Source organism: Apodemus sylvaticus, chromosome 15, assembly GCF_947179515.1.
Source record: "Apodemus sylvaticus chromosome 15, mApoSyl1.1, whole genome shotgun sequence".
Lineage (NCBI taxonomy): Eukaryota > Metazoa > Chordata > Mammalia > Rodentia > Muridae > Apodemus > Apodemus sylvaticus.
This window is the reverse complement of record NC_067486.1, coordinates 9,319,205-9,391,293: the sequence shown is the minus strand read 5'-3', so window position 1 is coordinate 9,391,293 and position 72,089 is coordinate 9,319,205. Positions and strand designations below refer to the sequence as shown.

At 38.9% G+C, this 72,089-nt stretch overlaps 3 protein-coding genes and 1 pseudogene across 3 annotated transcripts; all 4 read right to left on the bottom strand.

Annotated features, from left to right (window-relative positions):
- Positions 1-35,891: 35,891 nt before the first annotated feature.
- LOC127666137 (keratin-associated protein 16-3-like) lies at positions 35,892-36,179 on the bottom strand. Its single transcript, XM_052158884.1, has 2 exons — positions 36,107-36,179; positions 35,892-36,010 (listed from the first exon to the last, which is right to left on the bottom strand). Exons 1-2 carry the CDS (start codon positions 36,177-36,179, stop codon positions 35,892-35,894), a joined length of 192 nt encoding a protein of 63 aa, XP_052014844.1.
- An 8,521-nt stretch (positions 36,180-44,700) lies between these two features.
- On the bottom strand, positions 44,701-45,078 carry LOC127665556 (keratin-associated protein 19-3-like). Its single transcript, XM_052157986.1, has 2 exons — positions 44,964-45,078; positions 44,701-44,873 (listed from the first exon to the last, which is right to left on the bottom strand). Exons 1-2 carry the CDS (start codon positions 45,076-45,078, stop codon positions 44,701-44,703), a joined length of 288 nt encoding a protein of 95 aa, XP_052013946.1.
- Positions 45,079-52,069: 6,991 nt separating this feature from the next.
- Positions 52,070-52,528, bottom strand: LOC127666327 (keratin-associated protein 16-3-like). The gene is made up of 2 exons (XM_052159131.1): positions 52,429-52,528; positions 52,070-52,257 (listed from the first exon to the last, which is right to left on the bottom strand). Exons 1-2 carry the CDS (start codon positions 52,526-52,528, stop codon positions 52,070-52,072), a joined length of 288 nt encoding a protein of 95 aa, XP_052015091.1.
- Positions 52,529-56,980: 4,452 nt separating this feature from the next.
- LOC127666328 (keratin-associated protein 19-4-like) lies at positions 56,981-57,208 on the bottom strand (annotated as a pseudogene).
- Between the last annotated feature and the right edge of the window lie 14,881 nt (positions 57,209-72,089).

Here is a 72,089-nt window from a genome sequence, read left to right as displayed (position 1 = left end):
AAAACAGAATTCTGAAGCCTTCCACTCTGTCTTCTTGCACACCCTCTTGTCTTGCCCTCTCTTCCACAGTGTTCCTGGAGACTTAGAGGAAACAGTACTGACATTTTACAAACGGTTCCATTGATCCTGGGCCACTTCCTTCTGGTTGTTACAGTCTACCACTATTGTCCAAACTGCAGAGTGATGCTTTGAGAATTCATCTATGAACTCAGACTGTTTTCTAACTTAAGATGTAAATGACATCTATATATTTAAGTCCTATTCTTTACGGAAGGTGAAAATAATTCCTGAGTGAGCTACATATGAACAAAAATTCCTATACCCTACTTTAAACAATTTGCAAAGGCTGACTGATTAAAATTTCAATAATTTATTTACATTCCAGTCATGTCTCGGCCCACCCCTCCCCCATCCCCATACATCCCTACTTCCACAGTTCCTCATTCCATTCCTCTTCCCCTGGCCTCCAAGAGGGTGCTCCCACACACCAAGCCTCGCCCTTCCCTGGGAACTCAAGTCTCTCAAGGGTTAACCACATCTCCCACTGAGGCCAGACCACACACTCTGCTATATTTGTGCCAAGAACCTCAGACAGGTCCGTGTGTGGCTCAGTTTCTTGGAGCTTCCTGGAATCTGGGTGAGTTGAGACAGCTGGTCTTCCTATGGGGCCAGTCTTCCTATGGGGCCAGTCTCCCCTTCAGCTTCTTCAATCCGTCCCCTAATTAAAGCACAGGGGTCCCTGACTTCAGTTCAATGGTTGGGTGTAAGTATCTGCTTCTGTCTCAATCAGTGACTGGTAGGAATAGGTTGCACATCTCAGGTTCAGAGCCTAGTAATACATTATCTATGGCTATTTTTAGCTCTTTTGATTTATGCTCCATTTATATGCATGGGCTTAAATCCTTATGACTATTAGGTAAGTTCTCTTGCAATATATTAATAGATCTACTTTTCACCATCTGTGAAGCTAAGGATGCCCTCTAATAGAATCTGAGGCCTTTAGTAGAGCTTTGTAACAGAGATTGTGGATGAACTTATCTGATTTTTTGAAAAATGACTTGATGTATAACTGTCTTTGTTCTGTTGCTTATAAAGTTTATTTAACTGATGTCAGTCTGGAATATGATACTTGGGACAAAAAGAATCCATTTTTCTTCTTCATGGCCATATATAGTTGGTTCTAGAATACACTATTTCATACTCACTAGGGCGAAAGCTGTGTCTTACATCAATATATGCTCTTAATAATATAGATAGTCCTGCCTTGCTGTGCAATGGAAGCCAGCCAGGCTGCCTCTCCTTGGGGTGAGAGCAGCTGGCACCACTACAATGAATATATGGGAAACACAGTGTGGTACATGAGCTGAGGAGAGAAACAGAACTGGAGACACCACGGTGGTCAGACCAGGCTGATGTGGGTAGCCTGCTCTGCTACCCGAAGCCATGGTGAGGTGCAGATCTTGTGCTGCCACTGAGGGAAATGGGCAGTGTCCCGTCTGAAGTCCTAAGGTGGCCAGGATCTGTGTTGATGCCCGTGGCTCATATTAGTCAGGGTTTCTATTCCTGCACAAATATCATGACCAAGAAGCAAGTTGGGGAGGAAGGGTTTATTCAGCTTACACTTCCATATTGCTGTTCATCACCAAAGGAAGTCAAGACTGGAACTCAAGCAGGTCAGGAAGCAGGAGCTGATGCAGAGGCCATGGAGGGATATTCCTTACTGTTCTGCTTCCTTATAGAACCCAGGACTACCAGCCCAGGGATGGCACCATTTACAAGTGGCCCTCCCCTCTTGATCACCAATTGAGAAAATGCCTTACAGTTGGATCTCACGGAGGTACCGCCTCAACCGAAGCTCCTTTCTCTGGGATGACTCCAGCCTGTGTCAAGTTGACACAAAACCAGCCAGCACATGGCCTGTGTTGCCACCGAAGTCCAGGATAATGTCCGTGGTGTTGGCTGTTGCTTGAAGCCATGTTGATATTGATGTTTGTGGGTTGTGCTGTCGCCAGAGGCCATACTGATCTGGGTGTCCTGTTCTACCACCTGTGTCCATGGTGATACCCGCAGTCCAGGTCTCCTCTGAGTGCCACGTCTTTTTTTGTGCTCCTACTACAGTTGGAGGGCAGGTTTGTGCTCTTTCCTGTCACTGGAAACCATGTGGAAGCCCTTGATTGTGTTTCCACTTCCTGTAAAGAGCAAGAAAGCCACTTCTGTAGCGCTGTCAATGATGACAGACCCATGGTTGAGAGGGAGGGACAGGGAAGGCTTCTGTGACAACTGCTACCCCACCCCAAGCCCCACTCTTCCAAAAACATAGCAGCCTAAATGGGAAGCCATCAGAGAGAGCTCTTAAAAACTCTGATAGAGATGCTGAAGCTAGTGCTTCACAATTAATGGCTTCTTGCTGCAGGGGTGGGGGTTTGTGATAAAGAATAACTAAGTTCTGTTTCAGGGGTGGGCCACTGAGATCTTGACCATGCTGCAATGAGTATATAAGTAACACAGATTTGTTATGAACTTATTGTTATTATTATTATTATTATTATTATTATTATTATTATCATCATCATTATCATTATTATTCTTGCTGGGGAAAGTCACAAGGATGGGACATGAAAGGACTGGCAGCTAAGTGCATGACAGGGTGGATGATGAAAGATAAACAAAACAACAATAGAAATACTATGCATTATTTTTTATTTATTCTTTAATATATTTTTACAGTCCAGACTTCATCCCCCTCCTGGTCTACCCTCTGACTGTTCCATCCCATACCTCTTCCCCCTGTCTCCAAGAAGATGTCCCCTCAGCCCCAACCCCACTTCACCAGATCGCCTCACTCCCTGGAACCTCAAGTCTCTTGAGGGCCAGGGGCATCTTCTTTGACTGAGTCCAGACCCAGCCGTCCACTGCTCTATAAGTGTTGAGGGCCTCATATCGGCTGGTGTATCCTGCCTTGTTGGTGGTTCAGTGTCTGAGAGATCATGGGGGTCTAAGTTAGTTGAAACTGCTGGTCTTCCTATAGGGTCACCCCCTCCTCAGCTGAGGAAAACTATGACAGGGAGAGTAAATGTGAAAGAAAAAAGTTTATACAGAATGGATGCACAGTTCTTAGCATCTCTCTGTGGGGAAGAGTAGAACTTAGAGCCACTGGGAAACACTGTTTCCAGCCTGAGTCTGGGCACTGTTTACTCCCTAGCTCTTGTTACTGATTTCCTATGTGACCTAGGTCAGAACACTCTGCGTAGCTACATAAAAATGGAATAAAAGACAAATGACACCTTCAAGTCATATAAAGCTGATGGAGTTATTAGTGAAATTGGTTTGGGTTTATGGTACACTGAAAATTCCTTCCTGAGTTGAAATCACCAATTTTGTACATACATTTATATACCTTAGCTTTTCTTTCTGCCAAGGGGTCCCTTTTTTTTGTCATAAATTGATTCGTTGACAGTTTCAGATGTGCAGTCATACCTTCTCATCTTTCTTTCCAACCCCTCTCAGCTGCCCCAACCCTCTTCCACACAGATCTCTTCCCCGTCTTTGTGGCTTTTTTTTTTGTCTTGAGTCCCACAGAGGTTACCCAGGGCCACCTTGGGCACCATGGGGAGAAAGTTATTGTTGCTTAGCAAAATTGGCACCACATCAAACCACCCTCAAAATATCTGTTTATCCACACAGAAAAGGAGTATTCAATGTGTAAATCAGAGAAGTCTCTGTATTGAATGAGGCAAGTTCAGACGCCCATAGCTACACAGATACAAGTTAAAGAAGATACTTATACTAACTACTCTGAGGACATTGTAGAAGAGAAGGAAGAAAGGCTGAAGGAATCATAAAGGCAGAAGAGCTGCAAAATACTTTCTAATAATGATATGACCATGACAGGTACAAACAATTACATCTACTGTAACTGAGCCTGACCATCGGTCTCCTGTGGGTGGTGAGGGGTCTTGGAACCTGACCACTTACCACTGAACTGCATAGTGGATGCAGAGACAGTATCCAACTGGGTATCCACTGGTGAGCCCTCTTTAAGTACACATATATTACCAGTTTGTAGCCAGCCTATGGGAGGCTTGAAACATAACAAAATCCAAAACAAAACAGAAAGCACACGTTCCAGCAGTGGCAAAATTCATTTCATAACATCCGTGACAGCAATCTGTGAGTGGGATCTGGTAGAGAGAAACAGAGGATGGGTACTAGAATATTCTAGAACCAAATCCAGTCAAGCCTCACTGACCCTCCACTTTACTGGTGGGTGTCACCTATGAGAAAAATTTGGAAAGGAGCCAGATAAGTGTTGTGTTCCATAGAGGAGAGGGGACCTGAAAGGCAGTTAGACAGAGAAAACCACCGAAGTTTGTTTAATAGGCATTGATCCATTTTGTCAATATGTTGAAATGTGGTCTGGAATTGCTCTTACTGAATGACACAGAAGTAGTACTATGTTTCAGCAGAGTGTCATTTAGATAAAAAATATTCAAGACAGTCAGTTTCCTCTAGGAATCATGGGCTCTTATGCATGTCTGTTTACTAAAATTAGAGAATAAAATTCAACAAATCTGAACCTCTGCTTCTGACAGATTACATTTAGAAAAATTTGTTGTTACTGAGTAGTTGATTAAACAATTACAAAACTTTTTCTAGAAATCTTTTTCTAACTTTGTGGACATTAGCAGATATAAAAATACTAGAACAAGGTAAATATTTCACTAGCTGGACTTGGTGAATGTATGGATATATATATATATATATATATATATATATATATATATATATATATGTGTGTGTGTGTGTGTGTGTGTGTGTGTGTGTGTGTGTGTTGTGTATGTATATATAGATATAGATATATACACACACAAATATATATGTGTAAATATATATATAGAGAGAGATGGGAATAGGATATCTTGAGCGAGATATATGGGAGTTAGAGGGAGACACTGAAGATATAATTATATTTCATTGTATATATGAATGAAATTCTCAACAAAGAAAAAATTTAAGATTGAAAGAAAAACCAAGAAAATAGACACTATAGAAAAATATAGAGAAGGCATGATATTCCATTAGCTGTACATGCTTATTGTGTAACAGACATTCAACAAAGTATGATTTATTGTTAAAAATCAGAATTGTGTGGAGATACATTTTTCTGAAAATGTCTTTTGACTTCAAAGAGAATGAACTTTCATTGAACCTTGAAGACATTCTCTCATAACATTTAAAACTATGTAATTAGCCTGCTGTCCTACTGTGTGCGTGGTCTGTTCAAGTTTAACTTGCCTTTAAGAGACTAATATAACCAACATTTCTACAACTAGGATTTTTCCATGTAATTAACTTTATATCCCAAGCTAAGCTTAATCTCATGTTAAGTACCCTTTTTTGGCCCTGACTCGGGTCCAGAATGGAGGCCCCCACTCCCCCTTCTTCTCTTCCCTCCTTCAACCTCTCCTTCCCATCTTCTTTCTCTCCCTTTCCCTCTCTCCCCCTCCACCATGTGTGTTGTATTTGTGTTTGTGTGTGTTTGTGTGTGTGTGTGTGTGTGTGTGTGCGCGCGCATGTTTGGTAACTATTAAAACACACTCAATAATTTGAAAGCAATCTTAAATAAAATGAATATCCCATAAATGTTAAAAGTAACTTGTAGGTGTAGGTTTATAACTTATATTTGAGATTTTGAGTGCTTTTTTGGGTCAGTTGGGGTCAACAAAAATAAATCCTTTCCCTTTAGAACTCTGTTAAAGATATCTGTGGAAAATCCATTATGCTTTCTCATAGCATGTTTTCTCTGCTGTTCAATAAATGCAGAGCAAAGTCCTTTGCTAGGGAGAGACACAGACACAGGCACAAAAGAGACTCAGCACAACACACAGAGAGGTCAGATAGTTACAGGAATCATAGACAGACAAACTACAGACAGGCAGTTATCACAGACTACAGACAGGTGGAAGACACAGAAATACAAGCTGGGAACTCACACTTGGGTTTACTCTGTGTCAAACCATTCCAAGAGGAAGTGTCTGTCTTCATTCCGTAATGTAAGGTTGTCACGATATTGGGCTTTAAATGTTGATATGGATTAGTTTAGCATTTCAGGTGGGAGCTAAAGCATCAATACCCTTCTGTCAGTTCCTTTATCCCCAGAGGAGAGGAAGGCAGATTCTGCAATCTTTCTTCCATGATCTCACATTGCTAAGCAACTCTGAATTGATTCTTCTTTCAAAAAGCTTCTAACATGAGAACAGTGCTGGATATTATTATTTTTTGTACTTGTAATTGACTGGAGTCTCTTGAGAAATAAACCACAACAGAGACACTAAGCATCACTTTGTAGTTGAGTTGGACTTAATAGGAGATGAGTACTCGGCCTGACCCCATATACATAGGCGATTGCCATCAATGACGGTTCCAGGGTATAAACAGGGGATAATTTATGACACGCCCGAGAGGCTCCATCAGCTGCTCTTCTTTATGTTGTTGGACCCGTGAGAACTATGTGTCTTGCAGTGCCTGGGCTCTGTAAGGCACATCACAGAATGTATTGTTTATTATTGAGAACATAACCTGTTTCCTTCAAGTTCAAGTGTCAAAAAACAACTTTTTAACAATTTCCTTTCTCTAATATCCCTGCCACACACTGAAACTGACAAACTTTTTCACCTTACACCAGTATTACACTGAGATTTCACCTTACACCAGTCAGAATGGCTAAGATTAAAAATTCAGGAGACAGCAGGTGTTGGCGAGGATGTGGAGAAAGAGGAACACTCCTCCACTGCTGGTGGGGTTGCAAATTGGTACAACCACTCTGGAAATCAGTCTGGCGGTTCCTCCGAAAACTGGGCACTTCACTTCCAGAAGATCCTGCTATACCACTCCTGGACATATACCCAGAGGATTCCCCACCATGTAATAAGGACACATGCTCTACTATGTTCATAGCAGCCCTATTTATAATTGCCAGATGCTGGAAAGAACCCAGGTATCCCTCAACAGAAGAGTGGATGCAAAAAATGTGGTATATATACAAAACTTTTCAAGAATGAATAAGAATAGGTTTCCTTGAATTCAGTCTATGTGTGTCATATTGCCTAAAATTGCTAGAAGTTCATTTCTTTCTCTGCTTTTTGGTTAATGCAGAAATGCTACAATATGCTGTCTTGACATTCAAGTGTATGTTATAGTAGTTTCAAAATTGTTACAGGATTTAGCAACTGAAAGAAAATATTGTTACTATTTGAATGATTTTGCTAGAGCAGATGAACAATATTCTAGGATTCTTTTCCCGTGGTCCTTTAGTTGTTTCTGATTTTAATGGTAGTTGTTCCTAGAGATAAAACTTGAGTACGCTTGCAGGAAGATGTTAACCCCAGATACTAGGTTCTTCTCAGCCTAATTTGTAGCAGAATTATCAAGCTTCTTAGGCACAGAGTTTATGCTTAGAGGTGATGAATATGGAACTGGGAGAATTTTCAGTCTTAAAATATCTCTCAGTAGCCCTATAAATTACACTTGAAGTGTGGATTCTCAAACAATTTTATGTTTTGAGCTCCAGAATAATATGAAGGGAGACCAGAGCAGTCTAAACAGACCTTAAAGAGCAGTCTAACTGACCTTAGCATGTGGGAACCAATTGTAATCTGCCCCCTCGTGTTCAGAATTTGTAACTGCAACTCATGGCCGGGCAACAACAACTGTTTATCAAACTTATGTGTACCTAGAATTTATACTGACCCCGGAATTAAATAGAAACAATCCATCTTTTAACACAGCAATGACGGTTTGTAAATTCAAGTATTTCTTTGTTTAGCATTTGGTAAGCTTCCTTTACATTCTACCTTCACCTGATGCCCAAATACTTTTAGCAACAGGAAGATGACCAGGATGTTATTGGTAATACTGGACATTAGTAGAGACATTCTGCCAAAGTAAGACTATTTCTTCCCTACTTCAGGAAATATTCAGGAATAACCTTTCTTTTGGAAAACTTTTAAAAAGTGTTCTCTTTCCTAACATACAATCTACCTTCAAAGAAATACTTTTTTTCTCTCTGAGACACCACTATAAAATTCACCATATTTAAAAGGTGTCAGATGGAATTTGGGGTATGAGAAAGAAGAGAACATAAAAGGATGCAGTAGGACCAGGATAATGGTTCAGCAGAGTGGACACTCGCTGCCCAGACTGATGGCTTGGTTTCAATCCTGGAGATCCATGTGGTAGAAAGAGGGAAATGGTACCAGAAGTCATCTCCACAAAAATAGACATGGTCCAGCACAATACCCGGCTCCCCCCACACACAAAAATACCAAACACATGTGAATGTAAATTAAAATATTTAAGGTGAATTCTAGAAAATGAGAGCTATTGCTTACCCAGTTGTTATTCTTTACCCAAATGTATTATTGCTTTTGTTCTCTGCTATAGTCATGAACACAAGAAATTTTCTTGTAATGAGTGATCTTTATGCTAGTTTTTTTTACCTAGAATTGTGAGTCTTGTTTAATAGCCACAATGCAAAACTTCTAATGCTAGGTATACAAAAAGAAATACTAAAAGGGATTTCTCACAGCTGGCTCATAGGAGAGCTACACTCTTCATGTATTGTGCTACCCACTTCCTGCAGTTATTCTGGTTTCTACAACTCTATAGAAGTTCATCCACTTACACTCAGTCTTCATAACTCCATTTTCTCCCCATCTCAGTACACCATGTAAACCCGGTTTCTCAGATAACAATTGCTCCCTTACTTCAATAGGAAGGAAACAGAGGGACTTGACATACACATTAAAAAAAAATCTCAGCTTTAGAACTAACTCACTTTGGGATCTCGTAGAAAATGTTTAAACTCCCTGATTCGATGTCATCATCCTTTCAGAGAAGATAATTCAGCATTGGAGACTTCTGTAAGGTTCTCAATGTAATTCCCTTTAACTAGGAATAGAAGAAGAGATGGCTGTAAACATTTGGGCATGTGCAGCAACCCTTGTTTCCTAAGAGTGCCACTTGTAGGGGACTTAATATCCTTGTTAATATTTAGCCATTTTATTATAGTCCATAAAATGGTGTCTTTCACATATTACTATTTTGTTGAAGGTTCATGCTTTTTAAAAGCCATTTTAGAAAATTTTGGTATCTTTCACTCAAAATAGAAGCAGAAAAGCAAATAAGTGCTTATGCCAAATAAGAGTTGACACAATTATACAGTATAACCATGTCTAGGAATGATTACAGATGTCCAAGCCCTGGCCTCAGTACCTTGAAGTTGGTAAGAGTTGCTATAATGAGCAGGGGTTGATTTGGTCTACCAGATGCTCAGTTCCTGGCTGTAGATGGAAGAGAAATGTGACAATTAACCCTCAGAGAACGATCAGATGTACATAGCAAACTATCAACCATCTTTACTGGGACACTGTGTCCCAAAAGAGAACGATCCAGCAAAATATTTCTTTTATTTTCTCTGCATTTTTTTAATTATGATTCAGTTGTCTTCCTTTGGAAACACAGTGACCCACAAAGGAGGGGCATGCTGTCTGAAAGTTTTTTTCACATTTTCTGTAGCAGAGGCCAGCGAAGACTTAAGCTGTAACACTTTTCTTTTAGGCTGGGTTCTCAAAGGTGTCTGACATCCACGACACTGTTTTCTAGTATGCAGCTTATTTCTTTCTGGATTAGTGCAGACGAAGACTACTGATACCTACTCGCTAAAGGCCATGCAAGGCAATTTCTTTAGGAAAATTTTAAATTCATGCAAAAGTGACCCAACTGTTTGCTCATACACAGACATCTGCCTGGCATTTACTGTGGAGTGTATTTGTAACACTCAAGAGTTTCTGTGCAATTTGCTGAAGGACACTTTGTAGACTAGGTATCTTCTTCTATCATCCTTTGGTAATTAGAAGCTACAACATAAGAAATGCTTACAGAGGGACACAAGCTAGAAAAAGTTTTTGTTTGAGTAGGAGCAGTGTTTAACAAAACATTTAGAAGTAATATAAATTTGAACAAAATCTAATGGTAGTGACTATATATATATATGACAAAATAATAACTCCCAAAATCTGTCAAAACACATATGTTCACTTGTTTTTATTTTTAGTAGTAAAGATGAGTTCACTAAAGAAAATAAGCCTTAAAGTGAAGTTCCAAGAGCTTTTCAATCCTCACATGTATGCACCTACTGATACTTTTTTTGACTTTTTTTTAATGTGATATATTTTTTATTTACATTTCAAATGATTTCCCCTTTTCTGGCCCCCGACTCCCCGAAAGTCACATAAGCCCCCTTCTATCCCCCTGTCCTCCCACCCACCCCTTCCCACTTCCCTGTTCTGGTTTTGTCCTATACTGCTACACTGAGTCTTTCCAGAACCAGGGGCCACTCCTCTGTTCTTCTTGTACCTCATTTGATGTGTGGATTAAGTTTTGGGTATTCCAATTTTCTAGGCTAATATCCACTTATTAGTGAGTGCATACCATGATTGATCTTTGGAGACTGGGTTACCTCATTTAGTATGATGTTCTCCAGCTCCATCCATTTGTCTAAGAATTTCATGAATTCATTGTTTCTAATGGCTGAATAGTACTCCATTGTGTAGATATACCACATTTTTTGCATCCATTCTTCCATTGAGGGATACCTGGGTTCTTTCCAGCTTCTGGCTATTATAAATAGGGCTACTATGAACATAGTGGAGCATGTATCCTTATTACATGCTGGGGAATCCTCTGGGTATATGCCCAGAAGTGGTATAGCAGGATCCTCCGGAAGTGACATGCCCAGTTTTCTGAGGAACTGCCAGACTGATTTCCAGAGTGGCTGTACCATCTTACAGCCCCACCAGCAGTGGAGGTGTGTTCCTATTTCTCCACATCCTTGCCAACACCTGCTGTCTCCTGAGTTTTTAACCTTAGCCATTCTGACTGGTCTAAGGTGAAATCTCAGGGTTGTTTTGATTTGCATTTCCCTAATGACTAATGAAGTCAAGCATTTTTTAAGATGCTTCTCAGCCATCCGAATTTCTTCAGGTGAAAATTCTTTGTTTAGCTCTGTACCCCATTTTTAATAGGGTTATTTGGTTTTCTGGGGTCTAACTTTTTTAGTTCTTTGTATATATTGGATATTAGCCCTCTATCTGATGTAGGGTTGGTGAAGATCTTTTCCCAATTTGTTGGTTGCTGATTACTTTACAAAATATTAAATAATGCTTATTTTTTAAAGGTTTCAGGTTTTAGCTAAGTCAAGATCACCATAAGTTTTCTAAAGTTGTAGCAGTTTTCTCTATTGATTTGTGATTCATTTATCAGATTGCTATATAAATATGACTGACAGGCAATTCACATCATATGCTAGTGATAGTCTATAAGACAGATTATAACCATCGACGGCAACAAAAGGTTAAGGCATAAAAGGTATAGAGAACCACTTGAGTGGCTCATAAGAGTTCTGAGCCACTTGTCTGATGTAATAGGAGTTATATTCTTTAAATATGAATGTACATATTTAGAGGGAATTCTCAATGGCGATGGTAAAAGTTGGGTCACTAGCTAAAAGGCATCTTGGACAGAGTTTGTTTAGGTTGCATATTTTTCAAAGGCAGGGAGTGAACATGATCTACCACAGAAACCTAGAGTGACACGCGGTGTATGAATGACCCATGTGGCTGCACTCTGTCGTTCTTTGGGGTACATGGTAGCAAAGGGAATGCCCACAGACACAGTTAACACTAATATGACATCTGAGTCTTCTTTGATGTTTCTAAGATCAAAGTTTCTATCAGGAGTTACAGGATTATTTAACAGTTCTTTGGAAGAAATAAATCTTCTCAGTCATTATTATCAGGAGTGTATGGAAACACCATATTTTACTAAATACAGTGCAAAAATGACTGTTGATTTAGAAGATGCAATCATTGTTTAAATAAATTGTTTATTAAAACTAAAATAACTAGAGTCAAAGCAAAAATAAACTGAAAAAATAGTGCTGTCATGAAAGTCAAAACCAAGTCAAGACCTAGCAACATTCAGGAAGTTATTTCAGGAGCAAGATCCAATGGTGGATGACAGATTCTTTAAGTCAGAAAAACTAGAACACAAAGGGCCCAAAAGGCTGAGAGGTAACACAAGGTCAACCATCACGCTGGGGCCTTTTACTGAGATTAAGGGATTTCTTCATCTGAGTCTTTTTGCCATAAAAGTAAGGCTGCTGTTGTTGTCTTGCTGCAGATCAAATCTTTCATATATCAAAATATAGGAGAAAAGTTAAATGTAAATAGCAATGTTGCTGTACATGGTACAATACCAACAATCATTTACTTGACTTGATTAATTGATTTCTTTCATAGGCACAAGATTAGTTCTAACACAGCTTCAAATGCTGTTGGTGGTTATTACTAATACCTTTGATTTACGGAAGTTAATATTATTATTATTGGTGTTTTATAGCTGTCGACACCTGGAACAACAAGAACAAGAAATGCAAAAGCAACCAGCAAGAGTGAGCAACTACTCTTACCAAAGAACAAAACCAACCACGATATCAAAAATCCCTGTAGGATGCAGGGTGGGAAAATGCTATCTCCTATACTCAATGCAACCATTTGCAATCATTAGGCACAACTGTGGCTGCCTATTCTGGGCCCAAACAACACTGCCACTGTCAACAATCACTAGTGGAAGGAAAGGGATATTTGCAAGACTCTATCCTTTGCCACTGAACTATTGGCCACTGATTGATTCTGGGTTGTGTACCCATCACTCACTGACCCACTGGGGGAGGCAACATAAAGGATCGCTCCAAGTCCTGGTCACACAGGCATCTCTGGTTAAATGCAGTGGATCATAAAACATAAACAATAGCCATGATTGTGTGAGAGAGATTTGGGGGATGAGGAGGTGTGGACTAGAGAGAGAGAGGGAGATAATACCAGATGGTAAAGAAGAATGGTCATATGTCTTCTGAACATGAATAAAAGTATCTAAGATGAATTCAAATTTCAAAACAACCAAGTGATGGCTGCCCTCCGAGAGATCCAACAAGCAGCTGAAAGAACCAGATGCAGATACCTAACACCCAACCAATGACAGAAGCTGGGGAACCTCCATGGTCCAATTAGGGAAAAGTTGGAAGAAGCTGAGGCGAGTACTCCCATAGGAAGACCAGCAACCTCAACTAACCTGGAATCCCGAGTTCTCTCAGACACTAAGCCACCATCTAGGCAGCATTCACAAGTTGATGTGAGGCCCCCAACACATACACAGCAGAGGACTGCTCCGTCTGGTCTCAGTGAGGGAAGATGCACCTAGCCCTGGACCGACTTGAGGTCCCAGAGAGTGAGGAGGTCTGGTGGGATGGAGACATCCTCTTGGAGATGGGGAAGGAGGGATGGGATGAGGAACTATCCATTGGAGGGCAGATCAGAAGAGGGATAATGACTGGACTGTAAAAAAAAAAAAAAGATTAAACAATAGCAATGATAATAATAATAGTCAAGAGAAAGAGTTTGAGAAAATAAATGTCATCCATTCAAAAATCAGACTGTCAGTGTTCTAAACAGTGACAGACAGACGGGGGAAAGTAATGAATACAGTCTAAAATACTTTGTTAGACTAAAATAACATCTTTTGTTAGACTAAAATTTAATGAGTACAGTCTAAAATATTTTGTTAGAGAAGATTCCTGAGGAAAAATTGAGAACAAACATGGTTTTTCTGGCTTTTCTAAGTACGTACTCATCCCAATAAGCAAAATGAGACTGTGACTTACCCTACTAAGGCCACAGGACTCTCTCAAAGCTTTGAAGGGAGCTGATTTTCTATAGAGGCATAAATTCTTCTGGGTTGTAAAAGCTGTGTTACCTGTTACCCTCTCTGCACAGTGAATTTACAAATCCTCAGAAGTGGGGCTGGTAAACCCCAGAGCCTTTACATCTCAAAGGCACTGGAGCCCACCAAACCCTTTAATATTCTCTGGTCCCGTGAGGGAAGCCTCTTGTATATTAACATGTTTGAGTTTAGTGCACCTTTAATCACCTTTGTGCCCATTAGAGGTAATTTTTCCATCCTCAAAGCCTTGGCTTTTATCTGATCCTGGTTGAAATTCTCATAAATATACTACAGGACATGAGGTAATACTCCAATTGCATTTCAAAAGATTGTTTTGGTTCACTAATTACACATGACACCTTCTGACATTCCCCACAAGAAGATACTTTATGTCAACACTGTGGTCTGTACACCATTATTCAAAACCAACATCCATTAAATGGTTAACCACTTGAACCGAGTGGCTGGGATGGGCATACTCCTCAACATGGCAAAAGTAATAGTAAGAATAGTCGGTGTTCATTAGAAATTATTACATACCAGGGCCTTTAGATGTAGTCATGTAATGAGAGCTACCACTCTGTAAGGGCGGGTCCAGTCTTAGATTCATTTTCTCAATGCTTCGGACTGCTTAAGCAAACAAGCTTCTTCAAGGTAATATGACTATTGTTTTTGTAGAAGTTTCACCTGAACCTAGGTTAGCTGATTCCAGATCCTGTGTTTTCTTCATGTGCTGCACTGTTGATTTTAAAAACTCCCTTAGAAGGAGAGGCAGGCCTATGCCCTGTGACTATCTTGCTTTCACACATTTAGATCACCTAAAAGCTGGAGCCACAAGCGTGCCTGTGGCTTATTGTTTTTAAACTTTCAATTCACACAGAACTTCCTGGTTCCTTTGGGTTTCCTTCTCACAGTACTGTCACATCTGTGCTTAAAGGTTCGTATGATGTGACATCTCCTGGGGGAGAATGTTCTTATTGTGTTGATGTGAGTGAGCTGGCTCCTTCAACACTAACTCTCTGGGTTCAAACATTCCCTTCACTGTCTTCTTCTCCTGCCTCATTTCCTTCCTACCCTTTTTATGTCTGATGGTTTATGGTATAATGTACTGATCAGTAACAAGCTATGGAAATCTAATCCTCATTCCTTGAGAGATGAATTCCTTTAGTTTCAAACCATAGACATAAGCATGGTAGAACAAATAACTCTCAATAGTTCATATATCACTTAGCGAATATGGCCACGTATATATTTATATTATTTGTATTCTGTACTGAATCTGGTAATACAAGAAAACGTGGGTTCAGTCTTACTTAGCTCTAAATAATTGATATAAAATTCCTGAATTTTTCAATACCTTTATACTTCTGTCTTGTTTGTATTTAGGAGGAAGAAATATCACACATTGCCACTGCATAACTCTAGGAGAACAAAAAGTTCTGTATCCTACTTTCAGTAGTAAAACCTTCAGCATGTGAATTAGACTGTGCTGATAAAAATATCTCACCTGATCATGAGTACTGGACAATGATCCACAGATGATAAGATGACTCAGTGGGAGGTCTCCAAAAGCAAAGGAGATGGGCCCAGGGTCTACTCACTAATCTGAACACAACTTATTCCATTGGCAGCTAGAAGCAGTAATGAAAGAAATGACTAAAATAATATTCTACTCATAGTCCGACTGTTCCATTGACTTGACATCACCACAGGTGTCTTGACAACTCTGTTTGCTACACAGTTTTCAACCTAAGTTCCTAGAGTGTCTTTATCCTCGGCGTGTTCCTTCTGTTTCCGTGATTCACACCTCTTAATCAGAAGCTATAGTTGATACATCTTATTTCTCCTTACATTCTTTGTTTCTAAATAAATGTAAACTAAGGAGGAAATCCAGTGGCTTGGCAATCATGCTATTAACCACTGTCTCAATTTTTGAATAGTTCTAACTTACGATCATGGAAGTGACTCACGGGGTAAAGAGAGTTGCTGCAAAAATCAATGCCATGCATCTGGTCCTGAACCCCACATGTTGGAAAGAGTGGTCGCAGTTGTCTCTGACTTCCAAGTGTACATTGCGAGAAAGAGGTGTGTACAAACACATACAATTGATTAATTCATTTACTGATTAATTAAGACATTTAAGAGATCAATAAATAAGTCTGTGAAGAAAAGAATGCAAAAAGCCGGTGTAGAGTATATGAGAGTAAATCACTTCATATGCTTTGAATGACTTTTGGAGTAAGGGTCTAATGCTTTATTATACTTGCATTACACTTTTACTATATCCCTACCAAGCAATTTTCTATTTAATATGACCTGTTTAAATCTTTTTCTCGGTAAAATATTTCAGTGAACAATTCAACATGAATATACAGCTTAAAGGAAATTCTTCCTAAGATGGGAACATCAAGTTTAACAGCCATCCTGGATCACAGCCATGAAGGAAGTAAGACAGTGGGACATTTAACTGTGCAGACCTGAAAGGAATTTCAATTTGAAATCATTAAAGCGGAGTAAATTTAGTCATCAGTGAAGGAGCTCATAATTGGATGGGAAAGAAAGATTCAAAAAATGAGAATGATTGCAGGAAAATAAAAAATGGGTATGAATACAGCAGAGGCTATACTGTGTGTTTGTGACCCACAGTGGAGGTTTTAGGTTCCTTTAATACTAGACATTTTATAATTATCCTATTTCAATGAGCAGAAAATAAACAAAAATAGAGTTGAAAATAAATTGCCTAGAGCATTAGGATACTAACCTTATGGAAGCAGTCAAGTTCATATTATAATCTAAATAGCTTACCTTAGACTCTGGACTCCTGGTCAATAGGAACAGCATTCCATAATGGGAGATGAAGGAAAGTTGAGTTAGTAAAACTCAGTTGAAAAAAACTGAAGTGATGAGAATCTGGAGCAGCAGCGAGCCTGGGTAATGATGGCAATAGTCTCTTTGAGAAACATTAAACACAAGATTAAAGATAATTTAGTAGCCAGTGAACGAGGCAAGGCAGATAAATGGCTTAATTATTTTTACGACTTGACTTTTCTGTTTGGGGGCACTGGGAGCATGGCCGTCTGGGAAGGTGGAGACCTGGAGAGGAAGAAAGGCTACTTGTGTAGAAAGAATTGTCTGCTGGTGAAAGCATGCAGAGGCTTGCCTGTCACACAGATCCACAGTCAGATTCAGTTCTCAGACATGAATGTAAGAAGACAAGTCAGACCGCGAGAACTCCACGGTCAGCATCAAGAACTACTGTATGCCTGGTTATATTTGAATCTAGCATAACTAACCATACTTTATATGCTGTTTTTGAACATTCTTCTATTACAGTGATTTGTATTTTTTATCTGAGGCCTAAAATCGACAGGTTACCTTTTATTGTTTTATGGAATTCCTACAGATTGAGAAACAGATTTGAGTTTCGCCAGCATGCAGAGGGAACACAATCAGTTGCTTTGTGTCAGGGAAATAAAAGAATTTTCAAGGAATAACACAGTGGGTAATGTGGCAGAATTTAAACTCTTACCCCTTTCGTGGATACTTTCTTTTGTCTTACAACTGTATTTTTCCCAAAATTGTCTCCACCCTCTAATACAGCATGGCATGCAGAGAGCATGAGATGATGGTGTGTGAGGTCTGAGATCAATGTTTCCATGTAATATTCATTCATACCCCTGCCATTCCATATGAACATTGCAGATCTAGTCTAATGGCGACAGACACAGAGCAGACCCAAACGCCCAATTCACCCATGCAGACGGTCAACAATCCTCGATGTGGCTAAACCCAGGGGGGTTGTCTTACTTTCCCAAGTGTTAGCATAAGCATGGACTTTACTATTGTACAGTCAATAGTCCTGAGGTTCACTGCGCTGTATGTCTTAGCAACACACAATTAATAGAAAATAGACGTGAAACCAAATGCAGAGTCATATAAATAGGAGAAATAGTGACATACACGTACTGATTGTATATGAGATGCAATGGAATGCTGTAAGGGATGTATTACTTTGTTAATAGCAAGGCCCCTGTGAAGTTGTTGCTATCATTACCCCAAATCTTATAAGAGAATGAAAGCACAATAAAGTTGAGGAACTTAAGTAGTGTCACTCTGGGAAGTGGCAGAGCTTGCAATCTAACTTAAGCAAATGTTCTGGCAGACAATGTCTGCTGACACTGTGTGTCAAAGCAAGAGCAAACACAACTCTGGACTGGACAGCTAAGAGGCTGTTAAAGCATTTATACTGTGCTCTACAACGGAGAGGCAGTGTAATAACAGAGAAAAGTGGAGGGAAGGAGGGAGGAAAGAGAAGGGAAGAGACAGACACAGAAGCAGAGACACAGAGAGTCAGAGATAAAGAGACAAGCAGGGAGGGAGGGAGAAGAAGGAAGAGGAGAAGGAGGAGGAGGAGGAGGAAAAAGAAGAGGAGGAAAAGGAAGAAAGAGGAGGAGGACATGGAGAAGGAGGAAGAGTAGGAAGAGGAAGAAGAGGAGGAGGAAGAAGAGGAGGAGGAGGAGGAGGAAGGAGACTCAGGAGGAAGAAGAGGAGGAGGAAGAGGAGGAAGAGGAAAAGGAGGAAGAGGAGGAAGGAGAGATTACGAAGGATAAGTTTGTATTTTATGGTATAAAATTAGAATAATCTTTTTTCTTGTTTAAGGACAGAGTATTATACATTCAAGGTCTAAACTTGTTTGCTCTGTGTTTGTTTCAGACAGGGATTCCTATGTCTAAAGACTGTGCCTTTTTCCTCAGGATTCCTGAGTTAAAGATACAGCTTTATTGTAAGATGATGTGACGTTGGTGATTTTTAAACTTTACCAGCTTTATTTTCATAGCATGAAAATAGTGCATAGGGTTTTAAAAGCTGAAGCATAGCAAGCTTCCTGGGAGGCAGACTGAGGTACAAGTCGCTCAGTTCCTGAATCCTCCCTAGAAGGGAGGATCTATGTGGTGAGAGAGAGTGATGAATGCAGAGTACCCAAGGGAGCAAAAGGAAGATCCTGAAGGGAAAATACTCCTTAAAATATTCTAAAAAAATGCACTCATTAGAGAAGGGTGCAGATGCAGAGACAGAGGTCACAGCTGCTGCTGATTTTTCTTTGAATGTAATATAAATGAACTCTGCGGTAATATACTATGGAACTTGATTTAAAGGTTCTCAGATTTCTTTCCATTCCAGCACATTTAAAGCAACATTACAACAGAAGGAACATTTGTCACAGCAGCAAGACAGAGCCATCTTAAAGAAAGGCCTTTCAACAGAGGTACTAACAAAAATGACAGATTTAGAGTTTACAGTGCCAAACAGCAGCAAATGAGAAGGCCCAGACAATCTGAGTGAAAACCAGTGCCTAAGATTTACTTCTGAAAACAACTTCAAATAAAAGTAAGAAGAAAATCACCTTTCACATGTTGATACTTCAAAAAATTACCCATGTTCCTGTTTCTTTCATTAACTTTAGTGTTTGGTCTTTTTTTTTCCACTTGTTTTTTTTATTCGATATATTTTTTATTTACATTTCAAATGATTTCCCCTTTTCTAGCCCCCCACTCCCTGAAAGTCCCATAAACCCCCTTCTCTCCCCCGTCCTCCCACCCACCCCTTCCCAATTCCCCGTTCTGGTTTTGCCAAATACTGCTTCACTGAGTTTTTCCAGAACAAGGGGCCATTCCTCCTTTCTTCTTGTACCTCATTTGATGTGTAGATTATGTTTTGGGTATTCCAATTTCCTAGGTTAATATCCACTTATTAGTGAGTGCATACCATGATTCACCTTTTGAGTCTGGGTTACCTCACTTAGTATGATGTTCTCCAGCTCCATCCATTTGCCTAAGAATTTCATGAATTCATTGTTTCTAATGGCTGAATAGTACTCCATTGTGTAGATATACCACATTTTTTGCATCCACTCTTCTGTTGAGGGATACCTGGGTTCCTTCCAGCATCTGGCAATTATTAATAGGGCTGCTATGAACATACTAGAGCATGTATCCTTATTACATGGTGGGGAAACCTCTGGGTATATGCCCAGGAGTGGTATAGCAGGATCTTCTGGAAGTGAGGTGCCCAGTTTTTGGAGGAACCGCCAGACATATTTCCAGAGTGGTTGTACCAATTTGCAACCCCACCAGCAGTGGAGGAGTGTTCCTCTTTCTCCACATGCTTGCCAACACCTGCTGTCTCCTGAATTTTTAATCTTAGCAATTCTGACTGGTGTAAGGTGAAATCTCAGGGTTGTTTTGATTTGCATTTCCCTAATGACTAATGAAGTTAAGCATTTTTTAAGGTGTTTCTCTGCCATCCGTAGTTCTTCAGGTGAGAATTCTTTGTTTAACTCTGTACCCCATTTTTTAATAGGGTTGTTTGGTTTTCTGGAGTCTAACTTCTTGAGTTCTTTATATATATTGGATATTAGCCCTCTATCTGATGTAGGATTGGTGAAGATTTTTTTCCCAATTTGTTGGTTGCCGATTTGTCCTTTTGATGGTGTCCTTTGCCGTACAGAAACTTTGTAATTTTATGAGGTCCCATTTGTCAATTCGTGATCTTAGAGCATATGCTATTGGTGTTCTGTTCAGAAACTTTCTCCCTGTACCGATGTCCTCAAGGGTCTTCCCCAGTTTCTTTTCTATTAGCTTCAGAGTGTCTGGCTTTATGTGAAGGTCCTTGATCCATTTAGATTTGAGCTTAGTACAAGGAGACAAGGATGGATCAATTTGCATTCTTCTGCATGCTGAACCCCAGTTGAACCAGCACCATTTGTTGAAAAGGCTATCTTTTTTCCATTGGATATTTTCAGGCCCTTTGTCGAGGATCAAGTGGCCATAGGTGTGTGGGTTCATTTCTGGATCTTCAATCCTGTTCCATTGATCTGCCTGCCTGTCTCTGTACCAATACCATGCAGTTTTTAACACTATTGCTCTGTAGTATTGCTTCTGGTCAGGGATACTGATTCCCCCAGAATTTCTTTTGTGGCTGAGAATAGTTTTAGCTATCCTGGGTTTTTTGTTATTCCAGATGAATTTGATAATTGCTCTTTCTAACTCTGTGAAGAAGTGAGTTGGGATTTTGATGGGTATTGCATTGAATATGTATATTGCTTTTGGCAAAATGGCCATTTTAACTATATTGATTCTACCGATCCATGAGCAAGGGAGGTTTTCCCATTTTTTGAGGTCTTCCTCCATTTCCTTCTTCAGAGTCTTGAAGTTCTTGTCAAAAGATCTTTCACATGTTTGGTAAGAGTCACCCCAAGATACTTTATACTATTTGTGGCTATTGTGAAGGGCGTCATTTCCCTAATTTCTTTCTCAGCCTGCTTATCCTTTGAGTATACGAAGGCCACTGATTTGCTTGAGTTGATTTTATAACCTGCCACTTTGCTGAAGTTGTTTATCAGCTGTAGGAGTTCTCTAGTGGAGTTTTTTGGGTCACTTAGGTAGACTATCATGTCATCTGCAAATAATGATAGTTTGACTTCTTCCTTTCCAATTTGTATCCCTTTGACCTCCTTATGTTGGCGAATTGCCCAAGCTAGTACCTCAAGTACAATATTGAAAAGATAAGGAGAAAGGGGGCAGCCCTGTCTAGTCCCTGATTTTAGTGGAATTGCTTCAAGTTTCTCTCCATTTAGTTTGATGCTGGCTACCGGTTTGCTGTATACTACTTTTACTATGTTTAGGTATGGGCCTTGAATTCCTTTTCTTTCCAAGACTTTAAGCATGAAAGGATGCTGAATTTTGTCAAATGCTTTTTCAGCATCCAATGAAATGACCATGTGGTTTTTTTCTTTGAGTTTGTTTATGTAGTGGATTGCATTGATGGATTTCCGTATATTGAACCAACCCTGCATTCCTGGGATAAAGCCTACTTGATCATGGTGGATGATCGTTTTGATATGTTCTTGGATTCGGTTGGCAAGAATTTTATTGAGTATTTTTGCATCGATATTCATAACGGAAATTGGCCTGAAGTTCTCTTTCTTTGTTGGATCTTTGTGTGGTTTTGGTATCAGCGTAATTGTGGCTTCGTAGAAGGAATTGGGTAGTGTTCCTTCTGTTTCTATTTTGTGGAATAATTTCAAGAGTATTGGTGTTAAATCTTCTTTGAAGGTCTGATAGAATTCTGCACTGAAACCATCTGGTCCTGTTTTTTTTTTTTTTTTTTTTTTTTTTTTTTTGTTGGAAGACTTTCTATGACTCCTTCTGTTTCATTAGGCATTATGGTTATGGGACTGTTTAGATGATCTATTTGGTCCTGATTTAATTTGATTTTTTGTATCTGTCAAGGAAATTGTCCATTTCCTCCAGATTCTCCAGTTGTGTTCAGTATAGGCTCTTGTAGTAGCATCTGATGATTTTTTGAATTTTCTCAGTTTCTGTTGTTATATCCCCCTTTTCATTTCTAAGTTTGTTAATTTGGATACTTTCTCTGTGCCCTTTGGTCAGTCTGGCTAAGGGTTTATCTATCTTTTTGATTTTCTCAAAGAACCAGCTCCTGGATTCGTTGATTCTTTGTACGGTTCTCTTTGTTTCCAATTGATTGATTTCAGTCCTGAGTTTGATGATTTCCTGTCTTCTACTCCTCCTGGGTCAATTGGCTTCTTTTTGTTCCAGGACTTTCAGGTGTGTCATTAAGCTGCTAGTGTATGCTCTCTCTCCATTTTCTTTTTGGTGGCACTCAGGACTATGAGTTTTCCTCTTAGCACTGCTTTCATTGTGTCCCAAAGATTTGGGTATGTTGTGCCTTCATTTTCATTAAATTCTAAAAAGTCTCTGATTTCTTTCCTTATTTCTTCTTTGGCTAAGGTGTCATTGAGTAGAGTATTGTTCAGCCTCCATGTGTATGTGGGCTTTCTGTTGTTTTTGTTGCTATTGAAAACCACTCTTACTCCATAGTGATCTGATAAGAGGCACAGGAATAGTTCGATCTTCTTATATTTGTTGAGGTCTGTCTTGTGACCAATTATATGGTCGATTTTGGAGAAGGTACCATGAGGTGCTGAGAAAAAGGTACATTCTTTTGCTTTAGGGTGAAATGTTCTATAAATATCAGTCAAATCCAATTGGTCCAAAGCTTCAATTAGTTTTACTGTGTCCCTGTTTAGTTTCTGTTTTCCCGATCGGTCCATTGAGGAGAGTGGAGTGTTGAAGTCCCCCACAATTATTGTGTTAGGTGCACTGTGTGCTTTGAGCTTTAGTAAAGTTTCTTTTAGGAATGAGGGTGCCCTTGCATTTGGAGAATAGATGTTCAGAATTGAAAGTTCTTCTTGGTGGATTTTTCCTTTGACCAGCAAGAAGTGTCGTTCTGTGTCTCTTTTGATGACCTTAGGTTGAAAGTCAATTTTATCTGATATTAGAATGGCTACTCCTGTCCGTTTCCTGTGACCATTGGCTTGTAAGATTGTCTTCCAGCCTTTTACTCTAAGGTATTTTTTATCTTTGACACTGAGGTGTGTCTCTTGTATGCAGCAAATTATAGGGTCCTGTTTCCTTATCCAGTCTGTTAGTCTATGCCTTTTTATTGGGGAATTGAGACCATTGATGTTAAGAGATATTAAGGAATAGTGATTAGTACTTCCTGTCATTTTTGATGTTCTTTTTATATTTGAGTGGTTATCTTCTTTTGGGTTTGATGAAGGAAGGTAACTATCTTGCTTTTTCCAGGGTGTAGTTTCCCTCCTTGTATTGGAGTTTTCCTCCTATTATTCTTTGCAGAGCTGGGTTTGTGGAAAGATATTGTGTAAATTTGGTTTTGTCATGGAATATCTTGGTTTCTCCATCTATGGTGAATGAGAGTTTTGCTGGGTATAGTAGTCTTGGCTGACATTTGTGTTCTCTTAGAGTCTGCATGAGATCTGCCCAGGATCTTCTAACTTTCATAGTCTCTGGTGAGAAGTCTGGTGTGATTCTGATAGCTCTTCCTTTATATGTTACTTGGCCTTTTCCTCTTACTGCCTTTAATATTCTTTCTTTATTTAGTGCATTTGGGGTTTTGATTATTATGTGACAGGAGGTATTTCTGCTCAGGTCCAGTCTGTTTGGAGTTCGGTAGGCTTCTTGTATATTCATAGGCATCTCTCTCTTTAAGTTAGGAAAGTTTTCTTCCATAATTTTGTTGAAGATATTTGCTGGCCCTTTCTGTTGTAAATCTTCACTCTCATCTATACCTATAATCCTTAGGTTTGGTCTTCTCATTGTATCCTGGATTTCCTGGATGTTCTGGGATACAAGCTTTTTGCATTTTGCATTTTCTTTGACAGTTAAGTCAATGGTTTCTATGGTATCTTCAGCATCTGAGATTCCTTCTTCCATCTCTTGTATTCTGTTGTTTATATTTGCATCTATTGCCCCTGATTTCTTCTCAAGGTTTTCTATCTCCAAAGTTTTCTCCCTTTGTGATTTCTTAGTTGCTTCTACTTCTGCTTTTAGATCCAGGATGGTTTTGCTCAGTTCCATCATTTGTTTGTTTGTGTTTTCCTGTAATTCTTTAAGAGATTTTTGTGTTTCCTCTTTCATGACTTCTGCCTGTTGACTCAAGTTCTCCTGCATTTCTTTAAGGTTTTTTTTTTTTTGTTTTTTTTGTTTTTTGTTTTTTGTTTTTTTTGCCTTTCTTCTTTATTGGCTTCTATCTCTTGGGCCTTATTCTCCTGCATTTCTTTAAGAGATTTTTGTGTTTCCATTATACGGGTTTCTAGCTTATTCATGTTCCCCTGTATTTCTTTAAGATTTTCATTCATGTCCTTTTTGTGATCTTCTACTGGCATCATGAACAGTGATTTTAAATCCAAATCTTGTTTCTCTGGTGTGTTGGCATAACCAGGATTTGCTGTTGTTGGAGAGTTTGATTCAGATGCTGCCATATTGCCTAGATTTCTGTTAGTAGTGTTCCTGCATTTGCCCTTTGCCATCTTGTTCTCTGGAGCTAGTTGGTCTTGTCTCTGGCTGGTGTTTCAGCCTCCTGAGCGGCTCTAGGGCTATTTCTGCAACACTGGATGGCAGGGTTTCCCCTGTTGCAGATTGCTGATGTGCTGTCCTCCTCTTGGGTGCTTTTGCAGCCCTAGTGTGTTTTGCCCCAGATTGTGACTGTGAACCATATGGTGCCTGTTTGCTCCTTCAGGGAGTGCTGAGGGGTATATGCTGCGGGGACCTTTTCTGCGTGCTGATCACTCTGCTTGCCAGTGGAACTCCCAACCAGGTTGGTGCACACAAGGCTAGCCTTGCTGCTCAGGCCCTGAGTCTAGGCAAAAGCCTGGCAGGCCAATGTCCGAGCAAAGTTCCCCTCAGCCGTGAGTGTTAATTGGGTCTGTCAGGTGGCCAGGATGGCAGCGTTTGCACGCTCCCTGCTGGGAGAGTCTGCTGGGCTAACAACCTCCTGGCTGGGTTGGCACACAGATGGCCCACCGAGCAGCCCAGGGCCTGGGGGCAGTCCAGGGCCTGACCGTCTGAGACCCCTGCTAAGTCCGCCTCGGGCTATGCCTGTTAGCTGGTTTGGTTTTGCCTGCTAGGACTCTCTGGCTTCCTGTAGGCAAAATGGCAGGGGTGCGCGCATGCGCAGGCCCGGTCAAACAACCTCTTGGCTGGGTTTGCACACTGGTGGCCCCCCGACCAGCTCAGTGTCTGGGTGCAGGCCAACGCCCACCGGGCTTAGACCCCCGCGATGTTGGTCTCGGGTTGTATTTGCGTACCTCAATCTGTCTGATTTCTCTGGCGTCCGAGAACCAATATGGAGGCCTTGTAACTGACTGGTGGGAGGCAGAGTTCTTATGTCTAGTGTTTGGTCTTAACTCATGCAATCACAGTTTCCTGGAAGGTTGGTTACAATTAGGACTATTAAACCCTGACCATTAAGAACCACTAGGGACTGTAAAATGGTTCAAGTGGCAAAGGTACTTGCTACCAAGCCTGATATCTGAGTTCAGGCCCGGACACGACATGGTAGAAGTGTAACAAGAGATTCAGACTGACACCTGTACCTTGTCCTCTGACCTTCACAAGCACACTATGATACTCCCCGGAGTCATCATAGCAAATGTGACTTGTAGGTTTTTCTTCTCCCCACCTTTTGGCAGAAAATTCAGATGTATTCAGTGCAGCTACATGACGGCTAATAAGATCGAGTGAGGGCGGCGGCGGCGGCGGCGGTGGTAGCAGTGGCTGCTCCAGCTGAAGGGCCATCAGCGGTGGAACCAAGGCGACACAGGGTCCAGTTAGGCCCTGTGCCCACGACCACTGACCTTCGCTGACCAGCCGGGCGGCAAGCAACTGCGGTTCTGCAGAGCCTTTCGCTGCACGGAAGCCACTTCAGAACTCGGCTTCCCGCCAGTCAGGAGAGACTCACCTCCATCTTGATCCCGGGCTCCAGAGATCGGTCAGACTGAGGTACACAAACATAATCCTAGGCCCAACACCGCAGGGGTCTGAGCCAGACGGGCGTTGGCCTGCACCCAGGCCCTGGGCTGTTCGAGTGGCCATCGGGGCGCCAACCCAGCCAGGAGTTTTTTTTGCCCCGTCCGGCGCACGCGCCGCCATTTTGCCTACAGGAGCCAGAGTGCTCGGGAGGGCAGAGACTGCTAACAAGCGTAGCCTGAGGCTAACAAAACGGGGGTCTAGGCCCCAAAAGGCACAGGACTGACCCCAAGAACTGGGCGGCTTGGTGGGCCATCTGTGTGTCAACCCGCCCAGGAGGTTATTAGCACAACAGACTCTCCCGGTGCTTTCGGGGAGCGCGGACGCGCACGCCCGCCATCCGGGTCACCTGGCGGACCCAAATAACAGTCATAGCCCTAGGGGAACTTTGCTCGGACCTTGGCCTCCCAGGCGTTTGCCTGGACTCAGGGCCCGGGCGACAAGGCTAACCTAGTGTGCGCCAGCCCGGTTGGGGAAATCGGCTGCCCAGCGGAGTGAGCAGAGCACAGGGGAGGTCACAGCAACATTCACCTTCGGAGCTCCCTGGGGGTGCACACGGGTTCCACCTGGTCCACAGACACAATCTGGGGCAAGGCCTCAGGCAGAAGCCCCCAGCTCAACTCTCTCCGCTTCAGATCAGCCTGGGTGGCCGCCACATCTCCAGGTCCCTCAAGAGGCTAGTGGGGGCTTCCGGGCGGCCAGCTGGGAGAAGTCAGTGTGCTCCAATAAATCCTGCGGGCCCCAGCGGGAGCCTTCAGGTGCCTGCTTCGGGATCTGAACAGCCTGGACAACAGCACCCTGTCTACAGGCAGTGCAGAGTGTAAGCTGTGCACCAGAGGCCAACGGGGAAGGGGCAGCTTGCACTGGTGAGTCCAGCACTGACAAGACCAAGTAACTCCAGTGAGAGCTAGATGGCAAAAGGCAAACGCAGGAACGTCACTAACAGAAATCAAGGCAATATGGCAACATCTGAACCAAATTCTCCTCTACCAGCAAGTCCTGGATACCCCATCACACCAGTAAAACAAGATTTGGATTTAAAATCACTGGTCATGATGCTGGTACAGGAACACATGAAGGACATTCAGGAGAAAATGGATCAAAAGTTAGAAGCCCTTGCAAGGGAAACACAAAAATCATTGAAAGAAATCCAGGAGAATACAAAAGCCAACAAGGAGGAAATGCAAAAAACACTTAACGAAATACAGGAGAACTTTGGTCAACAGGCTGAGGTCATGAAAGACAAAACACAAAAATCTCTTAAAGAAATACAGGAGAACTTTGGTCAACAGGCTGAGGTCATGAAAGAAAAAACACAAAAATCTCTTAAAGAATTACAGGAAAGCACAAACAAGCAAGTGAAGGAGCTAAGCAAAACCATCCAGGATCTAAAAACAGAAGTAGAAACAACTAAGAAAACTCAAAAGGAGACAACTTTGGAGATAGAAAGCCTTGGGAAGAAATCAGGGGACAGAGATGCAAATATCAACAACAGAATACAAGAAATAGAAGAAAGAATCTCAGATGCTGAAGATTCCATAGAAACCATGGACTCAACAGTTAAAGAAAATGCAAAATGCAAAAAGCTTGTAACCCAAAATATCCAGGAAATCCAGGACACAATGAGAAGACCAAACCTAAGGATTATAGGCATAGATGAGAGTGAAGATTTACAACTTAAAGGGCCAGCAAATATCTTCAATAAAATTATGGAAGAAAACTTCCCTAACCTAAAGAGAGAGATGCCCATGAATATACAAGAAGCCTACAGAACTCCAAACAGACTGGACCAGAACAGAAATACTTCCCGTCACATAATAATCAAAACACCAAATGTTCTAAACAAAGAAAGAATATTAAAGGCAGTAAGAGAAAAAGGCCAAGTAACATATAAAGGAAGACCTATCAGAATCACAGCAGACTTTTCACCTGAGACTATGAAGGCTAGAAGGTCCTGGGCAGATCTCATGCAGACTCTAAGAGAACACAAATGCCAACCAAAACTACTATATCCAGCAAAACTCTCAATCACCATAGATGGAGAAACTAAGATATTTCACGACAAAACCAAGTTCACCCAATATCTATCCACAAACCCAGCCCTAAAAAGGATAATAGGAGGACAACACCAATACAAGGAGGGAAACTTCACCCTGAAAAAAGCAAGATAGTAACCTTTCATCAAACCCAAAAGAAGTTAAGCAATCAAATTTAAAAAATAACGTCAAAAATGATAGGAAGTAACAATCACTATTCTTTAATATCTCTTAACATCAATGGACTCAATGCCCCAATAAAAAGACACAGACTAACTGACTGGATACGTAAACAGGATCCTACATTTTGCTGCTTACAGGAAACACACCTCAGGGTCAAAGACAAACACTACCTTAGAGTAAAAGGCTGGAAGACAATTTTACAATCAAATGGTCTCAGGAAACAAGCTGGAGTAGCCATTTTAATATCAGATAAAATTGACTTTCAACCCAAAGTCATCAAAAGAGACTCTGAGGGACACTTCTTGCTGGTCAAAGGAAAACTACAACAAGAAGAACTCTCAATCCTGAACATCTATGCTCCAAATGCAAGGGCACCCTCTTTCATAAAAGAAACTTTATTAAAACTCAAAGCACACATTGCACCTAACACAATAATTGTGGGTGACTTCAACACTGCACTTTCCTCAATGGACCGATCAGGAAAACAGAAACTAAACAGGGACACAATGAAACTAATTGAAGCTTTGGACCAATTAGATTTAACTGATATATATAGAACATTCTATCCTAAAACAAAAGAATATACCTTTTTTTCAGCACCTCATGGTACCTTCTCCAAAATCGACCATATAATTGGTCACAAGACAGACCTCAACAAATATAAGAAGATAGAACTAATCCCATGCCTCCTATCTGATCACTATGGAATAAAAGTGGTCTTCAATAGCAACAGAAACATCAGAAAACCCACATACACGTGGAAATTGAACAATACTCTACTCAATGACACCTTGGTCAAGGAAGAAATAAAGAAAGAAATTAAAGACTTTTTAGAACACAATGAAAATGAAAACACAACATACCCAAATCTATGGGACACAATGAAAGCAGTGCTAAGAGGAAAACTCATAGCCCTGAGTGCCTCCAAAAAGAAAATGGAGAGAGCATACACTACCAACTTAATGACACACCTGAAAGCCCTAGAACAAAAAGAAGCTATTTCACCCAGGAGGAGTAGAAGGCAGGAAATCATCAAACTCAGGGCCGAAATCAATCAAGTAGAAACAAAGAGAACCATACAAAAAATCAACAAAACCAGGAGCTGGTTCTTTGAGAAAATCAACAAGATAGATAAACCCTTAGCCAGACTGACCAAAGGGCACAGAGAAAGTATCCAAATTAACAAACTTAGAAATGAAAAGGGAGACATAACAACAGAAACTGAGGAAATCCAAAAAAATCATCAGATCCTACTACAAGAGCCTGTAATCAACACAACTGGAGAATCTGGAGGAAATGGACAATTTCCTTGACAGATACCAAATACCAAAATTAAATCAGGACCAACTAGACCATCTAAACAGTCCCATAAAGCCTAAAGAAATAGAAGGAGTCATAGAAAGTCTTCCAACCAAAAAAAGCACAGGACCAGATGGTTTCAGTGCAGAATTCTACCAGACCTTCAAAGAAGAGTTAACACCAATACTCTTCAAACTATTCCACAAAATAGAAACAGAAGGAACACTACCCAATTCCTTCTACGAAGCCACAATTACGCTGATACCAAAGCCACACAAAGATCCAACAAAGAAAGAGAACTTCAGACCAATTTCCCTTATGAACATCGATGCAAAAATACTCAATAAAATTCTTGCCAACCGAATCCAAGAACACATCAAAACGATCATCCACCATGATCAAGTAGGCTTTATCCCGGGAATGCAGGGTTGGTTCAATATACGGAAATCCATCAATACAATCCACTACATAAACAAACTCAAAGAACAAAACCACATGGTCATTTCATTGGATGCTGAAAAAGCATTTGACAAAATTCAGCATCCTTTCATGCTTAAAGTCTTGGAGAGAACAGGAATTCAAGGCCCATACCTAAACATAGTAAAAGCAATATACAGCAAACCGGTAGCCAGCATCAAACTAAACGGAGAGAAACTTGAAGCAATCCCACTGAAATCAGGGACCAGACAAGGCTGCCCCCTTTCTCCTTACCTTTTCAATATTGTACTTGAGGTACTAGCTCGGGCAATTCGACAACATAAGGAGGTCAAAGGGATACAAATTGGAAAGGAGGAAGTCAAACTATCATTATTTGCAGACGACACGATCGTCTACCTAAGTGACCCAAAGAACTCCACTAGAGAGCTCCTACAGCTGATAAACAACTTCAGCAAAGTGGCAGGTTACAAAATCAACTCAAGCAAATCAGTGGCCTTCCTATACTCAAAGGATAAGCAGGCTGAGAAAGAAATTAGGGAAATGACCCCCTTCACAATAGCCACAAACAGTATAAAGTATCTTGGGGTGACTCTTACCAAACATGTGAAAGATCTGTATGACAAGAACTTCAAGACTCTGAAGAAGGAAATGGAAGAAGACCTCAAAAAATGGGAAAACCTCCCATGCTCATGGATCGGTAGAATCAATATAGTTAAAATGGCCATCTTGCCTAAAGCACTATACAGATTCAATGCAATACCCATCAAAATCCCAACTCAATTCTTCACAGAGTTAGAAAGAGCAATTATCAAATTCATCTGGAAAAACAAAAAACCCAGGATAGCTAAAACTATTCTCAGCAACAAAAGAAAATCTGGGGGGAATCAGTATCCCTGACCTCAAGCAATACTACAGAGCAATAGTGTTAAAAACTGCATGGTATTGGTACAGTGACAGGCAGGAGGATCAATGGAACAGGATTGAAGATCCAGAAATGAACCCACACACCTATGGCCACTTGATCCTCGACAAAGAGGCTGAAAACATCCAATGGAAAAAAGATAGCCTTTTCAACAAATGGTGCTGGTTCAACTGGAGGTCAGCATGCAGAAGAATGCGAATTGATCCATCCTTGTCTCCTTGTACTAAGCTCAAATCCAAATGGATCAAGGACCTCCACATAAAGCCAGACACTCTGAAGCTAATAGAAAAGAAACTGGGGAAGACCCTTGAGGACATCGGTACAGGGAGAAAGTTTCTGAACAGAACACCAATAGCGTATGCTCTAAGAGCAAGAATTGACAAATGGGACCTCATAAGGTTACAGAGTTTCTGTAAGGCAAAGGACACCATCAAGAGGACAGATCGGCAACCAACAAATTGGGAAAAGATCTTCACCAATCCTACATCAGATAGAGGGCTAATATCCAATATATATAAAGAACTCAAGAAGTTAGACTCCAGAAAACCGAACAACCCTATTAAAAAATGGGGTACAGAGTTAAACAAAGAATTCTCACCTGAAGAACTTCGGATGGCGGAGAAGAAGCATCTTAAAAAATGCTCAACTTCATTAGTCATTAGGGAAATGCAAATCAAAACAACCCTAAGATTTCATCTTACACCAGTCAGAATGGCTAAGATTAAAAATTCAGGAGACAGCAGGTGTTGGAGAGGGTGCGGAGAAAGAGGAACACTCCTCCACTGCTGGTGGGGTTGCAAATTGGTACAACCACTCTGGAAAGCAGTCTGGCGGTTCCTTCGAAAACTGGGCACCTCACTTCCAGAAGATCCTGCTATACCACTCCTGGGCATATACCCAGAGGATTCCCCACCATGTAATAAGGATACATGCTCTACTATGTTCATAGCAGCCCTATTTATAATTGCCAGATGCTGGAAAGAACCCAGGTATCCCTCAACAGAAGAGTGGATACAAAAAATGTGGTATATCTACACAATGGAGTACTATTCAGCCATTAGAAACAATGAATTCATGAAATTCTTAGGCAAATGGATGGAGCTAGAGAACATCATACTAAGTGAGGTAACCCAGACTCAAAAGGTGAATCATGGTATGCACTCACTAATAAGTGGTTATTAACCTAGAAAACTGGAATACCCAAAACATAATCCACACATCAAATGAGATACAAGAAGAAAGCAGGAGTGGTCCCTGGTTCTGGAAAGACTCAGTGAAACAGTATTTGGCAAAACCAGAACGGGGAACTGGGAAGGGATGGGAGGGAGGACAGGGGAAGAGAAGGGGGCTTACGGGACTTTCGGGGAGTGGGGGGGGGCTAGGAAAGGGGAAATCATTTGAAATGTAAATAAATTATATCGAATAAAAAAAAAGATCGAGTGATACCCCAAATCCGATTTTGGGGTCCTAACAGAGAGGGAAGGTTAAGGTAGAAGGCAAGATCATAGCATCACTGAGTAGTAAGACCTTGTCCTGTCCAACACCCAACAGTACTATGTCAGCTCCAGCCTCTTGTGAAAGAAGAGCCCATCTCTTTCTTCAGAAAATAACCTTGCCATTTTCATGAGAGTCATCTGGAGAATGTTCAACTATGTAACTGATGCACTAGATCAGCAGTCCTCAACCTGTGTGTCTCCACCCAACTGGGGACTGCTATCAGACATCCTACATATCAGATATTTACATTATGATTCACAACAGTAGCAAAATTAGTTTTGACCCCAAATGGAAGAGCTAGGGGAAGGACTAAAGGAGTGGAAGGGGATTACAACCTCATAGGAAGAACAATGTCACCTAAATGGATCACCCAGAACCCCCAGAGACTAAACCATCAATCAAAGAGTACAAATGGAGGGAGCCAGGACTCCAGGTCATATGTAGCAGAGGATAGCCTTATCTGACATCAGTGGGAGGTGAGGGAGGCTTGGGTCCCAGGATAGGGGGATGCTCGAGGGGTGAGATGGAAGTGGGAGAGTGGGAGGAGGGGCACCCTCATAGAGGCAAAGGGGAAGGGGTAAAGCGGGAATGGGATAGGGGAATTTGTGGAGGGGTAACCAAGAAGGGAGATATCATTTGAAATGTAAAGAAAACAATGATTAATAAAAAAATAGAAATAGCAACAAGATGATTTCACAGTTGAGGGTCATTGCCCCATGAGGAACTCTGCTACAAAGGTTGAGAACCACTGCACTAGGTGGAAACAAGTCATTGTTTCACCACAACAGAGCTATTTTAATAACCACAATCTGGAAGTCTATTTCACGTTTACAGCAATGTGATCAAGAACGTAAGCATAGCATTCAAAATCTGCTTCAGAAAGCCATGGTATGAGAAGTGCCGATTACTTTGCGCACAAGTCAATTTTACCAGCATCTTGACAGTTTTGAACAGTAATAAATTAAAAAAGAAATCCTTCAAATGAGGACCATACTTAAACCAAATGTAAATGCTAGACAGGGTCACGTTTAGTTAATGCAATGCCTGTCCGCAGAAAATTATGGTGAGCAGTCGCATGTTATATGTTCTAAATAATAATAAAAAAAAATCCACCATTTAAAAAATGTGTCAACAGGGTGATCTCTACCCATAATAGCACCCCTTAGAGAGCAAATGTAAATGTGTGTTTACGTGTCATTAAATTTTAGAGTGAGCAATAAAAATTGAAAACTCAAGGACATAAATCCTATAGAATGGTAATCACAAGCATTAGCACACAGGGAGCTCTGCTTACACTGTAAGCTGTGGAATAACTGCTCACTGTATTTAGAGCATCTGAGCTTTAGATTTTAAAAACACAGTGTTAATTACAGTATATGCAAAAGAGATTTACTGGAAAGTCTTTGTATCCATTCCTTCTGGTTTGATGATATTTAGACAGGAGTTATCTTTGTCTCCCATTTAATTATTATGCAAAATTCAGAAGACATGTAAATAGGTGACTCAGACCATCACTTGTGAATTGATTCTTTCCTTCCCCTAAATTTAAAAGTGGAAAATTTCCTTTCCTTCATTTCTTCCTTCTCAACTAAATATTTTTGTATTTATTCAATAATTGATTTGATCACCAACACAAGTTCAATTAACATGCGATCATAATTAATGTGAAAATTTTCCTCTTTCCCTCCCTTCCTTTTCTCTTTCTAATGTCTTTCCTTCCATCCTTCTTTCTTTTGTTTTATCTTCCTTCCTGCTTGCCTAGCTTTATTTCTTTTTCTTTCCCTTGTGTGATTTGAAAAAAAAAACAAGATGCAAATAAAAGATAACAAATTTTCATGGAATAAAAGTCCCAGGTCAGGTAGCACACAACCACCCATAATTTCCTAATTCGCACTCTAGAACAATTAGATCTCTTTGGCCTCTGTGGGTGAATGTATTCATTTGCATCTCTCTCTCTCTCTCTCTGTCTTCTCTCTCTCTCTCTCCCTCTCTCTCTCTCTCTCTCTCTCTCTCTCTCTCTCTCTCTCTCACACACACACACACACACACACACACAATTAAAATGATAATAAATCTTACAATAAAGAGCCTCTGTTTCACTCTGACTGGGTATCAGGGAAGGGCAGGTTTGTCTTTCAAATTTATGCCATGGAATCTCCATCATCTAGTGAATTTGCTATGATGTTAAGAAGTTTTGACAATGCTTTTGTTTCTGGCACAACATGATCACCACAGACATGGTATTTCTCAGTAGATGCCAAGGAAAGACTTTGCTAGCTCTAGCCTTCCTTAAGACAAAGATGAGTTGACAATGTTGTGATTAACTAGAATAGTACTATCAGAACAAGGCACAGCCAGAAGCGATGCTTCACTGAACAATAAAAGAAGGCACTCACTGTCTTAGTGACTACACAACTGAGAGGCATTTGAGAGAGTTCATGTTTTTGACTGAGCAAATAAAAACAAATTATTTCTGTCCATTCTTTGTAGTTAATCTGCATGTTTTAAGCTTCTGTAGAGAAATGAATTAGAATCGTTTTCATCAAGATAGAGTGTGCAGCCAGATAGGAAAACTTCCCGTCTTAGTTCAGGTTTTATTACTGTGAAGAGACTCCATGACCATGGCAACTCCTATAAAGTTGCCTATAAAGGACGACATTGAATTGGGGCTGGTTTACATTTTCAGAGGTTCCATGTCTGCAAGCAGACATGGTGGTACATGAGCCCAGAGAGTTCTACATCTTGATCCAAAGGGAGCCAGAACTGGACTCCTTTGGGAGTACAGTGATTCACTTCCTCTAACAAGGCAACACCGATCCAACATGGCTATACCCCCTAATAGTGCTGCTACCCATGGTCCAAGCATATTGAAACACGTGAGGCTATAGAGGTCAAAACTAATCAAACCAACATACCTCCTATTAAAATTCTAAGTACTAGTGGCAAAATAAGATTCCAAAGTAAGATTAAAAACTTCAAGCATTTAGTAGAAAATAACAAAGCATATTTTCTCTAAGAATGGTAACATGGCAATAGTAATGTTTTAAAAAAGAGCATTTTAAAATTTTATTCAATGTAAATATGCATTTTGGTAATGGGTTGCAGAGGTTCAAGGTAGAAAATGTTCACAAAAGCTGTTTAAATATTCCTAAATTGTATAAAATGATGTCAGAGAAAATGAGATTCATGTTTCCCTGGAATAAGAACAAAGAACAGGATGACCAATATTTCCAAGTCTAATGTTTGCTTCTACTTTCAACAATTCACTCAGTAGAAGCTGGAGAATCCATATCTTCCACAGCATGAAGGGCGGTGGCAGCCATGGCCATAGCCTCTGAAGCCGCCCAAGCCGCCCAAGCCAGAGCCATGGCCATAACCTCCGAAGCCTCCGAAGCTTCCGAAGTTTCCGAAGCTTCCGAAGCTTCCAATGCCTCTGAAGCCTCCATAGCCAGAGCTGTAGCCCAGTCTGTGGATTCTGTTACATCCACAGCCCAGGCCTCCAAAGCCACCGTAGCCATAGCCTAGGCCTCCATAGTTGCCACTGTAATAGCTCATGGTTTCAGGAAAGGTAGGTTTCTCTTGTGTTTGAGGAGAGGTTGTGAGTGTGAGCATCAACACCTACAATGAAGCTTATATACTCTGGGCTGTGGATGTGACAAAGCATGTGCCCTTCCTTTGTGTCATTCCAGGAATAGCGATTACCTGAGACAACACTTTCATCCACTGTCATTTGGCCAACCTCTGTTAAGGATGCTTAAGATTTACGTGGCTACTTAGTTTGTCTCAGAACTTAACATTATTAGAAGGAGTCATTGTATCTTCCAAGTACAATGATTATAGAACATAACAGAATTACTTATTATTAGACAATACTGAACACACTAATTATTCTTGAATGTAAATTGCAATTCTTCTGAGAGCATTTTGTTGGAGGCACTGCTATGGTTTGAATCCACAAACTTTTGGGAAATTGCCCAGATTAAGATTGAAATATATCAGTGTTTCAAGAGTCACATATTTTGTATCTTGAGAGGTAGGGACAAGGCAGGAATTGTCACTGATTCCTAGAAGTGTAAGGGTTTTTTTTGTTTGTTTGTTTTGTTTTTGAGACAGGGTTTCTCTGTTTATCCCTGGCTGTCCTGGAACTCACTCTGTAGACCAGGCTGGCCTTGAACTCAGAAATCTGCCAGCCTCTGCCTCCCAAGTGCTGGGATTAATGGCATGCACCATTAGTGCCTGGCTTGAAGTGTAAGATTTTGAGTAAGTATCTTTGCCATATTTCTTTTGGGATTCACACTCAATTATGATATATTTATTTTGTTTAACATCATACCTCAATCAAGAAACAATGACAGTGATGGAAAATCAGCTTCACTGCTTAGCAGAACTCTCTCTACTCCTTCACCTTGCACCGATAGGGAGCCCAGCATCAGGTATCCCTGGAATAACATCTGTACCTGCTCTCTATATCTTGTTTCTTTTCTTAGCAGGCTGTGACTAGTGGTTGAAGTCTTTTCACATCTCATTTCAAAGATCACCTGACTTCTATTTGCCACTCTTTATTCTACCAAAACTGAAGGAACAAGGGGGTATACAATGGATGTCTCTATAACCCACCCACTCAGGTCTACATAGTTTCTCCATGCTCAGTAAACAGCATGACCCTTCACCACTTCCTCTGTCTGTGCTCTTCCATTGGTTTAGTTGCTTTCAGGTAATTTTGAGTTAATGTTTCCTATGATACCAACCAAACCTTTCTAAAACCATTATTTAGTTATTATAACTAATTGTTGTTTAGTACTCACTAACTTAGTACTTTACTAACTCAAATAATAACTAAGAGTTATATAGTACTTAAAACTCTTTGTATCTCATAGAACCCTCTGAACAGTTAAGAATTTTTCAACTCAAGAAGAACTTAAATTCAGTAATTGTAAGGCACAATCATAAATGGGAGTAATTAAGATGCTAGATACTCTTTAGGAACATTGTAGAATTAATTGATTGTAGTCTCCCTGTGGCTCATCCCAATGAGGTGGCAAAGCCCATGACTGATACTGAAATTGACTACTAAACTTTACCTGCATTCAGCTACTTCTTGAAATCTGAGTCTCATAAAACTTATTTTATGACTATAATTACCCTCATTAGGATTTTCTAGGATTTGTGACAGCTTTTGAATGGCATGGATTCTAAGACCCAAATAATATTATCTATAATTATACAAGGAGACGTTCTTTATTTTAAAAAGTTTGGATTTTTTTTAACCTCACCTAATGTTAAAGCTGAGCAATAAACTGGCCCTCAACAAGTTGTGTGAATGTAGTATATTAATATGTGATATTAATCTACAGATCATCCAGAGAATAACTTGGGCAGCTTATCTTATACTCGAAGAAGTATTTCAAGCCTGACATAAACTCCTGCTCTTTTCTGTGCATGTTAATGTAACAATAAAGCATCACAAGCCTCTTTCTTGTCTGTAGAACTCTATCAATTTTCTTTCAATTTTCATTGGAAGGCAGACGCAGCTTTTTGAAACTGTAGGGGATACTGTCAACATTTCCCTTCTCTCTCAGGAACCATATACTTTACTTACAAACCCCTCCCTTAATTCTCAAAATGTTTTAAATATATTTATGGTGTTTGTATCAGACCAACTGAAAGAAACATTTAGATCTATAAACAAATCACAGTTAACAATTTCAGGCTATTGTTCTGATACTCTTTAATTGTATAACTTATTAAATAAGTGCATTTTTAAATACATTGAGACTTAAGATCATCTTGGATGTGGAAATAATATGGGATAAAAATGAAAAGCCCTTCAGTAATTTGATAAATGGTAAATGCATTTTCGTGGAAGAAGATGCATACAGCTGTGCTGTGCAAAGTTTCTTTCTCTGTTAAAAACTAGAAAAAGGCACTTTAAAAGAAAACATAACAAAACCATTATTTTCCTATGAGCACAAGATAACAAATATGTTTTTTTGCAATATGTGTTGAGAATCCCATATTTTACTGTCCATCCATTGGATCCAAAGAAAAATTATGTTTTTACTGCATGTTTAGAAGTATCAACTCACGGCTTACATTGAGTCCTTAGTTATATTATGGAGAGAAGGGTGAAAATAGTCTATTTATTGGCGTATTAAACTTTTAAAAGTCCAAAACATGTACTACCAACATAGAAATTGATCAATAAATCTTTTTTGAAATGACAGATTTTGTAATCAATAAATTTAATGTAAACAATTTGGTGTAGTATTGACTAAACTAAGAATTTTAACAGTGGTAGCAATTTCTTTTTCTCCTTTATAGCCTTGTGATAACTCTTTATGAAAGGTATTATCTAAGTTAGAAAGAAAACACCTCATGGGATTCCCTGTGACACTGGATCTGGCTAGACCACCCAGCCTTCAGCAGCATTGCTGAGTGCCATCGCAGTGGGTCAGCCCACAGTCCTGCTGTATCTCGGCCTCGAGCAGTTTTAACTGAAAGTGCAGGACATGGTCATTCTCTACTGAGTGATGGGATTTAACATTTCTCATGGGTTAGTGAAATTCCAAGAAGAAAACTTTTCAATTGCTTGAGTCAGTTCTCAATTTCAACCAAATGAGTTTATTGAAAAAGAAATATTTTTTCTTTTTTTTTTTTATATTTTTATTTTCTATATTCTTTGTTTACATTCCAAATGATTTCCCCTTTCCTGGATCCCCCTTCCCCATATGTCCCATAAACCTTCTTCTCTCCATCCCTTCTCCAATCACCTCCCTGACCTGGCAACTTTTCTAAGCTTATTAGATGAAGTATAAAATTTTAATACTTGTATTCAGCATGTGCTGGACAAGTCATAGGAATTATATTTCGATCTTCTTACTCTTTCAATACTAATCCTCCTCATCCAGGCCCTCTTGTTCTTGCTCTATGTATCTGTATGTGTGTGTGTGTGTATTTACTTGCATGCATATATTCCTGTATATGTTTTGTTGTACTTGAAAGATATCATTTCTCTATGTACACATAAAAAATAATAAAAAATCACATTTCAATTTTTTATTGAATCATTTATTGGCAATTAAACATAATCCCACTCTTAGTTCCCAAGTACAGCATGCAAACACACTTTATAATTGGAGTCTTAATAAATACATTAATTAATCAATAAAAAAATTAGAAATTGTTGTATTTAACTGGCTTAGCACCATCAAAACAACATCAAAATTCTTGAGAATTTTTTCACAACAACTGGTCAAGGTATCAAATGCCGAGTTCCTAGAACAGGATTTCAGTAGAAGCTGGAGAACCTATGTCCTCCACAGCATGAAGGGCGGCGGTAGCCATAGCCATAGCTTCCAAAGCCAGAGCCATGGCCATAGCCTCCGAAGCCTCCAAAGCCCCCGAAGCCTCCGAAGCCTCCGAAGCCTCCATAGCCAGAGCTGTAGCCCAGTCTGTGGACTCTGTTACATCCACAGCCCAGGCCTCCAAAGCCGCCATAGCCATAGCCCAGGACACTGTAGTTGCCGCTGTAGTAGCTCATGGTTCCAGGAGAGGTAGGTTTCTCTTGTGTTTGAGGAGAGGTTGTGAGTGTGAGCATCAGCACCTACAGCAAAGCTTATATACTCTGGGCTGTGGATGTAACAAAGCATGTGCCCCTCCTTTGTGTCATTCCAGGAATAGCGATTACCTGAGACAACACTTTCATCCACTGTCATTTGGCCAAACTCTGTTAAGGATGCTTAAGATTTAATTGTCTACTTAGTGATTTTGTCTCAGAACTTAACCTTATTAGAAGGAGTCATTGTATCTTCCAAGTACAACGATAATAGGTCATAACAGAATTACTTATTTTTAGACAATACAGAACACACTAATTATTCTTGAATGTAAATTAAAATTCTTCTGAGAGCATTTTGTTAGAGGCACTACTATGATTTGAATCCACAAAATTTTGGGATATTGCCCAGATTAAGATTGAAATGCATCAGTGTTTCAAGAGTCCCATATTTTGTATCATGAGAGGCAATGACAAGCCACAACTTGGCATGTGATTTCTAGAAATATAAATTTTTTTTTGAGACAGGGTTTCTCTGTGTATCCCGGGCTGTCCTAGGATTCACTCTGTAGACCAGGTTGGCCTCAAACTCAGAAATTTGCCTGCCTCTGCTTCCCTAGTGCTGGGATTAAAGGCATGCGCCACCAGTGCCTGGCTTGAAGTATAAGATTTTGAGTAAGTATCTTTGCCATATTTCTTTTGGGATTCACACTTAATTATGATATATTTATTTTGTTTAACAGCATACCTCAATCAAGAAACAATGACAGTGATGGAAAATCCACTTCACTTCATGGCAGAACTCTCTCTAGTTCCTTCACCTTGTACACATAGGGAGCCCGCCATCAGTTCTCCAGGGGATAACATCTGTACCTACTCTCTGTATCTTTCTTCTTTCCTTAGCAGGTTGTGACTAGTGGTTAAAGTCTTCCATGTCTCATTTCAAAGATCACCTGACTTCAATTTGCCACTGTTTATTCTACCAAAACTGAAGGAATAAGGAGGTACAATGGCTGTCTCTATAACCCACCCATTCAGGTCTACATTGTTTCTCCATGCTCAGTAAACAGCGTGACCCTTCACCACTTCCTCTGTCTGTGCTCTTCCATTGGTTTAGTTGCTTTCAGGGAATTTTGAGTTTCCTAGGATAATCAACCAAACCTTTCTAAAACCATTATTTAGTTAGTAAAACCAAATGTTATTTAGTACTTACTAATAACTAATAATTTAGTACTACTAATAACTACCTCAAATAACAACTAAGAGTTATATAGTACTTAAAACTCATTGTATCACATAAGATCCTCTTAATATTTATTAATAATTTTTCTTTTTTTCTTTTTTTAAATATTTTTATTTTCTATATTCTTTGTTTACATTCCAAATGATTCCCCTTTCCCAGATCCCCCCTCCCCATATGTCCCATAAACCTTCTTCTCTCCATCCATTCTCCAATCACCTCCCTCCTTTTTCTCTGTCCTTATATTCCCCTCCAATGCTAAATCAATCCTTTCCAGGATCAGGACCCTCTCCATACTTCTTCATGGGAGTCATTTTTTATGCGATTCGTGCCTTGGGTATTCAGGGCTTCTGGGCTAATTAATATCCACCTATCAGAGATTGCATTCCATGTGTATTCTTTTGTGATTGGGTTACCTCACTTAGGATGATATTTTCCAGATCAAACCATTTCCCTAAAAATTTTGTGAATTCATTGTTTCTAATTGCTGAGTAGTATTCCATTGTGTAAATATACCACATTTTCTGTATCCATTCCTCCTTTGAGGGACATCTGGGTTCTTTCCAGCTTCTGGCTATGATAAATAAGGCTGCTATGAACATAATGGAGCATGTGTCTTTATTGCATGCCGGGATATGCTTTGGGTATATGCCCAGGAGAGATATAGCAGGGTCCTCCAGAAGTGTCATGTCCAGTTTTCTGAGGAACCACCAGACTGATTTCCAAAGTGGTTGTACCATCTTACAGTCCCACCAGCAGTGGAGGAGTGTTCCTCTTTCTCCACGTCCTCACCAACACCTGCTCTCTCCTGAGTTTTTGACCTTAGCCATTCTGACTGGTGTAAGGTGAAATCTCAGGGTTGTTTTGATTTGTATTTCCCTAATGACTAATGATGTTGAGCATTTCATAAGGTGCCTCTTGGCTATCCAAATTTCTTCAGGTGAAAATTCTTTGTTTAGATCTGTACCCCATTTTTAATAGGGTTATTTGGTTCCCTGGGGTCTAACTTCTTGAGTTCTTTGTATATATTTTTCAACTCAAGAAGAACTTAAATTCAGTAAATGTAAGGCACAGTCATAAAGGGGAGTAGATAAGATGCTAGATACCCTTCAGGAACATTGTAGAATTAATTGATTGTAGTCTCCCTGTGGCTCATCCCAATGAGGTGGCAAAGCCCACGACTGATATTAAAATTGACTAAACTTTACCAGCATTCAGCTACTTCTTGAAAGCTGAGTCCCTTATAACTTATTTTATGACTATAATTACCCGTTAGGGTTTTCTTGTGATTTATGACAGTTTTTGAATGGCATGGATTCTACGACCCTAATATTGCATCTATAAACATAAAAGGACACATTATTCATTCTAATGGGTTTGGGTTTTTTTTTTTTTTTGTTAACCTTACCTAGTGTTAAAGCTAAGCAGTAAATTGTATGAATGTAGTATATTAATATGTTATATTAATCTACAGATCATCCAGAGAATAACTTGGGCAGCTTATCTTATACTCTAAGAAGTATTTCAAGCCTGACATGAACTCCTGCTCTGTTTCTGTGCATGTTAATGTAGCAATAAAGCTGTTCAAGCCTTCCTTTTGAGTGTCTGTAGAACTCTCAATTTTCATCCAGTTTTTATTGGAAGGCAGACCCAACTTTTTGAAACTGTAGGGGATACTGTCAACCCTTCCCTTCTCTCTCAGGAACCACATACTTTACTTACAAACCCCTCCCTTAATTCTCAAAATGTTTTAAATATGTTTATGGTGTTTGTATCAGACCAACTGAAAGAAACATTTAGATCTCTAAAGAAATCACAGCTAACAATTTCAGGCCATTGCTCTGATACTCTTTGATTGTATAGCTTGTTAAATAAATGCATTTTTAAATGCAATGAGACTTAAGATCATCTTGTATGTGGAAATAATATGGGATAAAAATGAAAAGCCCTTCAGTAATTTGATAAATGGTAAATGCATTTTCATGGAAGAATATGCATACAATTGTGCTGTGCAAAGTTTCTTTCTCTGTTAAAAATAAGAAAAAGGCACTTTAAAAGAAAACATAACAAAACCATTATTTTCCTATGAGCACAAGATAACAAATATGTTTTTTTGCAATATGTGTTGAGAATCCCATATTTTTCTGTCCTTCCATTGGATTCAAAGAAAAATTATGCTTTTACTACATGTTTAGAAGTATCAACTCATGGCTTACATGAGTCTTTAGTTATATTATGGAGAGAAGGTTAAAATAGTATATTCATTGGCATATTAAACTTTTAAAAGTCCAAAATATGTATCAACATAGAAATTGATCAATAAATCTTTTTTTGAAATGACAGATTTTTTAATCAATAAATTTAATGAAAACAAATTTGTTTCATATTGATGAAACTAAGATTTTTAACAGTGGTAGCAATTTCTTTTTCTCCTTTATAGCCTTGTGATAACTCTTTATGAAAGGTAATATCTAAGTCAGGAAGAAAATGCCTCATGGAAATCTTTCTGACACTGGATCTGGCTACACCACCCAGCCTTCAGCAGCATCCCTGAGTGCCATCTCAGTGGGTCAGCCCACAGTCCTGCTGTATCTCAGCCTCGAGCAGTTTTAACTGAAAGTGCAGGACATAGTTGATCTCCACTGAGAGTTGGGATTTAACATTTCTCATGGGTTAGTGAAATTTCAAGTAGAAAACTTGTCAATTGGTTGAGTCAGTTCTCAATTTCAACAAAATGAGTTTGTTGAAAAAGAAATATTAACATAGGTATTGACCTGGTAAATTTTGTAAGCTTATTAGATGAAGTATAGAATTTTAATACTTGTATTCAACATGTGCTGGACAAGTAATAGGAATTATATTTCAATCTTCTTTCTCTTTCAATACTATTCCTCCCTCATCCAGCCCCTCTTGTTCTTGCTCTGTGTGTATATGTGTGTGGGTGTGTATTTATTTACATGCATATATTCCTGTATGTGTTTTGTTGTACTTGAAAGATATCATCATTTCTCAATATACACCTAAAAAATAATAAAAAATTCACATCTCAGTTTCTTATTGAATCATTTATTGGCAATTAAACATAATCCAACTCTTAGTTCCCAACTACAGCATGCAAACACATGCTATAATTATAATAAATATATTAATCAATCAATAAAAAATTTTAGAATTTGTTGTATTTAATTGGCTTAGCACCATCAAAGCAACATCAAATTTCTTGAGAATTTTTTCACAACAACTGGTCAAGGTATCAAATGCTGAGTTACAAGAACAGGATTTCAGTAGAAGCTGGAGAACCTATATCCTCCACAGCATGAAGGGCGGCGGTAGCCATAGCCATACCCTCTGAAGCCAGAGCCATGGCCATAGCCTCCAAAGCCAGAGCCATGGCCATAGCCTCCGAAGCCAGAGCCATGGCCATAGCCTCCGAAGCCAGAGCCATGGCCATAGCCTCCGAAGCCAGAGCCATGGCCATAGCCTCCGAAGCTTCCGAAGCCCCCGAAGCCCCCGAAGCCCCCGAAGCCTCCAAAGCCTCCAAAGCCTCCATAGCCAGAGCTGTAGCCCAGTCTGTGGACTCTGTTACATCCACAGCCCAGGCCTCCAAAGCCGCCATAGCCATAGCCCAGGCCGCCGTAGTTGCTACTGTAGTAGCTCATGGTTTCAGGAGAGGTAGGTTTCTCTTGTGTTTGAGGAGAAGTTGTGAGTGTGAGTATCAACACCTACAGCAAAGCTTATATACTCCGGGCTGTGGATGTAACAAAGCATGTGCCCCTCCTTTGTGTCATTCCAGGAATAGCGATTACCTGAGACAACACTTTCATCCACTGTCATTTGGCCAAACTATGTTAAGGATACTTAAGATTTATTTGGCTACTTAGTGATTTTGTCTCAGAACTTAACCTTATTAGAAGGAGTCATTGTATCTTCCAAGTACAATGATAATAGGTCATAACAGAATTATTTATTATTAGACAATACTGAACACATTAAGTATTCTTGAATGTAAATTAAAATTCTTCTGAGAGCATTTTTATGGAGGCACTACTATGATTTGAATCTGCAAACTTTTGGGAAATTGCCCAGATTAAGATCCAAATGTATCAGTGTTTCAAGAGTCACATATTTTTTATCATGAGAGGCAAGGACAAGCCAGGAATTGTCACCTGATTTCTAGAAGTGTGAGATTTTTTTTTTTGAGACTGGATTTTTCTGGCTGTCCTGGAACTCATTCTGTAGATCAGGTTGGCCTCAAACTCAGAAATCTGCCTGCCACTGCCTCCCAAGTGCTGGGATTAAAGGAAATGTACCACCAGTGCCTGGCATAAAGTGTAAGATTTTTAGTAAATATCATTGCCATATTTCTTTTGGGATTCACACTCAGTTATGATATATTTATTTTGTTTAACAGCATACCTCAATCAAGAAACAATGACAGTGTTGGAAAATTCTCTTCACTTCATGGCAGAACTCTTTTTATTCCTTCACCTTGCACCTATAGGGGCCCAGCATCAGGTCTCCAGGGGATAACATCTGTACCTGCTCTCTATATCTTGTTTCTTTCCCTAGCAGGCTGTGACTAGTGGTTTAAGTCTTTCATGTCTCATCTCAAAGATCACCTGACTTCAATTTGCCACTCTTTATTCTACCAAAACTGAAGGAATCAGGAGGTACAATGGATGTCTCTCTAACCCACCCATTCAGGTCTATATAGCTTCTCCATGCTCAGTATACAGCATGATCCTTCACACTTCCTCTGTCTGTGCTCTTCCATTGGTTTAGTTGCTTTCAGGTAATTTTGAGTTAATGTTTCCTATGATACCAACCAAACCTTTCTAAAACTGTTATTTAGTTATTATAACTAATTGTTATTTAGTACTTACTAATAATAACTTAATTTAGTACTTTACTAACTCAAAACTTTCATCCAGTTTTCATTGGAAGGCAGACCAAGCTTTTTGAAACTGTAGGGGATACTGTCAACCCTTCCCTTCTCTCTCAGGAACAACATACTTTACTTACAAACCCATCCCTTAATTCTCAAAATGTTTTAAATATGTTTACAGTGTATCAGACCAACTGAAAGAAACATTTAGATCTGTAAACAAATTACAGCTAACAATTCCAGGTTATTGTTCTGATACTCTCTGATTGTATAACTTGTTAAATAAATGCATTTTTAAATACATTGAGACATATGATCATCTTGTATATGGAAACAATATGAGCCATTAGAAACAACGAATTCATGAAATTCTTAGACAAATGGATGGAGCTGGAGAACATCATACTAAGTGAGGCAACCCAGTCTCAAAAGATCAATCATGGTATGCACTCACTGATAAGCGGATATTAGCCTAGAAACTTGGAATACCCAAGTCATAATCCACATATCAAATGATGTTCACGAAGAATGGAGGAGTGGCCCCTGGTTCTCAGTGCAGCAGTATAGGGGAATACCAGAACAGAGAAGTGAAAAAGGGTGGATGGGGGAACAGGGGAAGTGAAGAGGGCATATGGGACTTTCGGGAAGTGGGGAGCCAGGGAATGGGAAATCATTTGAAATGTAAATAAAAATATGTCGAATAAAAAATGTGAAAAAAATGAAAAACCCTTCAGTAATTTGATAAATGGTAAACATATTTACATGGAAGAAGATGTACAACTGTGCTGTGGAAAGTTTTATTTCTCCATTAAAAACAAGAAAAAGGCACTTTAAAAGAAAACATAACAAACCCATTATTTTCCTATGAGCACAAGATAAGAAATAAGTTTTTTGCAATATGTGTTGAGAATCCCATACTTTTCTGTCCATCCATTGGACCCAAAGAAAAATTATGCTTTAATTACATGTTTAGAAGTATAAACTCATGGCGTACATGAATCTTTACTTATATTATGGATAGAAGGGTGAAAATAGTCTATTTATTGGAGTATAAAGCTTTTAATAGTGTAACACATGTCCTATCAACAATAAATCTTAATGAAAGCAAATTTGCTTCATATTGCTGAAACTAAGAATTTTAACAGTGGTAGTAATTTACTTTTCTCTTTTATAGCCTTGTGATAATTATTTATGAAAGATATTATTTAAGTCAGAAAGAAAATGCCTCCTGGGAAATCCTATGGTACTGGATCTGGCTACGCCACCCAGCCTACAACCGCATCATTGAGTTCCATCTCACTGGGTCAGGCCACAGTCCTGCTGTATCTCAGTGTCTAGCAGTTTTACCTGAAAGTTCAGAACCTAGTAAATTAGCACTGAGAGTTGGGATTTTACATTGTTCATTGGTTAGTTTAATTCCAAGTAGATAACTTGTCAATTGTTTAGGACAATTCCTAATTTCAACTAAATGAGTTTATTAAAGAAGAAATGTTAACATCGGTACTGACCTGGCAAATCTTCTAAGCTTATTAGATGAAGTATAAAATTTTAATACTTGTATTCAGCATGTGCTGGACAAGTCATAGAAATTATATTTTGATCTTCTTACTCTTTCAATACTATTCCTCCCTCATCCAGGCCCTCTTGTTCTTGCTCTATGTATCTGTATGTATGTGTGTGTGTGTGTGTGTGTGTGTGTGTGTGTGTGTGTGTATTTATTTACATGCATATATTCCTGTATGTGTTTTGTTGTACTTGAAAGATATCATTTCTCTATGTACACATAAAAAATAATAAAAAATATTACATTTTAATTTCTTATTGAATCATTTATTGGCAATTAAACATAATCCCACTGTTAGTTCCCAAGTACAACATGCAAACACATGTTATAATTGGAGTCTTAATAAATACATTAATCAATAAAAAATTGTATAATTTGTTGTATTTAATTGGCTTAGCACCATCAAAGCAACATCAAAATTCTTGAGAATTTTTTCACAACAACTGGTCAAGGTATCAAATGCCGAGTTGCTAGAACAGGATTTCAGTAGAAGCTGAAGAACCTATATCCTCCACAGCATGAAGGGCGGCGGTAGCCATAGCCATAGCCTCCGAAGCCAGAGCCATATCCGTAGCCCCCAAAGCCAGAGCCATGGCCATAGCCTCCGAAGCCTCCGAAGCCCCCGAAGCCCCCGAAACCTCTGAATCCTCCATAGCCAGAGCTGTAGCCCAGTCTGTGGACTCTGTTACATCCACAGCCCAGGCCTCCAAAGCCGCCATAGCCATAGCCCAGGACACTGTAGTTGCCGCTGTAGTAGCTCATGGTTTCAGGAGAGTTAGGTTTCTCTTGTGTTTGAGGAGAAGTTGTGGGTGTGAGCATCAGCACCTACAGTGAAGCTTATATACTCTGGGCTGTGGATGTGATAAATCATGTGCCCCTCCTTTGTGTCATTCCAGGAATAGCGATTACCTGAGACAACACTTTCATCACTGTCATTTGGCCAAACTCTGTTAAGGATGCTTAAGATTTATTTGGCTACTTAGTGATTTTGTCTCAGAACTTAACCTTATTAGAAGGAGTCATTGTATCTTCCAAGTACAACGATAATAGATCATAACAGAAGTACTTATTATTAGACAATACAGAACACACTAAGTATTCTTGAATGTAAATTAAAATTCTTCTGAGAGCATTTTGTTGGAGGCACTGCTATGGTTTGAATCCACAAACTTTTGGGAAATTGCCCAGATTAAGATTGAAATGTATTAGTGTTTCAAGAGTCACATATTTTGTATCATGAGAGGCAAGGACAAGCCAGGAATTGTCAGCAGATTTCTAGAAGTGTAAGATTTTGAGTAAGTATGATTGCCACATTCCTTTTGGGATTCACACTCAATTTTGTCATATTTATTTTGATTTACAACACACCTCAATGGAGCTCCAAGTGGAGAGTGAGAGACGATTACAGTGACGGAAAGTCCACTTCCCTTCTTGGCAGGACTCTACCTCCTTCAGTTTGCACGCATAGGGAATCTAGCACAGGTTTCCCATGGATGACGTCTCCTCCTATTCTCTCTCTAACTTGTTTCTTTCTTTATCAGTCTATAATGTGCTGTCTGTGTCTTTCAATTCCTATTTCAAAGATCACCTGACTTCAATTTGTCCCTGTTTATTCTATCAAAAGTGAAGGGACAAGGAGGTACAATGGATGTGATTCTAACCCACCCGCTCAGGTCTACATTGTTTCTCCATGCTCAGTATACACCATGACCTTTCACCCCTTTCTCTATCTGTGCTCTTCAGTCAGTTTAGTTGCTTTCAGGTAATTTGGAGATAATATTTCCTATAATACCAACCAAACCTTTCCAAAACTGTTATTTATTAATAACTAATAACCATTATTTATTAATAACTAATAGTTATTAATGCTTACTAAATAATAATAACTTAATTTAGTACTTTACTAATAAACTCAAATAATAACTAAGAGTTATTTAATACTTAAATCATATTGTATCACATAAAATCCTCTGAACATTTAATAAAAATTTTAAAAGTCAAGAATTAAATTGAATACATGTAAGGCACAATCAGAAACTGGAGTAGACACTGTGAAAGATACTCTTTAGGATCATTGTGTATTTGGTTTTAGTTCCCTGTGGCTCATCCCAATGAAGTGGCAATGCCCAACTAAGACTGACTTTAAAATTGACGAAACCTTACCCCCATGCAGCTACATGTTGAATGTTGAGTCTCATATAACTTATTTTATAACTATAATTACCCTATTATCTATTTCTTGGAACCCTATTATCTATTTCTTGGAATTCATGGTAATTTTTGAATGATGGTTTTTAAGAAGATAATATTCCATCTGTAATTATAAAAGGACACATTTTTTTTGTTCTAATGTGTTTGGTTTTCTTGATCGTACTTAGTGTTAAAGTTGAGGAATCAGGTGTCCCTCAACAAGTTGTATGAATACAGTATATAAATATGTTATATTAATGTATGGAAGGTCCAGAGAATAACTTGAGCAGCTTATCAGATACTCTAAGACGTATTTCAAGCCTGACATGAACTCCTGCTCTATTTCTGTGTATGTTAATGTAACAATAAAGCTACATAAGCCTCTCTCTTGAATGTCTGTGGAACTCAAGCAAAATATCATTCAATTTTCATCCAAAGGCAGGCCCAGCATTTGAAAGTGTAGCAGATACTTCAACTCTTATGATCACATCACGAACCACAAACTTTAGAAACAAACCCCTCACTTAATTCTCAAAATGTTTTAAGTAAGTTTTTGGTTTTGTGTCAGGGCAACTGGAACAATGGTTTAGACCTATAAACAAATTACATCTAAGAATTCCACGTTATTGTTTTGACACTCTCTGAGTTCATAAGTTGTTAAATGCATTTTTTAAAAAATACGTTGAAATTTAAGATCATCTTGTATGTGGAAATAATATGGGATAAAAATGAAAAACCCTTCAGCATTTGATAAGTGGTAAATGCATTTTCATGGAAGAAGATGCACAACACTGTGCAAAGTTTATTTTTCATTAAAAACAAAAAAGGAACCTTAAAAAACATAATAAAACCATTATTTTCCTGTGGGCACAAGAGAATAAATACTTTTTTTGCAATATGTATTGAGAATCCCTTATTTTTCTGTCCATTCATTGGATCAAAAAATATGCTTTTGTTTAGAAGTATCAACTTATGGCTTACATGAGTCTTTACTTATGTTATGGATAGAAGGGTGATAGAAGGGTGAAAATAGTCTCACTCTTCATTTGAGCATTAAACTTTTAAAAGTGTAGCACATGTCTTATCAACATAGAAACTGATCACTAAATCAAATTGGTATAGTATTGACTAAATTAAGAATTTCAACAGTGGTAGTAATTTATTTTCCTCCTTTATAGCCTTGAGATAACTCTTTACGAAAGGGATTATCTAATCAGAAAGAAAATGCCTCGTGGGAAACCCTATGGCCCTGGATCTGGCCACACCACCCAGCCTTCAGCAGCATCCCTGAGTGCCATCTCACTGGGTCAGCCCACAGTCCTGCTGTATCCCAGCTTTGAGGAGTTTCAACTGAAAGTGCAGGACATGGTCAATCTCCACTGAGAGTTGGGATTTAACATTTCTCATGGGTGAGTGAAATTCCAAGTAGAAAACTTGTCAATTGGTTGAGTCAATTCTCAATTTCAAAAAATGAGTTTATTAAAGAAGAAAAGGTAACACAGGTCATGACCTGGCAAATCATCTCAACTTTTTAAATAAAGTATAAATCTTTAATACTTGTATTCAGCATGTGCTGAACAAATCATAGAAATTATATTTCTTCTTATTCTTTCAATACTATTCTATTCCTCCCTCACCCAGCCCCTCTTGTTCTTGCTCTGTGTGTGTGTGTGTGTGTGTGTATTTATTTACATGCATACATTACTGTATATGTTTTGGTGTACTTGACAGATATCAACATTTTTACATGTACACCTAAAAATTAATAAAAAAATCACATTTCAATTTCTTATTGAATCATTTATTGGCAATTAAACATAAATTCATTCAGTCCCCAAGCTTAGGATGCAGACACATTTTATAACTGGAGTCTTAATAAATACATTAATTAATCAATAAAAATTGTAACATTTGGTGTACTTAATTGGCTTAGCACCATCAAAGCTTCTTGTCTAGAATTTCTCAGAACAACTAGTGAAGGTATCAAATGCTGAGTTACTAGAACAGGATTTCAGTAGAAGCTGGAGAACCTATATCCTCCACAGCATGAAGGGCGGCGGTAGCTATAGCCATAGCCTCCGAAGCCAGAGCCATGGCCATAGCCTCCGAAGCCAGAGCCATGGCCATAGCCTCCGAAGCCAGAGCCATGGCCATAGCCTCCGAAGCCAGAGCCATGGCCATAGCCTCCGAAGCCAGAGCCTTGGCCATAGCCTCCGAAGCCAGAGCCATGGCCATAGCCTCCGAAGCCAGAGCCATGGCCATAGCCTCCGAAGCCAGAGCCATATCCGTAGCCGCCGAAGCCAGAGCCATATCCGTAGCCTCTGAAACCTCCAAAGCCTCCAAAGCCTCTGAAGCCTCCGAAGCCAGAGCCATATCCCAGTCTGTGGACTCTGTTACATCCACAGCCCAGGCCTCCAAAGCCGCTATAGCCGTAGCCCAGGCCACTGTAGTTGCCGCTGTAGTAGCTCATGGTGTTAGGAGAGGTAGGTTTGAGCTGCTGTACAAGGTCAGATCCTTAGTGTGAGTGTCTACATATGTAGGGGCAAGCTTATATACGCAGTGCCGAACATGTGAGAAAACCCGTGAGCACTCTTTTCTTTCATTCCAAGTTATTAATTTACTAGAGACACCTCATTAATCTGTTTGCTAACACAAAGAGAGGCATATAACTCATTAAAATATTTTTACCTTTCTTCTCTGCCTCTTTAGAATACCCTTGAACTCACTGTGTCCTTTTTTTTAATGGGAAAATGGCAATGACTTCAAAGTTGAATAATTTAAATTCTTGTAGTAGAATTCATTATTGGGCTTATATCATTCATATTAGACAACCCCTTTTCTCTAAATATTTTCTCATTCATATCATTCAGCTAATTTGTAGCATCTAATACCCATCCAAATTCTAATAAGTGATTTTATTTGAAATATTTAAATATTTTATAATCTCCAAATGTGTTTTTGAGATTGGCAAATGAAGGATCTGTTCTCTTTCAAATTAAGAGTGAATGTTTACATATGTGATGTATATGTGATTTATGTTTAGCGGTGAACTAAAAGACAGACATTTGGATTGACAATGCTTTACCATGATGAGGGTTAGAAGGAAGAAAATGAACGAAATAAGACAATCAGCCAACTATAGTACAGCTAAAAGATGTTGAATTAAGTATGAACTAACCTCACATGAAAAATTGCCCTGTTTAATTGGTATCTTAAAGATCAATGGCACGTTTATTTATCAAATAAGAATCTACAAAGGAGTGGGGTGAGATTGCAGGATTCAGTTTTTTTTTCCTTGCAAGGCTACTTTACTTTCCCAGTACGCTTAATGATATGGTTTAATTGAAAATATTCTATTGATCTTATAATTAATGGGCCAAGCTTGCTGAATGTGTGTAAATTGAGAGTGAGTTGAGAAATATTTTTAAGTGTAACAAACCAGGTTTAACATGAAAATATAGTTGTGTTGTCAGCCTCTTGTTGACTTGAATGTGAGTATTACCTAGTGAAAAAACAAATCACTTATTGATCTTTGCGATGCTTTTAATTCAACCCCAAACTATTATTTGGAGCAATCTGTAATTGGAGGTTTATGGGCTCTCTCCTTCAAAATGGAATTGTTGTGATTCATCAGCATGCATAAGTAATTAAGTTTATGAACAGAAATAATAGTTTTTTTTACTAATCATACTGATTTATTAGAAGATGAAGAAATATTCCAAACAAAATGAAAGAATTCTGGCATTATAATGTCATGGGGGTGACAAGCTGGAAATTGTGTGGCATAGTCAACTTTCCTGCACAGCTAACACTCTCAGGAACTTTGTTGTAGAATGAGCGAAGTCATCTTCAGAGAGTTCTCTTGTTATTGCTCTTACAATTATATACTATGGTTCTTAGTATTACATATTAGGGAATGTGAAAACATTCTCTTAGTATTACATATTAGGGAATGTGAAAACAATCTAATGGAGACCAGAGATTCCACATCCTAGGCATAATGCGTGGAGACATGCATCCGCAGCCTTTGTAGCCAGACACATAATCAGAGTTATCCCAATCACTGCCACATCCCAGACTACAAGCGTCTCCACATCCATACCCAGAGCCTCAGCTCTAGACTCCAGAGCTGCAGACTAGCCTGGATAGTAATTGCTGTGCTTGTTCATGCTGTCCAGAGTGGTAAATTACTCCAGTCAGGGCAATTAAATCAAATATTTATCATTTACTGTCCAATTGTCATATATGTACCATACTTGACAAAATCCTAACAAAATGAAGACAGTGTCCAACTCACCACAGTGTGAGAGCTTGCTTCATGTTCATGGTGCTCCTGAAACCCATCACGTCACCTTTAAGGCAAGAAATCTCTAGTTCTGCCTTCAAACTCTGAACCCAGTGATCTCTAAACAAAGCTGTTCATAGACAAATGACAGAGCTGTGGAAATTCAGTATCATTTTATATCTAGGTTTCTTTGAGATATTTTGTTTTGCTTATTATTAAATGAAAAAGGTAATTAAATCTGAAATATGATAGCCTTCCAAAGCCATGCCTATTTCTCACTGGATATCTTTATGTCAGAAGGAAACATTTGAAAATCCTCAGGGAATCAGCCTTCCTGCTGTGGGACCCAGCTGTGAACTTCCCAGCAGGAAGCTGAGATGGACTCATTGGTTTTTCATCTTCCTTCCTTATTATTTTAGAGCATTGATCCTCATAACTGTAAGCTTTATCTTAATACTTTTTGAAAAATAAAACTATTTTTATCTGTTAGCATGGCATAATCTTTTAAACATCAGAGGCATTTCCTAATGATAATTAGAGATCCATTTTGTAAGCAGTCTCACAAACTGTTCAAAATTTAACTGTTTTACAATGATTTTTCATGTATATAGGCATCCAAAATATTCTTATAAAATAGTAATTACACTCTCCTCCCCTCTCCTTTAACTGTCTTAGCTGTGACCTCACTTCCTTCACTGCGACTTCACTTCCTTCCTTCCTTATCAGCTGTTCTCAGTGCCAATCACTTTCCATTCAAGACTTAATTTTTCATATAAATCCATGTTACTATATAGTGACACGTAGCTACTTTCACCATAACCATTTTATTTTCCTTCTACTTGCCCATTGTATGTTTATTTACAACATAATATCTGATTGGTGGCTCATAAGATAATATTTATTGAAATCTCAAATATTGAGAATATTCTGTTACAAATGACTATAAAATTCAACAACCCTTTACACTGGAGGGGTCTTAAAAAATCTCCAAAAATAACAATGTTGTAAAGACGTAGAATAGAAGAGATAATATTTGAGATGAAAATGATTTTCAACCGTCCTTAAGATACTGTTCATAGAGTTTAACAACTCAAGGTTGCTGTAAAGTTTGCCTAGTCTTTACTGATAAATAGACTCAAGTTCAAGTTTAAAGATAAGCAATCTGCTCTGTCTTTACCCATAGAGACGATTTTCATGATCTTTGAGTTGAACACTGTTATCTGTGTAGGAACACCAGACTATTTTTTATATTTAAGTTGGAGAATATGTGATGGTTTTGACCATTGTTATCTATAGCTGCAGGTTAAATGTTTGTGATCTCTGACTGCCATATGTCCTTTCACCTGCACATGCGCATGTGCAAGCATGTTACACATACTTTCATATACATGCACAATAAACACACCCAGGAATTTATAATAATATTACACATTACTATCTTTCTGCTTCTTTTCTTTTAATTGTTTATTTTGAATGGAAAACAATTTGAATATCTTCCCCTCATTATTATCAGTCACAAATTTACAAATAAAACACCTGGACTTAGAACATCACGTTTTACTTAATTGGATTTACCAATTATTTACCTGCTTAGAGTCTGATGAACTGATGTAATGTGTTATCCATAACATAACCATATCTGAGCCAGGTGGTGGTGGTGCATGGATTTAATCCCAGCACTTGGGAAGCAGGGGCAGGTGGATTTCTGAGTTCGAGGCCAGCCTGGTCTACAGAGTGAGTTCCAGGATAGCCAGGGCTACACAGAGAAACCCTGTCTCAAAAAAACAAAAACAAAAACAAAAACAAACAAACATAACCATATCTGTTCCCCAGAATATATGATATTCTAAATCCTTCCATTTATTCCTGCAGAGGTCCACAGAATCAATATCCAATAGCATAATACCTCTGAATTGTACTGTTTAATAATGTTATATGGATCACTGTTGTTTATTATTATGTGTAATACCTTACATATTATAGATAGATAGTATTAAAAACTTGAAAAACGATATCATCCTCTAATCAAGTCACTGGAATATCATTGCTCTGATGGAGTCCAGTAAAGTGATAAGACACTTTGAAAATATGGATTCAAAGGAGCTCACCCTGGCTGGGTGAAAAAGGAATCTATACCCATGATTTATAAGCAAGTCTGACAGCATTACTTACTACTTATTTGTAGTTATACTGAACTAAACTACATTAATTAAAACAGAAAATATTAAATAGAAAGAAGTTTAGAATATGAATATGAAAAGTGAGTGAATTCTTGCAAATTTATGTCTTGATTAGATGAATTGGTGGACAAATCTATTTTGAAATGAAATGGCTCATTTAAAAATGCTGAATAAACAAAACACAAAACAAGAGCCAGAGATAGCATTTTCAAGAGGAAATAAGTGAACAAATGCAATGCATGCTGATTTCCAGTAGAATAATTTATTGCAAACTAAACCAGAATATTCTATACAAATTAAAGTAGAGAGTATTTATAAACATGTTTAGATGGTAAACCCTCTCAAAACTTGAAGTCTGCAGAATTTCTATCTTAGTCCATAGTAATATAGATTCAATATTTGATTGATTTGACTAATCTTCTTATGATCTTAAGTGTTGGTTTCCCAGGTCAGCCCTTCAGTAGAAGTTGGAGAATCCATATCCTCCATAGGAAAGTGGGTGATTGTAGCCTTATCCGTAGCCTCTGTAGCCAGAGCTGTAGCCAGAGCCTCCATAACCACCAAAGCCATAGCCATAGCCCAGTCTGCAGAAAGTGCCACAGCCACAGCCATAGCCATAGTCCAGGCCCCCAAAGCCTCCAGAGCCATAGCCCAGGCCTCCATAGTAGCTATTGTAGCAACTCATGTTTTCTGAGGTGGAGAACTTGGTATGCTGTTCAAGGGAAGATCTTGAGCACACAGATCCTCATGTGGGGCACACTTATATTCCCCTAGAAGAACATGTGACATGTACTATGCCTTCCCTCCTTTTGCATCATTTGACTTTAATTAAAATTGCTCAAAACTACTCCTCACTATATTGTCCACTGGCAAGGAGAGCCTGCCTCCTTCATATTCATTAAACTATTGGATTTGTATTGGATAGCTAGAGAGTATCTATAAACATGTTTAGATGGTAAACCCTCTCAAAAACTTGAACTCTGCAGAATTTCTTGTCTTAGTCCATAGTAATATAGATTCAATATTTGATTGATTTGACTAATCTTCTTATGATCTCAAGTGTTGGTTTCCCAGGTCAACCCTTCAGTAGAATTAGCTGCCAAATTAGCTCAGCCCTTAAAATCCTTCTCATCCCTTAATGAGATAGAGTTGCTGCATCTTCAAAGTCTGGAGAGACCAATCCCCTAATAGAACTCCTCATACCTGGCATATTAGAAGGATCACATCTAACAATTCTCAATTGCATCTATTCACATCTGTTTTTCTCTCAGATGTTTATCTTACAAATTAAATCAAAAGATTTATGTTCAATTTGAAGCTCTGCAGTCTCCTTTACCCACTAAAAGTATTTTATTTCTCAGACTCAAATGTCAGTTACTGATCTGTTTTGGGGAACTGGGTAGAGCATGCTTGAAAGTGAGACGGCATCAGTTCTTCTGTGTTTGAAGAGCAAGGCACTCTAGATACAAAGGGAGCTCTGTTTTCCTTTTGCCAGGGTTAGGATATTATTTACCATAATTACCATTTGTTTTACTTTTTGTTCCATGTGGCATTGACAGTTGGTGAACAAATGTTGATATCATATTTAAAGCTTACACTTGGTTTATTAGTATTCAGTTTTATTGTGGTTTAACTGTAAGTTTTGGCAACAGTGTGAAGAAAATGATCTAAAACTGAAGACATGGATAAAAATTGTTTCAAAAATGGCTTTAAAGCTCATGGAAAGATGCCTTAAATTCTGACACAGTCCTCTGCACATCTGTGTGATGTATTGCCAAAACATCCTGTTACCTACATTTGACTTTACTTCAACAGCCATTTCTTAAACTATGTTTCTAACTTTTCATGTTATTCTTTTTCATCTTATTTAACTTTATATTTGAGACAGTTTTACATTTTAGAAAAATGAACACCAACATGATGTCTCTATAACCCCACTGTACTGGCTGGTTTTGTGTGTCAACTTGACACAGGCTGGAGTTATCACAGAGAAAGGCTCTCCAGTTGGGGAAGTGCCTCCATGAGATCCAGCTGTGGGCATTTTCTCAATTAGTGATCAAGGGAGGGAGGACCCATGATGGGTGGTACCATCCCTGGGCTGACAGTCTTGGGTTCTATAAGAAAGCAAACTGAGCAAGGCAGAGGAAGCAAGCCAGTAAGGAACATCCCTCCATGGCCTCTGCATCAGCTCCTGCTTCCTGACCTGCTTGAGTTCCAGTCCTGACTTCCTTTAGTGATGAACAGAAATACAGAAGTGTAAGCTGAATAAACCCTTTCTTCCCCAACTTGCTTCTTGGTTGTGATGTTTGTGCAGGAATAGAAACCCTGACTAAAGCACCCACTAATAGTGTCTTTCTATAAAGATATTTCAATAACATTGCACATTTATTACAGAGGGTGGGGTAACCGTGATAGACTGTCATTACCCAAACCGCACAGTTCAAGCAGAGTTCATGGCTGTGTTTTGCATTTCATGGGCTTTAAAGACTTTATGGAGTCATGAGAGCAGGAACCCAGTGTCATATAAAATATTTTCACTGAGCTAAAAACAACCTCCTTTTTCCTTTTTCTTAATCTAGAAATTAAGATTTAATACATGAAAGTATAGTCTCCCTTTGTGATTTCTTCATTGTTTCTACTTCCAATTTTAGATCCTGGATGGTTCTGTTCAGTTCCTTCACTTGTTTGTGTTTTACTGTAGCTATTTGAGGGTTTTTTGTTTCCTTTTTAAGGGCTTCTTCCTCTTGACCCATGTTCTCCTGTATTTCTTTAAGGGGGTTATTTATATCCTTCTTGAAGTCCTCTATCATCATCATGAGATGTGATTTTATATCCAAATCTTGCTTTTCTGGTGTGTTGGGCTATCCAGGGCTTGCTATGGTGGGAGAACTGGGTTCTGAAGATGCCAAGTAATCTTGGTTTCTGTAGCTTATGTTCTTGCCCTTGCCTCTCATAATTTGATTATCTCTGGTGTTAACTGGTCTTGTTGTCTCTGACTGTGGCTTGTCCCTCCTGCAAGCCTGTATGTCAGAACTCCTGGGAGACCAGTTCTCTCTGGGAAGAATTTGGGTATGGAGAGCTGTGGCACAAGGTCAGCTCTGGGCACAGATAGAAACCAGAAGGATCCTGTCCCAGTCTGCTCTTCAGTTCTTGTGCCCTGAGGACTTCAGGTGTGTCCCTCTTAGGTTTGGTGTTTGAGCATAAATGGTGGTCTTACCTGTGCTCGGAGGTATGTCAGCATTCCTGCGAGACCAGCTCTCCTGCAGTGTGATTTGAATAAGGAGAGCTGTGGCACAGGCTCAGCTCCAGGTGCAGATGGAAACTTGAAGGATCTTCAACAATCTCCTTTTTCATACAATGATCCCTCAGTACACCTCCCATTCTCTTGGAAAATATTGAGTTTGTATTGCTTATTGTTATTTATGGTTCTTTATTTTGCCTGACTATTATGTTGTCAGAGTCATATAGTAGCATACCTTTTCAGCATGACTTCTTTATTTAACCAAATTCTATTTTAGGAGTCTTCTTTTTTTGTTTCGTGATAGCTCATTTTTGTTTTATATCTGGATATTATCCTGTCTCATAAAAATAACACTTTGTCTATCCACTTACTCTTTAAAAGACATGCTTATTGTTATACAGTTTTGTTAACTATGCAAACAATAAATCACTTGTTCATATTTTCATATGCACATAAAGTTTCAGCTCATCTGGGTAAATGTCAAGGAGGAAAACTGCCTGGGAAGAATATGTTTAGCTTGGCAGGAAACTGCCAAATAGTCTTCATACTGTGCTGTGCCCATTTGCATTCCTGGAAGGAGTAGGCATTCTTCTGGCTCTGCATCCAAGGCAGCATTTGTTGCTGTCAGTGTTTGGAACTTAATTCATTCTGATATGTATGTTAATATAATTTTCAGAATATCACCCACACTGTATCCTCACACATATCTGTATGTTAAAACATGTGAAATAAAAATTTGGGAACCATCTGTTTTTATTCAATTCCATAGCTATTGTTTATATATATGTTATATCCATATATATATGGATCAATCTAGTGACTTCTTTTCTTTTCTTGTATGTGACTTCTTTTCTTTTCTTGTATGTACATTTTCATGGTAAAATTTCCATGTGCTTTTTGCCTCTTGTATGCCTTTTATCTACTATGCTAGAGCATTATTGCACATTAGTATTAAGTAGAGCCCAGATTCTAGTACTAACCAGTAGGGACTGTGCTTCTCATTGGCTTGTATAATTTGCTGAATGCATATAAACAACAACAAAAAAAGAAGTTTAAATGTCTTCTGACTTCAAAAGAGCATAAATCCCTTAGTGTATTTCATCTCCATTTGCTCTTAATTATAATCCATGGGGTGATGAATTGCACAGTAAAGATTTAAGTATGGCATTTGTTGAAATGTTTATACTCATATCCCTTATGACTCTCGAGTCTGTCAGTGAACTGCATCCAACTGTGATCCAAAAATAGCAATAAAAAGTTCCAGAATTGTCATAAATTTCAATTTATTCACCATGATAGATAACACAAACTGTACTTATACCCTTGTTTTCATATCTGAAATATCTCCTTGACAAGGGGTATAAGCTACACACCAATTGGCTGCTTACTCATCTCAGTCACTGGAACAGTAACTATGGAATCTTGTGGTTTGTATTTGTATAATGTTGGTGTGGACAATACCATTTTACAAGATAGCATTCTCCATCTGACTTAATTGCTTGGGCAGGCACTGTCCAATCTCACATCCTCAAGAAATGTTATTTAGAGAGTTTTACAAGTGATGGGGTTGAGATTGAATTAACACCCTACTGTTGTTTGGTAAAATAACTGTTTCCATTACCTGAGAGAAAATATCAATGAGAAATTGTCTATACCAAGTTGGCTTCTGTTCGTATTTGTGGGAACATAGTCTTGAAAAAAAGATTTTACACACACACACACATACTCACACACACATGTATGCATGTGTATGTGATATTTGTTCTTTTAAACTTTCATGCAATGTATTTCTATCACATCCTACTCTTTTCCTTCTCTACCCAAATTCACGTTATTTTTTTCTCTAAAAATCGAAAACAAAAAGCATTTAAAAACATGGAGTCATATGGACACTCTTCTAAATTGTCATCGTTGCACCAGTGGGCATATCTTTTGAGCACATCATTATTATAACTCCTTTTAAGTCATTTGTGATGACTGCATCCGTGGCTAAATCTGGTTGCATCCAGGGTTGCTGTTCTGTTTGTCCATTTTATATGTTGGGTAGATAGTGGGTGACCAGTAAGACTTCTTTTGATTGCTGTCTTGATTCATAATAAATGATGTTGAAAGACATGGCCTAATTTTGTGTGTGTCAAACTTCCCTGGTTCCTGGAGTATGTAAGAGTAGAGGAATAGCAAGTATGCATTTATACTCTCTGCTTCTGAAAATGTGGATTGGACTTATGCTGTCTGAAGTTCCTTCATTGACTTCCTGCCCTGATGAAGGCAATCTGAAACTGTGAGCTAAAATAAATGGTTTCTCCCCTAACTTGACTTTGGCAGAATATTTGTTCAGAGCAATAGAAATGAAACTATGACAGCAATCATCAAAGTTGAACTATGTGTTTGATCTTTATCTCTGACAAAGCTTGCCTCTCAAGCTCATGAACAATTTCACTGGATGTGATTTTGTTTTCTTTTCTTATTTGTTTATATTATTCTCTCATACATTATATGTCAACCACAATTTTCCCTCCCTGTCCTCCCATCCAGCCCCTTCCCCATTCCTCTCTCCACTAGATTCACCTCCTCCTCTTCCCCTCACAAAAGAGCAGGCTTCCAAGGGACACCAACCAAGTACCACATGACAAGACAATAAGACCAGGCATATACCATCACATCAAGGCTAGACAAGGTAGTCCAATAGGAGGGAAATGGTATCACGCGTCAGGAACTGTCCCAGTTCCCATTGTTAGAAATCCCACAATGAATTAAATAAATAAACACAAGCTACTCAGCCACAACACATATGCAGAGGACATAGGTCAGAACTCTACAGACTCTCTGATCTCTTCACATTCCTATGAGACCCAGTCAGTTAATTCTGTGAATTATGTTCTCATGACCTGTTCCTGACATCTCTGGTTCCTTTTGTCCTTCACCCCACCACCTCTCCAGGATCCCCCAAACTTTTCCTAATGTTTCACTGTGGGAATCTGCATCATCTCCCATCAGTTGTTGGATGAAGTCTCTCTGGTCTCTTTGATGATGATTTTTCTAGGCTCCAGTCCCAGCATACTCTGCCTTTGGGCACACTCTATGTTGAAGGTTTTGTAGCAGGGTTGGTGTCCCAATCCCTCCACTTGAGCCCTTGCCTGGTTACTGAAGATGGCCTGTTCATGCTCTGTGTCCCTTACAACTAGGAGCATTTGCTAGTTTTATTCTCACAGATTTCATGCAATTTCCATCTGCGAAGTATAGGCATAATGTTTTATTCTCTGTAAAGTTTACCTTCGTGCTATTCAAAGGCTAATTTCTCTGCCCTCCTATCTTATTTCAATCCAGACATGGCAGTGTAATGCTTATTCCAAAAATCTCCTGTCTCAAATTTATGTAAATAATTCTTACCATTTATTCTCTGCCTTTTTTAATAAATGTTGATCACCCAATGTCTGGGCAAAACAGAGAATAGGGCAGCATGCCCACCGTCCATCCTGGTTGGAGGAAGAGTCAGGGAATGGGAGAAAAAGGAGAGGGAGAGATCATGGAAACATACCTGACGTTCAAAGGGCCATATTAATAATTATATCCAAGAATCATGGGATAAAGTTGGGAGGTAGTCAGATTAGCATAGGAGGTTAAGATAGAACAGTTAACTGCTCAGCTATTGAGGTACACTTTTAAATAAGTCTTGGTTGCTCTGTGTGGGTTTTGGAGACTAGCATAAGGTAACAAAATATAGCTGCCAGATTAATTCACTGCTTACGTTTATATTAAAATCATTCTTTTACAAATAGGTTTCTACCTTACCCCTGAAATGTCCCACAATTTCAGTTTCTCCAAGTATTTTCTCCCTTTCTCTGACATATCTTATCCCATCTGTTCTCAACTCCACAAACCCCAGTTCACCCTCAAAATCTATTCTGTTTCCTTCCCAAAGAGATCCTTGTATCCCTCAGAAGCCCTCATTGTTACTTAATCTCTCTCAGCTTGTGTACTATAGCATGATTATCTTTTAATTTACAGCTAATGTTCACTTAAAAGTGAGTACATACTATATTTGTCCTGGGTCTGGGTTACCTCATTTAGTGTAATGTTTTTCCAGTTCGATCCATTTGTCGACAACTTTCAAGATACCATTGCTTTGAAGAAATGAGTAATAGCCATTTGGCTATCCTATCTTTGGAATTTCATAATCAAGTATTTTATTCATTTTTAGCTGAGTTTTGGAATGCCCTGGTACTGATTTATAGGAGATATTTCTATAGAGCTTTTTGAGAAGATTTTTCTGAGAAAAATTATTCCTCAGAAAATATTGTTTTTTTAAAATAATTTCTATGTAATAAATTGATTTCTTTTTATTTTGATACTATATGTATTTGAAGGAGAGACAAAGAGAAAGAGGGGGGAGGGGGGAGAATGTACATGCCATTACTTGTAAGTGAAAAGAGGAAACCTTTCAGGAGATAGTTTTCTGTTTTCTGTTTCCACCATGTGGGTTCCAAGGCCCAGACTCAGGCTGTCAGACTTGGCAACAGATACCTTCTTCACAGAAAGCTCCTGATGACCCTTAAAGCAATTTCTGAATATAATAGTATTCAATTAATTATTTTATATATCTTATACAGTTATGTTGTTGTCCAGAATAATAATCTTTTGGGTCGCTTGCTTTATTTTGATTTATTTTCTTAGTGTCTTCAAAACTTGTCTTATTTTGAGATAGCATATACAGCTATTCATGTGAATATTTTATTTCTCATTTAGTCAATTAAAAGCTATTTAATTGACTAAATTACAAATCAATCAAAAAGTTTTAATGATATCACCCTGCCAGATCTTTTCTTCTTTAGGGGCTGATAATCCCATGATATATTGCATCTTAGGCAAGTGTCCCACAGCTTAATTCTATCTTAAATCAATGCAACCTGACAATTGATGAAATAAATATAATAAAATCCTATTATCCTAGGAGCGGCAAATGCTGTATTCAAATTGATTCTGTTTAGATGTAATGTTTCTTCAGTGTGTAATGCCATTAACCACTTAGAAATCGCATTGAGTCATGTAAAATTCTGACTTCATCAAACTTTCTAGTGTTTGTTCTGTTATTGTTATAGTGTTATAGAACATATATTCTGTTATGTTATAGTGCTCTGTTCTGGTATTGAAAGGGTAGGTCTTCTTTTATCAGAGGAAAAGTGTCCTTCAGAAAATGATTTTTTCAAATTTATTTTTACTTCTTTATTTATTCCACTTATTTTATTTCAAAATTATAATTAGAAATAAACTTTGGAGTTGGCAATTATTATAGCTCATTTTGCCAAACAAAGGACTTCATGATTTTATGATAGAATACTAGAATTCAATGTCAATCGTCAATAGGTCCAGTTAGCTACAATTAAATCCTATAGAGAAACATAGTCATAAATATCTCATCCTTCTTTTGCTTACAGCACACTGTTAGCAGAATGCAACATGAACAGAGTAATGAAGGAAGAGGAGTGGTTGGTCTTCCCTGAAATGGGGCTTTGATCTGGATTTAACAAACCTGTGCAATGTTTTGTCTTCACCAGATATTTGCCTTTCTGAAGAGTCTTTTCTATCCAAGACAGTTCAAAGCAAGCATTGAGATTGCAGCTTCATAGTAGCTCACATTCCTGTCTTACTATTATTGAGTATCAGAAAACAGAAATCAGACTTTGTTTTTGAAGCAAAATTCCATATATTTTTCTCAAGGACAAAGCTAGTATTTTATTCCATATTTACACTAACAAATGCATAAATGAAAATGACAGAAATCTAAGAAATATTTGTTTTTGCTGCCTGGAAGGTAACTAAAGTTCCTCATTACAGGAAGTTTGGTTAAATTTCATAAGTCTGCAAGACAGCTGCATCACCAATGTATACTACTTGGTACCCAATGAAAATAATTAAAAATTTTTCACAATGATATGCACAGAATTTCTAGATGCATACAATTCATAAAAACACCAGAAATTTGCACATCTTGAGATTAGAAAGATAACAGGACATGAATTTGCCAAACACTTTATTTTGAATAGATATTAAATGATATCTTCCTTTAACATTACTTTTCTTTTCATTGAAAGAATCAAACAAACATATATTTTTAGCTAAACAAACGGAATTTACTCCTCCCGTATGTCTCAGTTTGTACTTGGAAGTAGATAGAATTTAATGTGTTAAATTTCTTTTTAAAATGTTTAATTTATTCCTTGACAATTTCATACACTGTACATTAATCATTTTTATACTTCTCTCACAACTATTCCCACATCCTTCCTCCCCTATCTTCTTAACCACCAAACTTCATATTTTCTTTAACTCTCAAAAAAAAAATCAAGTTTAGCCTGTGCTAATTGGCTATTCCTGGACATATAGATGATAGATATAGACATAGACACGTAGATGTGGATGTGGACGTAGACACAGACAAAGACATAGGCATAGATACAGCTAGGTGACTGCTGCCCAGGCCATGTGTCCTCCACAAGCTCCTCTCTCCTCTGTTTTTTTTGGCTGGTTTGTCATTCTCCATACTAACTCTACTACTGCCCAGTCTCTTCCTAGCTTTCCCAACACCTACCACTGTAGATTCTTTGCTAGGGAAACTTAAAATGGACATGACAAACCCATCAGAACCCAGGACTGCCCACCTGAAAGATGTCAGACCAGGATGACATCCCCTACACCCAGATTCCATCTCCACTACCCACAAACCTTTCCTCTGATTTCCTTACAGGTTTCCTGGAGACAAGTTAATGTCTCTAGGAGGTCTCCACATATGGTGGTTGCAGATACTGGAGCTGAAGAATAGAATCCACCAGCCATGGCGGCACCATGCTCGCCAGCCTTAAGCTTCATTTTCAGCTTTTCATCACTGATCCATGGGATGAACATTTGCATATCAGAGTCATGGGTAAGCTTCACCCCAATGTCTATGCCACATGTTCCATAGCTGACCTACATGTCTCTTGTGAGGTTGTTCCCACCTCCAAATCAGTCATTGTCCATATTAATATTCAACACAAAAATCAATCTCAGAAGCAACTCCAAGCTACCTCCTCCTGGCTACAGTACACCCAATATGCAGCCGACCTCCTTCTCTTAACCACCCATCTCTACTCCTCCCAATGATTTCTCTGTGCTTCTCTCTCTTAACCATTATTAGCAGCCATTCCCATTAAAATTTCCTTTTATGAACTCCATGGACCTTTACCCACAAGGAAAGTACAAGACATTCCTCTCTTTGACGTACACACCCCTCTGCCTTATAGGATCCTCCTTGAAACCCCATCTTACATGTGCCCATGACATCACCACCACCAAATCAGTATGTGTTAACCCTCCTGCTCTCCTCTGGTGCAAAAAGCACTACAGGTGCCTGTAATAACCCCCCTTCCCAAGGCTCCAACACCCCTGTGATAGTCGTTTCCCAGGTATATCTCTACATACCTGAAGAACTGGCCTTGCTTATGGGAGGAAGCCAAAAGAAGAGCAAGATCTTCATCTCTCTGCTCATTGGATTGGGCATTGCTGTCTCACTGGGTACAAGTTGTGGGGCTGTGGATCATGAGAAGCCTAGTAAAGCTGAGTTAGGTTGGAAGCCACGAAGCCTCAAATGGAGGGCAGGAGCTCTACCTGCTCCTGGTACCAGATGCTCGCTGTGTAGCTACAGCCTCCCATAGAGAGAATTGTGACCTTCAATCTTTGAGAGGCAGCACCCCAAATCTTTCCACATGTAGATGAGACATCCCTAACATCTCAGACCAAACTGATAGGAACCACTTGCTGTAAGACCCCAACCCACCCAACGCTGTATGTAAGATCCTATCCAGAAGGAATAAAGGTATGAGAATTACTCCATTGCCTGAGACCTGTTGCATAAGAGCTGTCACACTTCCTGGGAATCAAATGCTCTCCCTAAGCTTTCACAGCTAGAAGCTCCTCTGCTCCTCTGCTTGCTAGCCATGCCCGCCACTGGCTCTGCACAGTACAGTGACTCAGAGCTACTGAGGCAGTGGCTGGGACAGCACACCAGAGCAGTGGTGGCTGTTAAACATCCCCTTCCCTGATTGTGTCCTTTCCCCTTCGCTTGAACACTCCCCCTACGCCGGGCCAAATGTGACAGGATAGTGTCCAGTGTTCAGACCAGCATAGGTGGACAATATAAATGTTGCAGTGTAAGGGTTATTTTATAAAGAGAAGACAAAAAGATGGGAATTATGGAGGTGGGATTGTTCTGGGAGGATTCAGCAGAGCTAGTTGGAATGAGTATGACACAAATACATTATAAGAAACTATCAAAGAATTAGTACAAATATGTTGTTAACATTTCTTTTATCTTAGTCCCTGATTTAGTGGGCCCATATTGCATATAATATATTATCACATTATATGGAGTACTAGTATGTAGTACTGCACTTTAGGCAACGGAGTACTACAAAATTCTACAATATTACATTATGTGCATGTGTGTGTGTGCATGCATGTGTGTGTATGTGCCTGTGTGTATGTGAATATATGTTTGTATGTGTTCATGCATGTGTGAGTGCATGTTTACCTGCATGCATGTGTATGTGTGTTTGTGTGTGCAGGTGTTTGTGCATATGTGAGTGCATATGTGTGTTCATGCATGCTTGTTTGTGTGTGTGGTATAGTGTGTGTGTGTGTGTGTGTGTGTGTCTATGTTTGGTAGGTGTTGCTCACATTTACATGCACAAAGATCAGAGGAAGATACTGACAGACATACTCCATCGATCTCTGCCTTATTTCCTTGAAAGAGTGTTTCTCAAAGAACCAGAAGCTTGCCCTGCCTTCTTATACTCAGTTTGATTTGGTTTGATTTGGTTTGGTTTGATTTGGTTATGTTCAGTTCCATTCAGTTCAGTTTGGTTTGACTAGGTAGGCTGACCAGCAAGCTCTAGAGCAGAGGTTTTCAACCTCACCAATGCTTCAATCCTTTAGTACAGTTCCTTATGTTGTGGTGACTCTAAACCGTATAATTATTTTTATTACTACCTCATAACTATAAATTTGCTACTGTTTGGAATTGTGAGTACCTGTGTTTTCTGATGGACTTAGGCAACCCCTGTGAAAAGAACATTTGACTCCATTTAAAGGGGTTGCAATCCATTGGTTGAGAACCACACTCTAGAGCTTCACTTCATCCTACTTCCTAACCCATCACTGTGACTATAAGTATGTGCCACTACACCTGGCTGTTATGTATGTCCTAGTGATCGAAACTCAGATCCCAATAGTTGTTCAGTGAACACTCTCATCCACCTCACCCACTGAGACATCTCCTTGGCCCCTCAAATTTTGTAAGTGGTTTCCTCTCTAAGCTTATGTTAATGAAAACATTGAACAAAGTCTGCTAAGTATATTACCAAATGTATTACAAAAGGGCATTAACATAAGAGCCATAAACACAGCTCTAAATTAGAATAATTTATTGCAAAAGATTAAAAAGTCTACATTTAAGACATGACAGAAGAAAAATAAGGGGGCATAATATAGAGAATTACGAAATGATATGCATTTTCTCAAAGGTTTGCATGTTAAATGGCTGTCTCAAAGGCTTAGATGTTAAATTGTTTTCTTCTTGATTTGGTTCACAGTATATTCATTTCATTTAGTCCTTGTTGGAGTTTGGAGTAATAGTCTTATGTTTAAGATGCTGGTTTCTCTGGAATCCATTTCAGTAGAAGCGGGAGAATCCATATCCTCTGTAATAAAATGGGTGGTGGTAGCCATATTCATATCTACCATAGCCAGAGTCATAGCCAGAGCCTCCAAAGCCACAGCAACAGCCACAGCCATAGCCATATCCCAGGTTCACAAAGCCTCGGCAGCCAGAGCCCAGGCCTCTGTAGTAGCTGCTGTAGTAGCTCATGGTGTCAGGAGTGGTAGTTATTATGGCTTGCTGTTGGAGGAAAGATCTTGAGTGTAAGTGCGAGCCTGCACAGGGCAGATTTTTTATAAGTACTCTGACTGAGCAGGTGACAGGGCATGCACATACCCTTCCTTGGTGTCACTGTATGTGTTATATGAAATGTAGCAACTCCTTGCTCGCCATCTCCTGGCACACAAAGGCCGCCATTCTCAATAAAACACTTGAGATTTCTTAATGTTTTATTGAGACTATCCTTGAACTTATTGTTTTGCTTTTATGAGGAGAAATGATTGGATAGCCAAAATACACACACTTCAAACACTGAATAAAATGCCTCATTAACGAGAGTATTGCATCATCTACACATGGTAAGATGTTTTGATATATAACTAGGTATTTCTCCTGTTCTGTTACCTCTCAAATTGAAAACTTCATCTCTATCTATGCCTGTGACTATTTGTTCACACATAGTTGTCAAATCTAAATATATCACAGAGAAAAGCTATTCATCAAGAAGATTACTCTAAAAAATGCCTAGATCTGTGCCATATGACATTAGTCTATTCACAAAGACCCCTTCACCTGATCTGTACTTTACATCTGAAGTCACAAAAAGGCAAATATGTTGGTGTTGTTATAAGCACAATACCCTTTGTAACTGTTCTATTTCATATCAGCTTCATACCTTTTCACCACAAAACATAAAACAAGTGCAGAAATTGAGAGTGTGAATTTTTCCCTCTAAGCAAGCTTATCAGAGTCATCCCAAGAATTCCTATCTAAAACTGTTTGTAATACAGAGTGCACTTGTCTGTGTGTTTCTCCTGCTCTCCTGATTTCCTTGTCTGTGCGTGTGTGACTTCCCATTCCCTTATTCCTTGAGCTTTCTTTCCAGTGCCTACCAGGAACATGCAGGTAAATGGCTAAGAGTGCCACACGCTTTCGTCTTTGGCTTTCCATCCATTACTTCAGCCATTGCTTTTGTTTGTCTCTCTCTTCTTCAATTTGCCACGATTTGGATCCCTTCATCTCTGCAGTTCATGCTCTGCCTACTCAACTCAGACAACTTTGACCTACTCCCTAGTTCATTAAAATGAATGTTGCAACATACTATTTGCAAAATATTATGCCAGATCGTAAGCTTTCCATAAACATTTAAAACTTAGGTTGCTTCAAGGCTTATGAAATGAAGACATAATGGTGAAATGACACAGAATTTATGCATATATGTGTTAAAATGAGACATGAATCCATTAAACTCTCAGATCACAACACCACTAACGGATTTAGGTCAAGGATGAGAAGGGTGAGTTCTGAAATCTGATAGGAGAAAATATCAGCTTCCAGGCAGGTCTGGACTGAACACAATCAGACTCTGTTTTAAAACAAATATAAAACTAGGTCAATTTTCAAATTATGTACTGGTATTATGACTGAATTTTAATTTCAGCTGTTGTTAAATTACCATGAAAATACTTGCAAGCTTGTATTACAAAGTGCCCTATGCCAACCCATCTTGTTAATGGGCTTAACATAAAATCATAAAACATATCAACAAAAATTGTTGAAAAAAATTTGCAAAAGCTCCGAGTAATAATCAGATAGCATTATGCACACCCCATATTAGAACAGTTAGCTAAAAGACAATAAATACTAACAACTTTCTAATCACGTTTCTAGAGCTTAGTTCAGTGATACTGGATAAAGCGTCATGTAGCTGCTTGATAGAGACTTCCTTCCTATTATTTAGAATAGTATAGCTCTAAGTTAGAGGTCACATGGCCAAATAAATTAATTTGGAGACTTTATAACTAGAAATCACAGATTATAGAATTAAAAAATCATTGCTGTAAAATAGAGCTCAAACCAATATAATTTTTATTAAGATGTTGGCAAGTCTTATGTCATATTAAATGTCTTGTGACTACTCTCGGTGATGATTGATAGGTTTCCTGGGACTGGAAGTCATAAAAGAGCCACTGGGAGAGAGCTGTATCTTCCTGTCTCTTGAACTTTCGCTTTGATATTTATTTTTCATTTACTAAATAAGAATAAATTGCATCCTGAGAAGAAAAACAACTACCTTCCAACCAAATGCTATAAAAGGGATGAACAATAAGATCTATGACTAAACTTAGGACCACGCTGCAATGCCACATTAAACAGATTTAATGGAAAATGATTATAGAGATATTTCCCAATATAAAATATACTGTAGAATCTTCAGATGAAAAATGACTATCTTGAGAGTGAAAGGAGAAATAACTGTTGTGGTAAAATATCCAATATTTATGGAATAACTCTAAATTACTATTGAACAGCTGTATGTACACCGACAGCTCTTAAATCTTATGCCAACAAGCTTGTAAAATGCATAATTCATCTTTCCTGCTTGCTCTAAGTGGGAAATGGATTAGATACAGC

Excerpts from the sequence above, each read along its gene's own strand:
- LOC127666137 (XM_052158884.1), bottom strand. The coding sequence starts at position 36,179 with ATGAGCTATTACAGTGGCAACTATGGAGGCCTAGGCTATGGCTACGGT. Across the intron at positions 36,011-36,106 it reads TGGAGGCCTGGGCTGTGGAT|GCTTCGGAGGTTATGGCCAT; the intron begins GTAACAGAATCC and ends GAAGCTTCGGAG.
- LOC127665556 (XM_052157986.1), bottom strand. The coding sequence starts at position 45,078 with ATGAGCTACTACAGTAGCAACTACGGCGGCCTGGGCTATGGCTATGGC. Across the intron at positions 44,874-44,963 it reads CTACAGCTCTGGCTATGGAG|GCTATGGCCATGGCTCTGGC; the intron begins GCTTTGGAGGCT and ends CTGGCTTCGGAG.
- LOC127666327 (XM_052159131.1), bottom strand. The coding sequence starts at position 52,528 with ATGAGCTACTACAGCGGCAACTACAGTGGCCTGGGCTACGGCTATAGC. Across the intron at positions 52,258-52,428 it reads AGTCCACAGACTGGGATATG|GCTCTGGCTTCGGAGGCTAT; the intron begins GCTCTGGCTTCG and ends GCTATGGCCAAG.